The sequence below is a fragment of the Pinus tabuliformis genome, chromosome 9 (assembly GCF_031772625.1).
Source record: "Pinus tabuliformis cultivar Carrire ecotype Pingquan chromosome 9, CPIR1, whole genome shotgun sequence".
NCBI lineage: Eukaryota > Viridiplantae > Streptophyta > Pinopsida > Pinales > Pinaceae > Pinus > Pinus tabuliformis.
Window position 1 is genome coordinate 1,109,236,681 of NC_142307.1, and position 72,089 is coordinate 1,109,308,769.

The 72,089-nt window shown below is 36.7% G+C and overlaps 1 protein-coding gene and 1 long non-coding RNA gene across 4 annotated transcripts; one reads left to right on the forward strand and one right to left on the reverse strand.

The window, feature by feature from the left end:
* Positions 1 to 16,140: 16,140 nt before the first annotated feature.
* LOC149152540 (18 kDa seed maturation protein-like) lies at positions 16,141 to 46,400 on the forward strand. 2 transcript variants are annotated; one of them, XM_089441027.1, is made up of 2 exons: positions 16,141 to 16,358; positions 46,122 to 46,400. In XM_089441027.1, exons 1-2 carry the CDS (start codon positions 16,272 to 16,274, stop codon positions 46,386 to 46,388), a joined length of 354 nt encoding a protein of 117 aa, XP_089297153.1. In that variant the 5' UTR covers positions 16,141 to 16,271; the 3' UTR covers positions 46,389 to 46,400. The 2 variants fall into 2 exon arrangements, with proteins under 2 accessions (XP_089297153.1, XP_089297152.1); XM_089441026.1 differs by lacking the exon at positions 16,141 to 16,358 and adding an exon at positions 45,290 to 45,571.
* An 8,691-nt stretch (positions 46,401 to 55,091) lies between these two features.
* On the reverse strand, positions 55,092 to 55,854 carry LOC149152541 (uncharacterized). 2 transcript variants are annotated; one of them, XR_016263169.1, is made up of 3 exons: positions 55,674 to 55,854; positions 55,497 to 55,597; positions 55,092 to 55,394 (listed from the first exon to the last, which is right to left on the reverse strand). It is a non-coding gene; the product is annotated as an uncharacterized LOC149152541 (long non-coding RNA). The 2 variants fall into 2 exon arrangements; XR_016263168.1 differs by having other exon boundaries at positions 55,497 to 55,854.
* Between the last annotated feature and the right edge of the window lie 16,235 nt (positions 55,855 to 72,089).

Genomic DNA, 72,089 nt, shown 5'->3' on the forward strand with positions numbered 1-72,089 from the left:
TCAATTGCAAAAAAAATTCTATTGTAGGTAGTCGAAGACTGCTTCCAAAATTTAGAATAAGCAGAGGCCTTTAATGCTTCATTCTTCCTTTTTATTTCTCTATATCTAGCAAAAATATTTTGCTACATTGTATCTTGAGAGACAGATGACACAAGAGAATCTATTGTGATCTCTTCAATTTTTGGAAAGGAAGTAGTAGGAAATTCTGATAGCACTATTATAGCTTGCTCTTGTGAATTCTTTGCTTTCGAGGACTCTTCATGAGTGTTTGTTTTCTTTCTCCTTTTGAAAAATATGTAACGGGTAGTGTGAGTTTAAAAGTCTGTAGGAGATATTCCTTCTCTTGTTCTTTTAGTTTATTTTTCTTGGGGAACTGTAGTCTGTTATGCAACCTAACTAACAATTTATTCCTTGGCTTCATGTAATGTATTTTCCTCACATTCTTCTTGATTTTCATATTGTTCTATTTCTATACTAGTTGTATGTGCCTAGGGTATTGTTTTCTGTTCAACTCTCAAACTTGAAATAATTCCCAAGGGGTCATAGGGCTAAGTAAAACTCAACTTGAATTCCATCTGCTTTAGCAAATTATCTGCCTCCATCACTGCTACTCTAGTATTAACAATGAAAGGGCCAATCTGTGCCTTCATCTTGAATTGTGCTTTCTCGTTCCTCGATCCAAAATGCAAATCATCCATATTCATCATTTCCCTAATGTATTCTAAGGAAAATATCCTTATTGGCACAAACACTGGTAAACTTTAGGGAGGGATTTGACATCCACATACTCTAATTTGTGTATAATTTTGGTAAAGGTATGAGTCTCCAACTTTAGCTTGCTCCGTAAGGTGCATAATTTTTTTGATTTCAGGTGAAATCCTTGGTATTACATCACTGCTAAGAAGACATAAAGACATATGAAAACATTTATTTACAAAGTCACTGAAGTAATACTCTTCTGTGTTTTTCCTTACCAAGGAAGTCTAGTGAATAACTGATTGAGGTTTTCCTTGTGCATCTAACTTTTGCAATGGGAATTTAAACTTTTCTGCTTGATGAAATAATAACAAATATATAAGAACTGGTTGTTGTTTGAATGAACCCTCAGTAGAAAACTTCAGAAATTGATCATGAATAATGTCTGATAGAAACTAACTATAATTTAAAATCGACGAGGGCTTATTACCCATAGATAAAACTGAAAAAAATTCCCAATATTACTTCATCTTCCCACTAATCCATAGGATAACCTAACAAAGAGGTGACCATGGAACTAACCTACCTTGACATTTCTGGAAAAATTGAAGGGGAATAGGGAAATTAGTTCTAGGAAATTCATAATTTTCAAGTAGGAATGACTCAAAAATAAGAGCTCGTTGGGTAAATGTAAGTTTTTGATAGATATCCATGAGGGAAAAATAGAAAATTGTTTCAGAGGGGCTTGAAAATTGATTTGGAGTGCTTGGCATATGGATTGAGGCGTAACGGCAAATAAAACTTCATTGTTTTGGTAAATTACAAACTTGTGACTGGGAAGATACATGAGATGGCACCAGGTGATCAATTATGGGAAGGTATGACTTTGGGGAAAGACAAATTGGGGCAAGAAAGGCTCCCAGATACTCAATTCATCACTAACATCTTGGAATTTCTAGTTTTCCTAGTTGTGGAGTTCATACAGATCGAACTCGCACTAGGTCTCTCAAATTTTATATTGGGTATCGATGAGAGGGAGCTCGTCTAGGTTAATGATAGAGGGTAATGTAGGGATTTAAACAACTAGTTTAGACTTTCCTTTGTGAGAAGACATCTTGAACATCAAATTATCAGTTAAGGTGGCAATCACTAGCATATCAACATGGCTACACGATTTTAAAATTCATGGCCGCACTTGTGTTTCCAAAACAAGAAATGGTGGAAAAGAGTATGCAGGGTAACAATATTTTCTAAAAGAGGAGGAGATCATAGCCATTTTGGCATGTCTAATTAATGAAACTAGACGTTGGCGAGAAGGACTTTGGGATTTTTTATTATATATCTATATATATATATATATATATATATATATATATATATATATATATATATATATATATATATATATATATATATATATATATATATATATTATCCCTTTTTCATTCTTTTCTTTTGATTTTTTTGATTTATTTCTTTTTCTCATTTTCCTTTTCATTTTTTTATTTTATTTTCTATTTTTATTTTTATTTTTCCTTTTTCAATATAAATGAAAAATTAAAAAGAAAACTAGGGTAAAAATAAGTTACAACATCGGCTCCATTTGGGGACTGCTCCCCCTTGCGGGATGCAGAGAACTTGCAGATCTATGTGCCTTCTCCCTGGGCTATGGAATATTTTCTGTGAAAATCACACTCTCATGATGAAATTTAAAGAAAAGACAAAATTTATAATGAACATGTTTGCAAGCATTTAATATTGAACATAATGTTTGAGGTATTTCCCATTGACTGGAAATGAAGAATATTGTCCTTCCAGGTTGCGCAGAATGAAAGTATTAAGAAACTTTCCATGCTTGGTTCTTTCCTCTCTTCTAGCATCCCATCTTAGAACTATATCACCTTGTCTAAAATCTCATTCTCTATTCTTCCTAGTAAACAAATTTTCATTTTTTTTTATATTGATGAAGTTTTTGCTAAACTTCATCTCTGTCTTGGTTTATCTCAATAATCTAATTGATTCTACTTGAAAAATCATCAACTTCTTCATATGAATCCTGTAAAAATTTCATGACTGTAAATGCTAGTTGTGTATGGAAAATTACATCACTTCCATATACAAGTTGGAAATGGGATTTGATAGTAGATATTTTGGGTGATCCTCTGTTTTCCCAAACTACATATTTGAGATGACTATCCCAACATATTTTTGATTTGACAATACTTTCTTAATAACCTTAACTAGACTTTTGTTTGATGATTCTGCTAACCTATTACCTTGTGGGTAATATGGTGTAGAATGATGCAATGTAATCCGATATTTCTGAAAAAATCTATCATTTTAATAATGTTGAAAGCCTGTGCATTGTTTTTAACTATTTTTTGTGGACACCCAAATATAGATAGTATATTTTCTTCAATGAATCTCATGACTACTGTATCAGTTACATTCTTAACAGGGATTACATCTACCCACTTGGTGAAGTAATCAGTGGCAGTTAATATCCATCTATGTTGGTTTTTGGAAGCTAGAACTATTCCACCTATGAAATCTAATCCTCATTGTATAAAAGGAACCTCAATTAAAACTAGGACAAGGGGAAGTGCTACTAGCCTCACTTTTCCAACAAATATCTGACACGGGATACAACTTCTTACCTTTTCTCCAAATTGTGCAAACAATTTGGGCAAATAGAAAAGGAAATCAACTACTCATATCCATAATAATTCCTTTGTAATAAAACAACTGTTATGGTAGTGTCAGAGGTAAAGGTAAAGATACTAATTTTTTTTTAGTAATCTGGAGTAGCTAGTGTTGGGGCTTCTGAAATGACCTTCTTGATATGTGAAAAAAAATATCTAACCTGTACTATCCATTTGAATTCATGATCATTTTTAAGCATATCAGTAATATCTTTCAATCTCAACATAATTAGGTATAAATATTCTTAAGAAATTTATTTTTCCTAAAATTTATTGAATTTCCTTTTTGTTTCTAGGTAGACTAATTACCTGAATTTCTAAGACTCTTTTTGGATTAATTACAAATCCTTCCATTGAAATTATATGTCCCATCAACTTTCCTTATTTCATTGCAAATAGTGACTTTTTGGGATTAAGAGAAATCCCATACTTCCTGCATATTTCAAAAACTTTTCTCAAGTGATTCAAGTGTTTATCATCAGAATCAAAAAATACAGCTAAATAATCAAGATAAATGACAATAAATTTATTTATCTTACCAACAAATGTGAGATCCATTACTCTTTGAAATGTTTCTCCAGCATTGATTAAACCAAATGGCATGTTGGCATACATAAATGTACCCCATGGAGTTGTAAATGTTGTCTTTTCTCTATCTTCTGGACTAACCAGGGCCTGGTTATATCCAGAAAAACCATCTAACATTGAAATCTTATTTGAACCTGAAACCCTCTGAAGTAATTGATCCATTTTTGGTAATGGATAATTATCTTTTAAATACATTTTGCTCAGATTCCTAAAGTTAACACACAATATTATATCAAAAATTTTCTTCCTAATAGGTACTAGGTCGGCTATTCATTTTGAATATGTTAATGGAGCAACTAATTTTGCATGCAATAGCTTTTCAATTTTTTTCTCAATTATTGGAAGAAAGAATGGATTTGTTCTTCTTAATTTATGTTGAAATGGTTTAGCTTCTAGTTTGAGAGGAATTTTATGTTCAATAATTGTTAGGTCCCTATACTACTTGTGTAACCCCTTATTGTTATTAGTACAACCCCCTTATTATATTGTTGTGCCCATGTAGTCCCCATATTGTTATTATTGTGCCCTGACATTATTATTGTTATGTCGGCTCTGATTATATTATGACCCCTTAGACTCCTATATATAGAAAGGAGGCCTTGTCATTTGTATCATCCAAGAATTGTTTGTTTGTGTAATGTAAAGGAGGTTTCCCCCTTGAAGAGGCTTATTTCTAAGGTGTTTATCTATATTTTCTATCCTTTTATGACTTGGTTTCATAACATTTGGTATCAGAGCTTTGGATTCTAGGGTTCCACTACTACAAATAGGCCATCGTGGAATTTTCACTATAACTTGTTTTCTGCGACATTTCAGAAGCGACAAAGAAAACCCATTTGAGAAAAAATAGTGCTAAACCTCGTGTCCAATTTTCAGACCTTTTCTCACTATAGGTTCAGAGATATGATCCGAGGAAGTTAGGGTTTTTGCAAGCTCTAGAATTTCAAGTAAACCAGGTCATCGTGGGATTTTCACTATAGCTGTTTTTCTATGAAGTTTCAGAAGCTAAACAAGAAACCCATGTGAGAAGAAATCGATTTGAACCTTGAATCCTAATTTCAGATCCTGTCTTGCTATAGTTTCGGAGATATAGTCTGAGGAAGTTAGGGTTTTTGCAGACCCCTGAATTACATTCCAAGTAGGTCACCTTGGGAAAATCGTCATAACTATCTCGTTGAGCATCAAATTGAAATTTCATAAGAAGTTACAGAAAGAGGATGGACTGTGGTTTCTTATGTATATTTTTTAGATCCAAAGGTAAAAAAGGTGACACATGGCAGTTCATATAAGTTCGCTCTTCCGAAATGGTATATAATCAGGTCATCTTGGGAGATTTTGTATAACTCTATCTTGGAGAATCCAATTTCGATGAGACTAGTGGCATTGGAAAGAGGACATAGAGGGCTACTATAGGTCATAATTTCAGAACTGGGACAGCCGAAATTACAGAGTTATAGTCGTTTCAAGATTGAGCTCCTAAAATCAAGAAAAATCAATATGAAGAAGTTTGATGGCAAGGATCTAGTAAATTGGATACTACAGATGGAGCAATATTTTGATCTACATGAGGTGCAACTATTACAAAAGGTATGTATTGCATCTTCATATTTAAAATTGGATCAAATTTTATGGTGTAAAGGGCTTTGTTCTCGTAAACCACTTGTTACATGGTCAATTTTCACAGAGGAAATGATAGCACATTATGAGGATACAAAGCGAAACACCTTCATTAGCCAATTGATAAATCTCAAACAAATGTGTTCAATGGAAAAGCACATTGAGGACTTTCAAAAATTGAATATAATGGTAAATGATAATCCAGAGAAGAAAATGATTGATGTATTCATAGGTACTTTAAAGGATACCATTCAACATGAGGTTCGTCTTTAGGAACCTGATTCATTAGAGAAGGCATTCAGGTGGGTAAGAAAAATTGAAAGAGAAATTATGGAAACAAGGAATCCCACCGCTCACAACTATAATTATGGAAGTGGTTTTCCTCTTATCCTTCCACAACCTACAAGGTTTACACCACGACAATTTGAAGAAAAAAGAGAAAAAAGGCTTTGTTACAATTGTGATAGCAAATACACTAAAGGTCATAAGTGTGCTGAGAAGAAGTTATTTTACATAGATTATGAAGAGGAGGAAGAAAAGGATCAAGAAACATCAAAAGAAGAGGATACACCAGGAAACCACCCCAGAGAAAGAAGAAAAGAATCCAAACATATCTTGTAAAGCATTGGAAAGAATTACCACTCCTCAAACTCTCAAGATAGAAGGACATATCAAGAAAAAAAAGGTTCAAGAAGTGAAATATCACACCGAGAAAGAAGAAATGAATTCGACCATATCTTGTAATGCATTGTCTGGAATTACCACTCCCCAAACCATCAATATAGAAGAACATATCAAGAAGAAAAATGTTCAAGAAGTGAAAGATCACATCGAGCATCAAGAAATGAATCCAACCATATCTTTTAATACATTGGAAGAAATTACCACTCCTCAAACTATCAAGATAGAAGGACATATCAAGAATAAAAAGGTAATAGTGTTGATTAATTCGGGCACTACCCATAATTTTGTTCATTGTAAGATAGCCAAGGAATTGAATTTCTTCAAATATCCAGCACCAAAGTGTTAAGAGATGGTTGCAAGTGGAGGAACCATAAATTGCTCTGAAAAGTGCCATCATATCAAGCTATCCATGGGAGAGTATGTATTGAATAGCCCAATGCTTTCAATTTCAATGGGTGGTGCTGATGTTTTACTAGGAGTCTAATGGCTACAATCTTTGGGTACGATAGCTTTTAATTTTAAAGAACTTTCCTTGCATTTTTTTTGGGAAGGATAGGAAGTTCAATTGAGGGGTATCGAAGGGAAACCGAGAAATATAATCAACTCTAAAAGCATGACAAAGATTCTAAATAGAGAAAAATGGAGTGTAATTACACAATTATGTTCACTAGAGGATCCCACATCAAAATCATGTATTTCTCCAGATCTCCAAAACGTTTTGTATAGTCATTCCAAGGTATTTGAGACTCCCAAAGGCCTTCCACCTATTCGTGATCATGATCATGCTATTCATTTGATTCCAGAATGTGTTCCTCCAAACATCAGGCCTTCCATATATCCATATGCCCAAAGGAGTGGGAACTCATTCAAAAGTTGGAGAAGATCCCAGTTCAAACAGTATTGTGAGAACTTGACAAGGAAGGAAAAATCATACTGGAACCTAAAGCAGTCATAGAACCAAGAAATCGACTGCTATGAAATAGATCAATTTCAAAGTATCTCATCAAGTGGAAGAACTTACCTGATGAAGATTCGACATGGGATGACAAGAATTTATACAGAAGCATCAAGAACTACTCAAGCATTGAGGACAACACCTTTTGAAGGAGAGGGGCATGTTAGGTCCCTATACTACTAGTGTAGCCCCTTATTGTTATTAGTACAACCCCCTTATTATATTTTTGTGCCCATGCAGTCCCCATATTGTTATTATTGTGCCCTTACATTATTATTGTTATGTCGGCTATGATTATATTATGAACCCTTAGACTCCCATATATAGAAAGGAGGTCCTGTCATTTGTATCATCCAAGAATTTTTCATTTGTATAATGTAAAGGAGGTTTCCCCCTTGAAGAGGCTTATTTCTAAGGTGTTTATCTATCATTTCTATCTTTTTGTGAGCTGGTTTCATAACAATAATGGTTGTGTCCTAGGTTTCTGATTCTTCATATGACCATGCAAATATATCTCTATAATGTTTGAAAATATTAATAGATTTTTCTTTGATTTCTTGAGGAATGATGCTGAAATTTTAACATTTCTAATTTCTTCAGAAATACCAATATTACAGTCATGAACATCTTCTTTTTGTGAATTTAACAATGAATTTTTTGATACATCATTATCATCATTTATTTTTTCAAGGGGAACTAATCCTTTTGGAATGTAATTATTTGATAATTGAATGATATTGTGATCATCAATTTTATGTTCTAAATGTGAATTTTGATCATCCTCATTTGATTTGATTTCATTAATGTATTCTTCTTCAATATGTAAAGCATACAATTCTTCTATTGCTTGTAAAACGTTTTTAAACTGTTCATCATCTTCAAAAACCTTCCAGTGTTTGAGATTGTCAGTAATGGAAGGTTTGTATTTTACTTCAATTTGATAATGCAATTGCAGACGATTGAGTATTTTAAAAGAACTAGCATAAATTTCCAAAGCATTAGCATGGATATTTTCTTCTCTTCGGATTGATGTGATATTGAAAGCTTGAAAATAATTATTTACATAGTCCCAAACTTCATTCCTATAAGCTTTAAACGTAGGATGCTTAGTTTGACAAAGGTTTCTGATTTTTTTTACAATCAACTCTCAATCACCATATACAACAAGGTTTTCAACTTTTAGACTCTTAGGTAACTCCAATCCTAAAATTAGGGCTTCATATTCTACCACATTGTCTGTGAATTCAAATATAATTAAAAAGATTGTGTTATATTTTTCTTATCAGGAGAAATGAGTACGATTCCAACCCCATCCCCATCTCTCGAAAATGCCCCATGAAAAGACATTTTCCAAATGTCAGCATTTTTAATTTGGGGGGTATTGGTAGTTTCTTGAATGCTGATTTGAGGATTTGGAAGATCATTAGAAACTAAAGTAAATCATCCAAAATATTAATCAATTGCATAAGTAGGACGATTAATTTCTTGATTTTATTTACAAACTATATTGATGATGAGCTATTAGCTTCAACTTTGATTGCATTAGTTTTCATGTGTACTAAAGTTTCAGATTTTATCTCGCTAAGCATTACAACAAAGTCATCTTCAAATGCTTTGGAAAATCTAACCCTAGAAGCAGTTACTAGAGGTTTGCAATCTGGAGGCATTTTGTTATAAAGTTTATTGAATCTTTTAATGAAATCAGCTACAGGTTCACTAGGGTTCCTTTTTAAGTCTTCAAATTCTATTTAGTAGTAAACAACATCCATTTATATTCCCCATTGATTTTTTAAAATATTGACTAGTTCAACGCATGAATTAATGGAATTAGCTTGAAGTTGTCTCAACCATATTCTAACATTTCTTTCAAGTGATTGAACAAAAAGTCTTGTGTAGACATCTTCGTGCTCAATATTCATGTTATTGACAAAATGTAGTTAAGTGATCTTCATCAGATGACCCTGTCTCTCCATTAAATCTAGGTAAATGTTTTATATACACATAAGAAAAAGCATGAAGTTGGGCCGCAGGTGGAAGAAATCAAGCTGCATAATGTGCTGCCAAAATAGGTTGAATACCAGCGATTTAATGTTGTGATGGAATTATATTTTTAGGAGAAACAAATTTACTAGAATAAGTAGGAGAAGAAGGTTTTTGTTTCTAAAATAATTGGGGATTAATAAATAACCTTTGAACTTTAGGTAAAACCTTTTCAGGATCCTCAAAAGCTATAGGATTAGAAGAAATACTAAGTTCCTCTTCAGATTTAGTAGAAGTGGATGGATAAGTATGTACAAAAGAAGATTTAAAATCAAGTGGTTTAAACTGAGAAGGAGAGAGTTTAGGATCTTCTTTAATTTCATAAGGTTCCAAATGGGAATGAGGAAGTTAAAAAGCCTCAAGTTGATGGACTAAAAGTGCAGTTTGAAGATCTACTCCTCTAGAAAGGAGTTCAAAAACTTTTGAAGGAAGATATGATAATTCAACAAGTATTAGATTTGACTGTGAAGGGTTAGATTGTGAATGTACTTCAGATAGAACAGAGTCAGAAGTAGCAAGAAAGGCTTCTAAACTATGTCTAATATATGCAATTCTAACTAATCTCTCTAGATCTGATAAAGGAGAGAAAAACTTTGGATATGACTGTGATTTGGTATGCCTGTGTGAATCCATATTTAATATGTAGAGCCACCAGGTGAAGGACTTTAACCTACTAACCTCCTATTCACCGTTAAGAGGAAAATATAATCATTGTCCGAGGGAACCAAGCTTCAATCTTCATTCCCTCACAACAGCGCCAATCTGATGTTGTCCTTTGTATACAGTTCTAGGCTAAGGAACTGTGCCCAAGCATCTAAAATAAGGTTTTGATTTTGAATGGATGACCAATTCTTTAAACAGTTAAACATATGCAAATACTAAATATTTTTGAGAAAATAGAAGGGTTGATTCTTTATTCTTAACAAAATTAAGCTTTAATTGGTATGGAAAGAAAATATTAGGAAGATATATAATTCCTTAAACATTCATATTGAATATCTAATTTGTTATATACAACAGATGTGTATAGAAGTTTTCTATAGCCAAACAATACATGTGCAAGAGATGAAAAAAGGAAAGAATTTAAAATTTTAGAGGAATTAACTAAGAAAAACAGTTTTAGTTAATTAATCATGTTTAATAATTATAACCTTGTAGGAGATTTTAGAGAGATAAACATTCAATTTAATCTTACCCAAACTTCTATCTTACCTTGAACATGTGCTGAGAAAATAAATAAATGAAAACCTAGTTGACTAACCAGAAGAACTCACTGAGATACACAAGCTACTTCGAATTAATCCATAATCCTTTTATTAACTTCATCAATAGCTTAGTAAGTCACGTCCACTAGTTCATCACAATGATTCAACCCTTTCTTATATGAATTACAAAATACTTATAAAGTTCGAGTCAAACATATCTAGACATGAATTAAAATTTATTACAAAAATAACATCATCCAAAATAATTGCGATAGTATAAACATAGTACTAAATAAATAATAAATCTGAATTGGTTTGAAGACTCTGAATAGATTTCAAGGGTTGTCGTTGATGACTGTACCTAGAAATCTACTTTTCTGTTCACTACGCCTATTAATTTGTTGTCTTCTCTTACTTATTTTTTGTCTGCTCCTGAAATTTAGCATTTTATTCTATTCGATGAGCTCACATAATTTATCCCATCTCTTTTCATCAAGGGTAGAAAATTTTAACATTTTTTTGTATGACTCATCAACTTCAGTTTATTTTTCAAAAGTAGGCTTAGTTAGAACAAATGCTTAATTTCATGCTAAATTAATATATCATAACTTAAACCTTCAATGAAAGCTTTTCCAGTTATAATTCCTCTTATTTTGGAAAACTTGGTCTTCTCCACTACTATCTCATGTAATCTATGTTGATAATCTTCAAGTGGAATCAATTTCCCACCAATATCCTGCAAACCTAGGAGTCCTTTCTGATGAGAGCATTAAATTTCTTATGAATCTTTTTTATCTGAACCTCTAAATTTTGGCACTTGTTTTCAAGCTATAACATGAAATTCCTCTTGGTTAAAACCTTTATTACCTCCAATACAACTTCAATTCTATCTTCAGTGTTGAATTCTTCAAGTTCATCCTTTGTCTTGGAGTTTAAGACTTTAATTATCCTTGTGGAATCTCCTGGTTTGTGGTGCAAGTCTTATTTTATTTCTACTACTACTACTTTTGATCTCTCCAATAAATCTTCCTGCTCAAAAATAATTTCAATAGAAGGCCATAACTTAGTCACTAATTTATTAATGTCAATCCATATATTTTCTTTGGCCTGAGAAATAGGTTGTGAAATCAAAGATTCATTCTCATAAACTTTTGATTGCTAAGTTAACTTATCATTCTTTTGAATCTTAGCCAAATATGCATTATCAGACTTGATTTTTTGTTCTAGAATCTTTTGGAGTTGCATCTTGAGTTTTTCAATTTCTTGATCCTTCAAAGATAAGTCTCCCATGTCCTTTGACAATTGTTCTGTTGAATGAGTAGACCGTGTTTCTACTATGATTGTCGTTGATGTAGATGTCCATGTTGTTGAAGTACCTATTGTAGAAGGTGTCACTATGGGAATGAAAGCTAAAATATTAAGTTGATGCTATTTTTCTTTCAAGAGTCTTTCCATGTCAGCTTCCATCTTCTGAATTTGAACATTTTTTTCAACTATCAACTTGAACATATTTTCCTTTTCCTTTTCTAGTTGACCTACTTCCTTAGATTGTGGATGCTCAGTAGTGGGAAGTTTAAGCTTCTTAATGAATGCTTGAATTTTATAATTTTTATTCTTTATCATATCTTTGCTACTTTGCTATCACTAGGATCATATCCTAGTTTGATCACCAAATCTTCAATTGCTTTGATTCTAGTATCTTTAGCTAAAGATGGCATTCTCTTGATTTTTAACTGTGTGTGAATATTATTCAAGGAAGATTGTAGCTTAGAGGCTAACATGGCTGAACTTTTCAATGTGGATTATATCATTTCAACTGCTTGCTTATGAAGTTCAATGTGATAAATTGCATGAATTGTTTAGTGTTAAAAGAAAAAATGGATGATTTATAATCTTCTGCACTTTTAGGGACTGGAACCTTGGGTTCTAAGAAAGATAATTGAAAGTGTCTATTTTTAGTATCAAGTGCAGAAAAAATTCTATGTTGGGTAGTTGAAGACTACTTCCAAAATTCAGAATAAGTAGAGGCTTTTAATGCTTCATTCTTCCTTTTTATTTCTCTATATCTAGAAAAAATATTTTGTTGTGTTGTATCTTGAGAGACAGATGACATAGGAGAATCTATTATGATCTCTTCAATTTGTGGAAAGGAAGTAGTAAGAAATCTCGACAACACTATTGTAGCTTGCTCCTATGAATTATGTCCTTCTGAGGAATGTTCATGATTGTTTGTTGTCTTTCTCCTTTAGAAAACTAGGAAACAAGTAGCTTGAGTTTCTGAGTCTGTAGGAGATAGAATTTCTCTTGATCTTTTACTTTCTTTTTCTTGGGGAACTGGAGTTTGTGATACTGTATGACTAACCATTTTTTCCTCAGCTTCCTGTAATGTATTTTCCTGCCATTCTTCTTGATTTGCATATTGTTCTATCTCTCGACAGGATGTATGTTCATAAGGTGTTGTTTTATGTTCAACTCTAAGACTTTAAATAGTTCTCAAGGGATCATAGGACCAAGTAAAACTCAAATTGAATTTCATCTGCTTTAGGAAATTATTTGCCTCCTTCATTGTTGCTCTAGTATTAACAATGAAACGGTAAATTTGTGCCTTCATCTTGAATTGTGTTTTATGCTTCCTAGATACAAAATGAAAATCATCCACATTCATCATTTGCCTGATGTATACTAAGGAAAACATCCTTATTGGCACAAAAACTGGTAACCTATAGGGAGGAAGTTCACATCTATATACTCTGATCTCTGTTAAATTCTAGTAAAGGTACCAGTCTCCAACTTTAGTTTTCTCAATAAGGTGGATAATTCTTCTGATTTCAAGTAAAATCCCTGCTTTTACATCACTGTTGAGAAGCCATAACGACATATGTAAAAATTGGTTTACAAAGTCACTAAAGGAATACTCTTTTGTGTTCTTCCTTACCAAGGAATTCCAGTGGATGATAGATTGAGGTTTTCCTTGTGCATCTAACTTCCATAATGGGAATTTAAACCTTTCATCTTGATGAAATACTAACAAATATATAAGAACAAATTAATGTTTGATTGAACATTCAATACAAAACATTAGAAATTGACAATAATTGAAAATCAATGAGGGCTTATTACCCACAGAGAAAACTGACAAAAATCTTAATATTAATTCATCCACCCACTGATCGGTAGGATAACCTAACAAACAGGCGACCGTGGAAATAAACTGCCTTGACACTTCTAGAAAAATTGAAGTTGACTAGAGTAGATTAGTTCTAAGCAATTTAGAATTTTCAGGTAGGAATGCCTGAAAAAATGAGCTCGTTGGGGAAATGAGAGTTTTTTATAGATCTCCGAGAGGGAATCAATAGAAAAAGGGTGCAGAGGAGCTTGTAAACTGATTTGGTGTTCTTTGCATAAGGATTCAGGCATAATGACGAATAAAACTTTATTGTTTCGGGAAATTACAACCATCTAACTCGAAAGATACTTGAGATGGCACCAGTCAACAAATTATAGAAAGGTATGAGTTTGGGGAAAGACAAATTGGGGTAGGAATGACTCCCAAATAGACAATTCATCAGTAACATCCTAGAATTTTTGGTTTTCCTAGTTGTGGTGTTCATAGAGATGGAACTCGTACTGGGTCTCTCAAATTTTATATTCGGTATCGACCAGAGCGAGCCTGTTTAGGTTAATGAAAGAGGGTAATGTAGGGATTTCTGCAATTGGTTTAGAATTTCCTTTGTGGGAAGATGTCTTGAAAAAAAAATTATCAATTAAGGTGGTCAATTACCAGGCTATGGCGATCACTCGCATATGAAGATGGCTGTGTGACTGTGAAATTTGGGGCCGCACTTGTGTTGCTGAAACAAGAAATGGTGGAAAAGAGTATGTAGGGTAATGGGATTTTTTAAAAGAGGAGGAGATCATAACCGTTTTGGCATGTCTAATTAATCAAACTAGACATTGGTGGGAATGATTAGTGATTTAACAGTCATATAGTTGTTTAGCAGGAGGAATTTAATTATCTAACAATTATTTAGTTGTTTGGTGGGAGTGAATAGCAGAAGGACAAGTGGCAAGGTATGAGTGAGGTGAGAGCGGATGCGAGAAAGAAAAGTGGTTTTTAGAGGGGGGGGCTAAGTGGTTAACTATTTTGGAGAGGTGGGTACCGAACTTATTGTCGAGCTGCCACATATAAGTGGGAAACATATGTGAATCAACTTTTTGGAGCCCCCCTTCTCCCCTCCCCCTTCGTTAACCTTCAAAGTTGTGGGGGGGGCACCGAATCCATCCTCTGTCATTGATCCAGGTAGGGATGATCATCGCTAGGTGACAAGAGTGTCACTTAAACTATATTTATAAAATAAAATAACCCTTCAGAAAACTTATGAGGATTACAAATAATAATAATACAAAATAAATCAAAGCGACATTTGAACTAGTGTGCCAACTTTGAGATTTTACTTTCTTTTCATTTTTTTGATTTATTTCTTTTTTCATTTCTTTCTTTCTTTCTTTTAATTTTTATTCTCTTTTCTATTTTTATTTTTTTTTCCAATATAAAGGAAATAAATAAAAAACGAACTCGGGTAAAAGTAGGTTACAGCATGCACTTTATTTATAGTGTTCTTTGTAAAATTGGTTGGGTCAACTTTCTTGTACTTTTATTGGGCCATCTTGATGAAATCTTCCATATGTTGTCATTCATTGTTGTGGAACTAGAGGGGGTCCCATATACCATTGGAAAGACATCAAAATATTTCAGGTCACATATCTTATGCTCTCATTTGAGCTAAATAATTGGAGTAAGATTCCTTCAAAGATAGTCTATCCAAATGAATCGTCAAAAGTCTAAAAACAATATTTACCACAATATTATTTTTTCAATATTTATCTTAGACATACTTAATCTACCTTTCTTTTTGACATACATTACAATAATATTTATAAATAATTAAAATTTATAAAATAATAAATAAAAATAATTAATATTTCTATCTTGCTCTTTTTTATGCTAATTATAAGTAAACATGTTGTGTTGAAATCTTAAATTTGACTTATGTAATATACATATTTTTTAGCTATATATATATTTTTTTAATATATATTTATTTATACATTAAAAACATATTTTGTTCGATTAAAAATCAAATTATCAAATCTCACCGATATTTATTAAATATATATATATATATATATATATATATATATATATATATATATATATAAATTAGACTTTATTTTTTAACATTTTAATTTAATTTATTAATATTGTAAATAACACATCCCACCCATGAAATGTTAATTAGCACAATTCTATCCTATAAGATGTCAAGATTCTATCCAATGTGATATATTGTTATTAAGCAAAACATATTTTCCATTTAAAACTAATACTAACCCTGATTTAGACTTCAACCTAAACGTTAAAAAAAAAATCCATATATGGCATGAAGCACAACTTGTCTTTGACGTTTATATATGTGACGTTTAAATATAAAAGAACTGGCACGCGGATGCTTTGGGAAGGTCGTAATGCCACTGCTCGACACGCTATCAATAATTAGGCAACGTGGCTTACGATCTGAAGCCATTCACACTGACACCTCCTTGAGGCAATCCCGTTTCTTGAAACTATTTATGATCACGTTGTCTCGGGAATGGATCAATCAGTTCTTTTGCTGTGAAAGTGGCTACTATTCGAGTTGAGAAATCAGTTTGGATAAACCCAATACAGAAGCGAAAATTCAGTCTGTATTGTATTTCAAGTGAAGGATCAATCTTATTGTAAAGATGCAGACGGCCAAGGAGAAAATGAGCAACATGGGCACCAATGTGAAGGAAGGGATGGATAAAGCTAAGGCTTCTGCCCAGGAGAAGGTATGGTCAAAATGTCATTTTTTTCATTCATTTAAACTGGTCCTTCAAAAAAATGTTGATAAGTGTGCATCGCAGATTGGTTTTAAGATTAACATGCCTATATTGTTATGGTGTATGTTATATATATATAATGTTTCCAGAAAGCTGTAGATATTTTATTTACCGTAGTAAGAATAGACTGAATAATTAGGTATATTATCTGTTTGAATTAAATAATATTTTTATTATTGAAAATGTGGAATGATTTTAGTATCATCAAATCTTGTAAAAACCCTAACTACTTCCCTAACAGTGCAAGGGTTCTAGAAAAGACACAGGGGGAAGGAACAAACTGCGTTGCAAAGACAGGCACGAAAGAGGGGGGTAACACTTGCTACGTCTGGTGAGGACCACATAGCGAGAGACTGATACAACATTGAAGGTCTTGTGAACAAGCTAGGGGGCAGATTTGGTCTCGAAAGACAATCTCACGGATGGGAGGTTGACTAGCCACTGAGGGAGAGGTGTCCTCTACCATTGGAGATTCTTTGCTTTAAAAAAAACTCAAGTACGAGGTACCTTCTGAAATCTTTTATGGTTCACTAAACTAAGTTACCTCACACTACGATGAATGTGGAAAATTAGTAGCACGTCTTAGTTTCCTTATTTTTTTATTTATTGATAACAGGTAAACCTAAAGAGAGTGAATATCTTCCAGAAAATTTAGTAAATTGCTACTGTCTAAGTCAAGTATATTTATTTTCCTAAGAGATAGAGAAAAATCTTAAGTGCATAAACATAATCTTTAAGTATATTCATTTCTCTGTACGCTGGTGAAAAAACATAAGCGCATAATCACAATTTTCAGGTATATCTATTTTCACTGTAAACTGGAGAAAATCTTATTTACATAAACATAATCTTTCCAGTTTCAATAATGTAGAAGAAATTGAACAATAGACTAATTGCAGAAATAATCCTTTAACTTTATTAGTACAAGTAAAGGCTAACGTGGAAATAACATTTAAACATGAACTATTTAGACATATCCTTTAAGCAAATTTTGCAGAGACAGGTAGACTAATGATGGCATACTGCGTTGTTTCCTTCCTACACGGAGAATATACACCAAAAGGGGAAAACAAAAGAACTAAAAATCCGTGTGAAATTTCAACATTGTAGAGGAAGAATTAAGAAAGCAGACATTAAGATACAAGCAAAGGACAGGGTCGTCGAAGCTAGGGTTTGGTAGGGGATTCCTACATGCTGTCCTGGGTAGATTTTTCCAAGCATGGTCAGACTATACCACTCTGGAATCTCGCCTGGACTTCCTGAAACCCTAGTAGGAAAACCTTACCCTTAAACTCTGATATGAGCCAATTAACAATGAATCTTAGCGAGGAAATACTCAACTGAACCATGTGAAAAGAGCAACCAAGCAAATTGACATGGAACAAACAATATGAACATAAAACAACCTCTAAGTAGAGTTACCATCGAAAAGCTTACCTAGAGAGATTAGTATTGAAACCCTTAAGGCAATTGGTGTGAGGGTTCGAAGAACCTCACTGCGAACAGAACCCATAAAACATATTCGAAAATTTCCTTAAACTTCATGAACCTCATAAATAACATACATACAACAAGACACGAGAAAACGATAATCCAAACCCCGACTTAGAATCTGAGGGGTCGATATACATTTTTACATAACAAGAAAAAGAGAACGAAAATGATAACTTAGACATGGGTAGATAGCCTGGAAGTCAATAAGACCTTTTACACTCAGTAACTCAGCCGGTTACGAGACCGGAAAAATGTAAGACCCAATAATATTACACAACAGTTAAAAATGAGTAAATTGTGACCATCTTCCGCAGGGCTCACAAGCAGTATCTAAAACCCTCATTCTTACTGAGGAAAATACGCTCAGGTATTTCATAACCGAGCAGGAATATTGCGACAAAAACTTATGACCAAAACCTGTCACCAAGCAGTGACTGTTTTAAACATTATCAAGAAGGAAAAGCTTAAAAACTTTAAGAGCCGAGACGACGAACAAGTAGCCTAGAGATGGTATCTTCCATCGGGAAAACACCGATCCGAAGGTAAATCTTACCCAGAGACTTTCAGTGTTAAAGGCCTAACCTGCAACCCTCCATTCCAAGCTGAGAAACGAGGTCCCTATAATATAAACCAACTGCAAGCGGATTAAAACATGGCAATAGATATTTGAACAAACCATCGACTGCAAATAAGCAAATTAAATAGAGGAAGTTCTTAGTAAACAAGAACCCAGCTGGTGAAAACTTACCTGGAGGTGAATCTGCATTCTCTGGCAACAGCATAACCCTGGTTTGATAGGCCGACAATCATGAAAATGGAGGGGTGAACCAGAGCAATATCTGGAAGTGGAAACAAAGGAATGAGCCCAACCTCTTCGTAAAAACCGAAGAAGTGGGAAACGAGATGTTGTCCAACCATTGGATCAAGGGACGAGCTCTACACTGTTGATGCAGTGGGAGTCTCGAGCTAAGCATTCGTGGTAGGACGGCCTGCCCGTGCCATGTACCATCGCGAAGCAAGGGAGTTAATGTCCGGCAGTATAACCAAAAGACAAAGCAAAGAAATAACTAGAAAACTCTGGAGTTGTACGTAAGAGCACGTACTGTGGAGGGATAGATGTGAGCCGCGTGGCGCAGAGACAAATAAATCCAACCCACGATATATATAAACCATAAACCAGTAATAAGGATTGTTACCCGATCCATAATTAAAAACAGTTAATTGAGATACGACGAACCTATCGCATAAATGTTGTACAGTCCTATGTCAACTCTATCCAGGAGTACATTAATATTGTTAAGTAAAACAAAATAAAAAAATTGCAATATTTGTATAGTATGTTGGAGAGGTTATAAGTGGTATCAGTGCCACCTATAGAACTATGGCCTCTAGCAAATTTGTGAACTGGGAATACAACAGATCATGTGCTGTTTATTTTTTTTATTTTTTTTAAAACAAAAATAGTTATTGTGTTAACCTTTTGTGTTTCTCTCTCCTATGTTAAGCTTAGGAAACAGATGACAGTCGAGTATGAGGAGAACGGATAGTGTTCCACACAAGCTTGTGGCAGGTCAGGGACCTGCAACAGGCCCAGAAACTAATCCTGAGATATGGGTGCAGCTAGGAGAGGAGGCCCGTAATACTAATCTTATGATATTAGAGACATTTCAAGTATTAAAGAATGAGATGACCCCCCTGTAGGAAGACAACGCGAGATTAACTATGGAGCAGAAAGATATCATGAAAAGCCTATCTGATAGGCAGAATCAATGGCCGTAGAACCCCAACCCTGAGCAGCAAAGAGTATTAAGGGGAAATTCAGATAATGTTTCCGAGCACCAGACATCGAAAGGGCAATGGATTGAATTGCAAGGGGAGTTCCATAAAATAAAACCGCCACACTTTGACGGAGAGTTGGATGAGGCAGTCAAGGCATGGCTTATTAACATGAACAAACACTTTCAATTATACGAATACGATCACAAACTCAAGGCATGGCTGGCCATTTTCCAATTGCAAGGGAAAGCCACCCTATGGTGGTAATAGGTCAAGATTATACGAGGCGTAAGCGAGCAAACTATAACTTGAGAAAAATTTCAAAAATATTTCAAGGAGAGATACTTGACTAAACGGTTTTACGATGAGAAGGCAAGGGAATTCCATGACCTGCGACTTGGACAACAAATAATGGATGAGTTTATCACTCGATTTACCTCATTACTCCATTATGTGCCCTACATACGAGAGGAGAAAGCTAAGGTACAACGGTTCATCAATAGTTTACCCTTGGCGATGAGGGAAAGAATTGAGTTTGACAACCCAAAAATGATGGACGAGGTGATATGAAAGGCAAGAATATGTTATCAGCAAAGTAAACAGAAGGGAGAAATTCTAGGAAAGAGGTGGGCTCATAAGAGAGGTAATAAGATGGCTGGGAACAATAAAAGAAATCGTGGCAGTATTAACAAAGGATTTTCCAAAGGGAAAAATAGCAAAAATCCACAAAAGAACCTACTCAGATTTAAGCCACCCATTGAATCTAGAATCAGCGAGCAATCTGGAAAAGTTGACAATGAAGGGACAACAAGGCCTCTAGTTCAATGTTGGGAATGTGGAGAGCCTCATTATGTTAAAAATTGTACTCATCGAAAGGGTACTAAACAGGTTTCACAGAGTCATGAAGCATCTACAGTTGGTGACATGGGACAGAGTTTACCAAGAATTAATGCCACTCTAGAAGATTGACAGGCAGAATACCAACTGACCATGGTGGAGTTTGAAGGTAAGATTTTTTATTATACTGTAACTGTTTTAATTGATCCTGGAGCTACCTTAAGCTATGTTAGTCCTAAAGTTGTGGAACAATGTAAGTTACAAACTGCTAAGTTTAAAGACCCTTGGCTAGTACAACTAGCAACAGGGGCAAAGAGACGGGTGATAGCGAAGGTCAATAACTGTCCCTTGAAAATAGCAGGTCAGCCAGTGTTGGCATATTTAAACGTACTTCCCCTTGGTTCGTATGATGTGTTGATAGGTATGGACTAGTTGGAGAAACGCTGGTCCATTATAAACTATAAAACAAAAACTATCTGCTACAAGGATGAGCTTGGAGAAAAGCAGGAGTTGCAAAGTATTAAGAGGTCAGTGCAGATTCGGCCAATAACCGCATCCCAGTTGGCAAAATGTATTAGGAAAGGATGTGAGATTTATGCCATCCAAGTGGGTTATGCCAACTCAAAAGACAAGACTGCCACATTAGAAAGTATTCCAGTAATACGAGATTTTGCAAATGTGCTTCCGGAGGAGATACCTGGACTGCCACCCAAGAGACACATTGATTTCACTATCGAATTAATGCTAGGGGTAGCCCCAGTATCCCGGGCTCCTTATCGTATGAGCACACCAGAATTAACAGAATTAAAAATGCAATTGAAGGAGTTGTTGGACAAGAATTACATCCGCCCCAGTTTGTTACCCTGGGGATCTCCGGTGTTGTTCGTTAAAAATAAGGATGGAACCATTCATATGTGTATGGTCTATCGTCAGTGGAATAAATTAACAATTAAGAATAAATGCCCTTTACCTCGTATTGATGAACTATTTGATTAAGTGAAAGGGGCCACTGTATTCTCACAAATTGACTTACGATCACGATACCACCAAATCAGAATTAAAGAGGAGGACATAGCCAAAACTGCTTTTAGAACACAATGTGGACACTATGAGTTTGTGGTGTTACCCTTTGGGTTAACAAATTCCCCCGCAACCTTTATGTATTTAATGAACATCATATTTCATCAATATTTAGACAAGTTTGTGTTAATTTTCATTGACGATATACTGATATATTCCCGAAATATGGGGGAATACAAGTAGTACCTCAGATTGATTTTGCAAACTTTCCGAGAGAACCAATTATACACCAAGTAAAACAAGTGTGACTTCTTTAAGAAACAAATTCAGTACTTGGGACATATAATCACTAAATAGGGAATTGCTATGGATCCTGAAAAGATAAGAACCATAATGGAATGGCTGGTGCCAAAGGACGCGGTGGACATAAGATCTTTCATGGGACTAGCAGGTTACTATAGACGATTTGTGGAAGGATTTTCGAGAGTAGCTTATCCTATCACTTCCTTGCAGAAGAAGGGGAAAATTTTCAAATGGACCGCAGAATGCCAAAAGAGTTTTGAACAACTCAAGCATCTGCTCACCACTGCACCTATTCTAAGCATAACTGATTCTGGTAAGGACTATGTGGTGTGCACAGATGCGAGTAAGGAAGGGATAGGAGGTGCGCTGATGTAAGAAGGAAAAGTAATCGCCTATGAGTATAGAAAATTAAAAGAGAATGAATAGAAATATTCTACCTACGATCTAGAGTTGGCAGCTGTTATTCACACCTTAAAGATGTGGCGTCATTATTTGGTGGGTAAAAAGTTTCTATTACTAAATATCATCACAGTTTGGGTAGTTATTCTAGTCATCCTACCTTAAATGCTAGACAGGCACAGCGGGTAGATTTCTTAAGTGGTTTTGACTTCGAGATTAAGCATTTGAAAGGGAAAGAGAACTGGGTGGCAAACGCTTTAAGTCGAAAAGTACAATGTCTCTACGAAATTTCCTGTAGCGAGGGACGAAGTACCTTTGATGAAATGATTAAAAAAGCAGCAAAGCAAGATGCAAGATATCAACAAATAGGACAGCAAGTTCAGATTTCTACCAGCAAAGAAAATCAGCAAGGATATGCTATGGATGTTGCTGGCTTGCTGAAATATAAAAGGAGGTTGTATGTTCCCAACCAAAATAACATTAAAAGCTTGATTTTAGATGAATTTCATAAGAGTCATTATGTTGGGCATCTGGGGTATCAAAAGATGATTACAACACTCCGGAAGGATTATTATTGGCTGGGAATGAAGAAATATGTAGCAGAATATTTGACACGCTGCCTAGAATGCGAACAAGTTAAAGTCAAATACCAGCGTTCTGCTGGGTTATTACACCAGCTCCCAATATCGAAGTGGAAATGGGAAACCATCTCTATATACTTCATAACAGGGTTACCCAAGTCAAAAAGATACAACGATTCCATCATGGTGGTGGTGGACAAGTTAAGCAAATCAGCTCATTTTATATCGGTACAATCTACTTACAGAGCAGTGAAAATTGCTCACATCTTTATGCAAAATATTTTTAAGCTGCGTGGGTTACCAAAGACTATAATCTCTGACTGTGACGTAAAATTTACGTCAGTCTTTTGGAGAACCTTGTTGGGGACTCAATTAAACTTTAGTACTGCCTATCATCCTTAGACTGATGGGCAAACGGAACGGGTGAATCAGGTTGTAGAAGATATGCTAAGGTCGTATGTAATGCAACAACCATCCAGGTGGGAAGATTACCTGCATTTGGTCGAATTCGCATACAACAATGGTTATCATACGTCCTTGGAGATGAGTCCGTTTGAAGCGATGTACAGACAGAAATGCCGCACACCCTCAAGTTGGGGGGGACCAGAGGACAAGCTGATGCTAGGCCTCGAAATGCTTAAAGAAATGGAGGAAATGGTCAAGAAGGTACGATCCAATTTAAAAGCAGCCCAGGACAGGTAAAATAATTTTGCTGACCAAAAGAGAAGCTTTAAGGAGTACCAAGTAGGTAACCATGTGTATGTGAGGATTCGAGCTAAAAAAAGCACACTACAATGGAGTGGAAGCACCAAGCTGGCACCCCGGTTTTGCGGACCTTTTCAGATCTTAGCTAGAGTTGGTCCGGTGGCATACCAGCTTGCTCTGCCAAGTCATATTCGGGTCCACAACGTCTTCCACGTGTCTGTGTTAAAAAAATATGTCTATGACCCTAAGCATGTAATCAGTTGGCAAGACATTCAGGTAAGAAAGTATCCTGGGTAGACCAATCAGATTTGTTGACTGAGGAAAAACTGACTTAAATTATTGTGTGTTTCAGGTCAAGTCGGAAGGAGAAATCTTGGTCGAGCCGCTGACTATACTAGATCGGAGAGAAGTCACACTGCGGAAACGAGCCATCACCCAGGTTAAGGTGCAATGGCAGCACTTTGGGCTGGAGGAGGCCACCTGGGAGGATGAACAACTCATGAGAGAAGCTTATCCAGGATTGTTTGCAGCCGGAAAACATCGGGACGATGTTTGATTTCAGGAGGGGGAGATGTAATGTCCCCAGAAAGCTATAAATATTTTATTTACCGCAATAAGAACAGACTGAATAATTAGGTGTATTATCTGTTTGAATTAAATAATATTTTTATTATTGAAAATGTGGAATGATTTTAGGATCAACAGATCTTGTAACTTCGAGAGGAAGGAAGTTAAAAGAAAAAGAAACAATTGTTGGAAAACCCTAACTACTTCCCTAACTGTGCAAGGCTTCTAGAAAAGAAGCAGGGGGAAGGAAAAAACTGCGCTGTAGGGACAGGCAGGAAAGAAGGGGGTAACACTTGCTACGTCTGGTGAGGACCAGATAGCAAGAGCGCTATGCGCAAGCAACTGATAGAAGACTGAAGGTCTTGTGAACAAGCTAGGGGGAGATTTGGTCTCGAAAGACAATCTCACGGACGAGAGGTTGACTAGCCACTGAACCAGAGGTGTCCTCTACCATTGGAGATTCCTTACTTAAAAGAAAACTCAGGTACGAGGTACCTTCTGGAATTTTTATGGTTTACTAAGCCAAGTTACCTGAGGCTATGGTGAATGTGGAAAATTAGTAGTAGGTCTTAGTTGCCTTTATTTTTCTATTTATTGATAACAGGTAAACCTAAAGAGAGTGAATATCTTCTAGAAAATTTAGTAAACTACTACTGTCTAAGTCAATTATATTTATTTTCCTCAGAGATAGAGAAAAATCTTAAGTGCATAAACAATCTTTAAGTATATACATTTTTTTGTACGCTGGTGAAAAAACATAAGAACATAATCACAATTTTCAGGTATATCTATTTTCACTGTAAACTGGAGAAAATCTTACTTACATAAACATAATCTTTCCATTTTCAATAACGCGGAAGAAATTGAACAATAGACTAATTGCAAAAATAATCCTCTAACTTTATTAGTACAAGTAAAGGCTAACGTGGAAATAACATTTAAACATGAACTATTTAGACATATCCTTTAAGCAAATTTTGTAGAGATAGGAAGACTAAGTGTTATCGGGAAAAGTGTCTATTTAGAACTGCTCTATCCCACTAAGGTGTGACAGCTACCTTAGAAACAAACAGAGAAAACTACTTTTGTATTCTTCTTTATGAACTATAAACAAAGAGGAATAGGATGAACCAACCTCTGTCTTGCACTAGTCCTTCGATCCAATCTGTCTTCTCTTTGACAGCTTCCAGCTACCTACTCCCTTACTTGCCCAGCTTCACCAAGTACCTGTAAGATCACAAAAGAAGGAAACTATACAAAGACATGGGTTTATATTCATAAATAACTTAGGATCAAATTTAAGTTAACCATACAAATGTAACAAGCATCAATAAAACAAGCATGGAGAAGAAACCCAAATAGTTTTATTGATATTGAAGAAGATCCAGGAGGAGTTACAACCGATGATTCCTGACCCAGCATCAACCTCCCAGCAAAGAAGTCCCTTCTTCACCCCCAACAAAGCATAGATCACCCAATTCTCTGATATTTATCTCAAAACCAACAACAATTCCTTACAATGTGCAAAATTCCAGCCTCTGGATCTCTGGGATGAGGGATCCATATATAGATGTATGCAAGGAGGATGAGTCAGCTCATGATCTGATTAGTGGCTTCTCTCTGTCAGTTCTTTCTTCCACTTGGAGACTGAAAGCCTCTTACTCATCCTTGGTCGAATTCAGTGAGGCAATTATCATTGGGGAAGATTCTGGAAGCTTCCATTGTCTCTCCACCTCGCGGAATGAAACTGCAATTTGTCATTTCCCGCTCAACGCACCCTGGTAGTGCATTTAGGTGCGTTGCAACGCACCTAGCTAGTGGACTTAGGTGCTATGCAACGCACTTGGCTAGTGGAGCAGCTGAAATGATCCTGATTTGACTTATTCTGAGCAGTTTCTGGTGGAGAACTTCTGGGAGAAGCTGTAATTTGTTGACTTTGTTCCTTTAGGAGTTGGAACAACACTTTTAGGGACTTAGGAGCCCTTGGTTTACGGACATTTCATGCTCAGAGCTGTAAGGCACAAAAATGTCTATAACAGTTGCCCCCTAAAGTATGAGGCCGTTTATCAGGTGAAATGCTTCATTAGGAGGATCCGAAGTTCTTTCAATGTTGGGAGGAGACCTGTAATAAGATACAATACAATACATTATCTTCATACTGTTTTCATGATCTAGCTGAGGCGAGCATTCCCATGCTCAGCTTTATAAATTCATTTTCATGTACATAGGACAGACAATCGTCTGATGGTAGACTAATGATTCTGATAGAGCCATCATCCTTTTGGTAGGATGATTATCTGTGCTGTTACTAATGTTGTACATTTCAATGTCTTTATTTTCCTGAATATATATCACAGCCCGGATGGATGAAACTAGATCCGGGGTCTTCAATCTCGTCCGATCTTCACTCGAAGTACAAGCCAATCCATGTGAAAAATGTTTTGAAGTCAAACATGGAAAGATATCGCTTGATTACCAGTCAATGATGTAAATTGTTAACAAGCGCGAGAGGAATCACCGATAATGATAATGGCCCTCAAGGTACATCAGTACAATTCACGTGGTGTGAATAAAGGACTTGGCGTCGAACACCACGCAAAATCTTTCGGTCGAAGGTCATTGATGTAAACCTGTCGCCGTAAGTGAGAAACTTGCCATTGAGGCATGCAAGCTTCAAAGTACTGAATGGGGTGTTCCTAGATCAACTTCTTGGATAATGAGCTGATGTTGACAAGAAGTGATCCGTCATAGGAGGGCCTTAATGAATCCCACATCAATGACACGGAACAAAGCAAATGATTTTGATGGAGGTGAAAACGATCTGATGATATATGGTTCAGGGTGGCGGTCATGAAATAATGGAGTATAATATATGGTAGTGGGCGGAACACAGGTGGCCTTTCTCGATGACTTCTCTTGAACATGTTGGCGACACTTATGTGATGGATTGGTAGCATTAACCCCAAATGTGGATGGTATGGCGAGACCATGGCGATGTGACCGGTGAATGAAACAACCCAACCCGACTCGGGCACGGAGTGGAAGTGTCATGTTCAAGAGCGACTTGCTACCAATAAAGTTTCTTTGAGATTTCTTCCCAATTTTTCCCCAGTCATTGCTGACCAGTACCTCTTTATTTTTGTCATGCTTGAGGAGGATAACATATGCTTGTTCTATAATTTGCCCTTCGGGCAAACCCATCGCTATGTTTTAACGAGCCTAGCGATAGTGAAACTCATTCTCGTCTAAAGACAAGTTTGTCACTATTAATCTTTTTAACGAGTCTAACGACAAGGATAACTCGGTCCTTTTCATTTTTAGAGAGTATGAAAAGGTACGTAAAGGTAACTCCAAAATTCCTTTTTCGTCATCTAATCCCTTAAGTCCGAAAAAGTATAAAACAATACAGAAGGGATGAATTTTCGATTAGCTTTAACGAGCCGAAAAAAATAAGCGCTCGATCTTTTTGTGCAATAATCCCTCAAGTCCAAAAAGATTAAAATCTAGAGGAGGGATAGCACTTCCTGTCGCTTTAACGAGCTAGAAGGCCAAATCTCGGCAATCTTTTCATATTTTACGAGTCAGTTGAAAAGAGCTTAAAGAAGACTCGTCTTTTGAGGAACGAGTGATAAAATGGGTAGTAGCTGATTCCAGGTAAGGTTTGGAATTTTCCAATCACGGCAGTGACACAAGGATGGCTAGTGAAATCACTCTTCGTAGTTGTTCCTCAAAATGGGTAAACAATCAAATGGAGGTGAATGATCGGCCAATGGAAAAGTGGAGGTGACGGTGCAAACACGACCAAGGCTTTAATGGCTGAAATGCTACATTCACGGTGGTTATTTACCGGGGAATAGTTCATTTTTTAACGAGCTTAAACGCCGGTGGAAACATTTGCTCGGTGTGGGTTTATTTTTTAACGAGCTTTAACCTTGCAGTAACACTGCTCAATTAATCTAGTCATATGATAAGAATGTCTCATATAAAAACGACAATTTTTAGAGTTTTGCCCCACATCCTTTCTTTATGCAAGTTAGGAAACGATTAATCCAAAAAACAGATAAATAATCGCTCTTTGCTTGCACTCCAAAAGGTTTGCATGCCCCCAGGTATAAAACAGAGTTTCAAGGTCACCCTCTATTCGAGCTGACAAAACATTCGTTTTATCAAGAAGGGTACTACCTCTTACAGGCTACCCAAAGATTGTTCTATTCGCGACGCAAACAAAACATTTCTTTGGCGATGTCTACCGAGATAAACAAAGGTGAGTGATGATGCCCGCCAACTCACATAACTTTGACAAAAGAATCTTATTCTAGAATAACCCCTCTTCCAATCACGGACGGGGTACAGACTAGTCATATTCTCCCGCGGAAACCTACTCTATAGCCGAGGTTTTCCTGCCGAAGTAGACCAGGATGCATGCCCCCTGGGTTTCATTCATATCCCTCCGAATTAATCGTGCTCATCGGGAGGACGGACTGGAGATTGAGACATTTCTTGCGTGAAAAGACCATTTAGGGACGGTATATGACTATTTTCTATGAGTGATCCGGGAAATGAAAGCTGGTCCACGAGCTTGACCACTCTTCCTTCGTGCGGAAAACACATTACTCTAAAGAGTGAGGAGACAATCGCTCCCATGCAATAAATATAGTCTCGTCCAAGGAGTAGGTTATAATCCAAGGGTCCTTGAACTACCATTACGTTCATGCGAATTGTCTTCCTTCTCAATGTTATGGGCACATCGGGAAGGATCCCTAAAGGTCGACTGGTTCCTTTATCAAAGCCTGTCAGATTTCTCATCTCAAGAAAAAGCGATGGCGAACCAAGCGCTTTCCAAGTAGTTGAGGAAAGGATACTCACAGAAGCCCCCTCATCTATGATGGTACCAGCCATAACCATTCTATATATTTGAACGATAATTCGGAATGGTACACTTGCTGGTAAACAAGGTCTGCCTAGTTGATTCCAGTCGAAGGAGACAACTAGGTTGCTTGGAGGTGGGACCGAATAGACGGCCGGGTATGGCTCTGACGAACTTCCTTCCTGCGGTAAAGGAACGGGTAAATTGCCCCCATGTTCGTCGGAGTCTGTGTTTATGAAGAGAATTTGGACGGTGTCATCCTTGTTCTCTTCAGTGACTGTATCATCTGAAGATGAAACCTCTGAAGGCAAGACCGGGTCAACTGCCACCTCGACCTTTTGACTTTCGTCTGGTATGGATCTAGATGGTTTATCTTCAATGATAGGCACTTCAGCCGACCACCTGAGCGGGCCAGCTGGATTCTCAACTAGTGACGGACTCGGAAAGAGTTTTTTATATCCAGGAGGAAGTCGTAACGGTGAAACCGGATGATCATCCAAAACTCTTTTAGCTTCGTCTAAGAAGGGACAACGGTGGACGGCATGATTGCCTTCGCACAGTTTACAAGGAAATCTAGCTTTCCCTTTTTGTCCTGGGGCTTCACTTTCACTAGTTGACGGTGTTCTTTCAACATGATCATCATAGGTTGACGACACTGGGTTGTGCAAACAAGGAGACCAGTCTCTTAGTATCTGGGGGATGCAAGGACAATCTCTGTGAAGGTGGTCTCCTTTGCAAATGACACATGGCGATTTAGGCCTGGTCGGTGCAGTGTGTGGATTTTCGTTAGACGACACTCGTTTTTCCCCATTCGCCTTTGGCTCCTTCTTCTTCTTCTCTTTCTTCTTCTTTTCCCTCTTCTCCTTAGGAACTTGGCTTTTAGATTTACCAGCTCCATCACGCGAAGAGGAAGGAGGAGAGGAAGAATTAGAGGAAGTAGAAGGTTGGTGGGCAACTCTGGACTCGTCTAATTGCTGATTCAATTGTTCAGGAATGGTGGTGTTCTGAACGACAGAGGTTGAGAAGAGCCATACTGTCAAGCCAATTGTCAGTTCTGGAAGCGACAATGTGGCCATATGGGGCGCACCAACATCTCCCCAAGAGGAGAAGGGACTAGGATTTCCACCAAGGGGAATTCCTTGGTTGGTAGGCTCCATTTTCTCAACCCAAGATCAACGTAGGAAAGGGGTATGAATATTCCGTTTAAAATAAATTTTAACACGCTTTGACACAACTTGTTTTTTCAGTTTTTAAGAGTCGAGAAAAAACAAAAGATGACTCTAGTCTCCTTCGATTTTTAATGAGCCTGAAGTGATGAGTGCTCAGATGGACCTTTTCCGTTAAGGAGTCTGAAAAGGAACGAAAGGGACTGCTCTGGAGGTCTAGGTAGAGGGAGTACCAAACCAATTGCAAAACTGCAAAATACTTTTTACGGTACGGCAATCAATCTTCCCGAATGTTGTGTTCGGTGCATTGCGATCAGTAGGGCGGCCGACACGGCTTCCTACGGATAAAGGTTTTAAGCCTATAGGGGTCTCCCAATATATACTCGACGGTACGTGGGAGCACAAGTCCGTACTGGCACTTATCGTCTCAAAGTGGAGGAATCACCCAACCATCAATGAGGACAACAATTACCAGGCTTTACAATGCCGGAATACGTCTCTAGCCTAGACCTCTAAATGTTGTGCGTTAAGTTCCAAAGTGTTGTTAGGTTCATTGAATTTATTTTAAGTTGAGCTTTCTTATGAAGTTTGCTTTTTGGGTTCACCATGAGATGTAGATGTAATTCCTAAAATGCAATCTAAAGATGATAAACAAACTTTTATCTCTTTTCAGCAATGAAAATCCTAGCTACTAGGGGAAAAGAAAGACACAATCTTTTCGCAAAGAGCAAAGAGCACACTGTAAATGCACTTTCCTAAATCAAGCCAAACAGACTGTCAATATGCAAATGCACATGCATGTATTTGTTTTTCACTTTCTTAATATTGATGCCTAAAAAGAAAGTTGATGTACAAATCCGAATTTGCTTTCAAGTGACAAACATAAACAAGCTTCTTTTGAAAATCAAAAGGTAGAGATGATTACGACACTTTATGATTTTGAAATAAATACTCGTTTTGACACTAGAAAGTCACAAATTCAAACCAAAGGCAAAAGTAAAAGCATAATCGACTATCAACAGCAAGTAAACTTTCTCCTATGATCAAAGTCGACACTTGCGACAGATCTAAATCAAAGGACGACAGTACGACTACTATACTTTTGCAATGGAAAACTGTAAATGACTCAACAAACACATAAAAACATCTACAGTTATTTTGTACAAATGAGGCGGAATATCAGTAAGGAAAAGGGGTTTGAAACAGTCCTATACTGATCACAGGCTGCAAAAATCAAAGACAAAACTGGAAAGAATGAAGCAAAGAACCTCAGTTGCACAAGGCTAGGCTGATCAGCGCACCTGTTACACAGAGAAACTGCATTGCAGCGCAGGTATCCCTCTCGGGAAGTGCGTTGAAATGCAGAACCTCTTCACAGTGCCTGCGCTGGGGCAGAAACGAGAATTCTATCCGAGTTTTGGGTCACAGTTTACAGTTTTATCTTTGGTTTTTGGCTGAGTAAAAGCAATCAGTAATGCACAATCAGAGGTAGATCTAAGGGGGGGTCTAAGAGCTATCACAAGGGCAATCAGTTAGTCTATGAATCAGCTGTTCAAATCATAAACAGATCCAGTGAATGGACTAAAGCAGCAGGTGTCTACTTTGCATTTGTTAATGGCAAATGCAGTTCGATTGCTACTTATAAGTTTATGAAACAAACAACAAGAGAAACACAAACAAACTAATTAGACACAATCCCCAGCGGAGTCACCATTTTGTTGTCGGGAAAAGTGTCTATTTAGAACTGCTCTATCCCACTAAGGTGTGACAGCTACCTTAGAAACAAACAGAGAAAACTACTTTTGTATTATTCTTTATGAACTATAAACAAAGAGGAATAGGATCAACCAACCTGTGTCTTGCGCTAGTCCTTCGATCCAATCTCTCTTCTCTTTGACAGCTTCCAGCTACCTACTCCCTTACTTGCCCAACTTCACCAAGTACCTGTAAGATCACAGAAGAAGGAAAATATACAAAGACATGGGTTTATATTCATAAATAACTTAGGATCAGATTTAAGTTAACCATACAAATGTAACAAGCATCAATGAAACACAAACATGGAGAAGAAACTCAAATAGTTTTATTGATATTCAAGAAGATCCAGGAGGAGTGACAACCGATGATTCTTGACCCAGCATCAACCTCCCAACAAAGAAGTCCCTTCTTCACCCCCAACAAAGCATAGATCACCCAATTCTCTGATATGTATCTCAAAACCAATAGAAATTCCTTACAATGTGAAAAATTCCAGCCTCCGGATCTCGGGGATGAGGGATCCATATATAGATGTATGCAAGGAGGATGAGTCAGCTCATGATTTGATTAGTGGATTCTCTCTGTCAGTTCTTACTTCCACTTGGAGACTGAAAGCCTCTTACTCATCCTTGGTCGAATTCAGTGAGGCAAGTGTCATTGGGGAAGATTCTGGAAGCTTCCATTGTCTCTCCACCTCGCGGAATGACACTGCCATTTGTCATTTCCCGCTCAACGCACCCTGGTAGTGCATTTAGGTGCGTTGCAACGCACATAGCTAGTGGACTTAGGTGCTATGCAACGCACTTGGCTAGTGGAGTAGCTGAAATGATCCTGATTTGACTTATTCTGAGCAGTTTCTGGTGGAGAACTTCTAGGAGAAGCTGTAATTTGTTGACCTTGTTCCTTTAGGGGTTGGAACAACACTTTTAGGGACTTAGGAGCCCTTGGTTTATGGACATTTCATGCTTAGAGCTGTGAGGCACAAAAATGTCTATAACACTAAGGACGACATACTACATTGTTGCCTTCGTGCATGGAGAATATACACCAAAAGGAGAAAACAAAAGAACTAAAAATCTGTGTGAAATTTCAACATTGTAGAGGAAGAATTAAGAAATCAGACATTAAGATACAAGCAAAGGACAGGGTCGTCGAAGCTAAGGTTTGGCAGGGGATTCCTGCATGTTGTCCTTGGTAGATTTTTCCAAGCATGGTCACACTATACCACTCTCGAATCTCGCGTGAACTTCCTAAAACCCTAGTAGGAAACCCTTACCCTTAAACTCTCATATGAGCTGATTAACCATGAATCTTAGCGAGGAAATACTCAACTGAACCATGTGAAAAGAGAAACCAAGAAAATTGACACGAAACAAAGAGTGTGAACAGAAAACAACCTCGGAGTAGAATTACCATCGAAGAGCTTGCCCAGACAAATTAGTATTGAAACCCTTACTGCAATTGGTGTGAGGGTTCGAAGAACCTCACCGCGAAGAGAACCCATAAAACATATTTGAAAATTTCCTTAAATTTCATGAACCTCATAAATATCGTACATACAACAAGACATGAGAAATCGATAATCTAGACCCTGGCTTAGAATCCGAGGGGTCGATATACATTTTTACATAACAAGAAAAAGAGAACAAAAATGGTAACTTAGACATGGGTTGATACCCTGGAAGTCAATAAGACTGAATCTAAGGGGTCCATATACATTTTTACATAACAAGAAAAAGAGAACGAAAATGATAACTTTGACATGGGTAGATAGCCTTGAAGTAAAAAAAAAAACCTTTTACACTGGGTAACTGAGCTGGTTAAGAGACCGGAAAAATGTAAGACTCAATAATATTACACAGCAATTAAAAATGAGTAAAATGTGACCATCTTCCGCAGGGCTCGCAAGCAGAGCCTAAAACCCTCATTCTCACTGAGGAAAATACCTAAATACCTAAGCAAGAATATTGCGACAAAAACTTATGACCAAAACCTGTCACTAAATAGTGACTGTTTTATGTTGGAAATTTCTGGTAATTTCAAACACAAATTAACTGAGCACAGAGCAATGCTCTGTTTTGTCCACATGATCTTATGCACACGAAAGCCAAATAAAATTTCTGAACAAAGCAGAGTTTCTCAGCTGAAATAAACTTGTATTAATTTATAAACTGCCTGATACAATTTTCTTCCTCTCTCTCAGAGGGATTCACCAAAGACTTTCACCAAAAAAAAAACTCTGCCTCTTTTACAACTGATTTTTACACTGTTGCGTAAAATCTTCATTCACATTTACTGCTGTAAAAAGGGTTTTTACATTTACTGTTGTAGAATAAAAATTCTTACATTGATTTACTGCTGTAAAAACAAAAATTCCTTACATGGGTTTACTGCTAAAAAAACTTTCACATTCACTTTTGAGTGAAATTTTTTTCATTACATTCATGGGTTTTCACATTACATATTCAAAATAAAAAATTACATTCCATTCCCATTCGTTTCAACGAACAGCTACAAGCACCTGTAAGAAGAATCCCAAATTTCATTCACTGTCGGGAGTCTTTCTTCATTTCATCCCTGCTCTGGTTTCAATTTTTCATTGCACTGGTTTCGCACTGCTGTGCTCTCCTATTTTTCTCCTTCGCTGCCGCGAGCCCCTTCTCTTTTCATCTCATCCCTGCTCTGGTTTCATTTTTTTTCGCACTTCAGTGCTCTCTCCTTTCCACTTCATTACACACTCAATTCACATACAAATGAGTGCACACACAAAGCATTACAAATACGAATGCATATCTTATGCACTGTTGTGCATCTCCCTTGATTTCTATTCGCTGTTGCGAACCCAGTTTTTTTCATTCCATGTGCAATAAAATCATATGCAAATGAGCACACACAAGAAACATATACCAAAAGCATTAAAGATAGGGCGTTGACTTTCCCATACCATTCTTTAAATTCTCCATGCTTGCGTGCAAAACAAGACTTAAAAAACATTTACCAACTTTTACCTGCAATCTACGAAACATCATGAATCACAGTAATTCCTTCATGTGGGTGATCAGACAAAAGTTTAGGCAGGTTGAAGGAGATCCTGGTCCGTTGACTTGATCAGACGCATATCGCTCGCCTAACTCACACAACTCAAACGATGTTTACCGTCCGGGGAATGGGCAGTTTTGGAGACGTACACTGGACGCGTGTCATTTAGTCGGGGTGTTCGGAGGCCCTTCGAGAAATACCACTTATGGCAAAAGGCGGTGCGGGGAAGTCTTCGTGGTTTTCTTCAATGGTTTTGCAGTCGCCGTTTACAGGCAGCTTCCGGCAATGCTGCACGGCAGTTGGAATTAATATTCCAACACTCCCCTTTAATTTCAACTGCTGGGCATTCAGTCATACCCAAACATTTCCTCAAAAATTCAAAGCTTTTCTGATCCAATGGCTTTGTCAGTATGTCTGCAACCTGTTCCTGAGTCCTGCAATGTTCTAAGACAATTTCTCCATTTCTCACCAATTCCCTGATGTAATGAAATCTTGTGTCAATATGTTTCATTCTCTTATGAAACACTGAATTCTTGATAATGCAATAGCTGAGCTACTGTCACAAAAAAAAAATCATTGTTGCTTTTGCCTGCTCTTGGCTTAAGCTCCTTAACATCCTTCTCATCCAAACTGCTTGACATGCTGCTGCTGTAGCTGCCACATATTCTGCCTCTGCTGTAGACAACGCCACAATAGGTTGTTTCTCAGAAGCCCATGAAATGGCTCCTGAACCCATGTGAAGTACATCACCGGAAGTGCTTTTATGATCATCTCAAAATCTTTTTTACTGCCTGTTACAAGAAAAAGGTCTTCCTCTTAACACAGGGATTACAAAACTGTTGTTACACAAAGATCTTCCTCACATAGAGGGATTCACCAACACTACTTCAGATGCAGTTCCATAAACAACAAAAGGGTCTTCCTCACACAGAGGGATTCTCCAAGAGATTATGCTGAAGAGCATCTTCCTCTTAACCAGAGGGATTCACCCGTCTATGCTGAAAAGCATCTTCCTCTTGACAGAGGGATTCACCAAGAGACTGTGCTGAAGAGCACCTTCCTCTTTAATAGAGGGATTCACCAAAAGATTCCTTCAAGTGCAGTTCCAAAACAAAAATAGACTTCATTGTCTCTTCTGAAAAAATACTCTCTCTCTGTCTTCAAAATTAACACTGTTGAAGCAGTGTTGTGTCTGCACTGCTGTGCATCTTTCAAAAACAAAATACTCTGTCTCTTCTGGAACAATTACTCTGTCCCAACGTACAAATTTACACTGTTGTGTGTAAATAGTTTTTACATTCACTGATGTTGCATATATTGCATTTCAGTTCAATGAAAAACACACTCACTGCACTTGCATTTACTTTTGTAAAGAAAAATTTCTTTTACATGCTGCCCATTACATTTCGTTTCTTCAACAAAAAAAATCTTCATGCTGCAGCATTTTTCATATTCACATTGTTGTGTGTTTTTACTACATATTCTCCAACAACAAAAACAAGACTTACATTACCCTTTTTTGTAGGTTTTAACCCTATACAGAAATTACCTACATACGAATTCTTAAACAAAGAAAATAAACAATGCGAGAGCATAACCCATAAAACACATATGCACAGAGATTTTTCCCTGGATCCCAAAACCAGGACTACCAGCTTGATTTTTTATTATGTTCCTTTCAATGTTACAATACATATTTATACATGCTGAAGCATCCAATACCATGGACCGAAAACCATCGCGTCTAATACCATGGACCGAAAACCATCGCATCCATAAAACATGTGCGAAAATCATGCACAAAACCATAGGTGGGTCCGCCCAACCTAACATATGGTCCAAAACCAAAATTTTCCGGGGCGCTGCCCCAGACCCCATAAAGTGGGGTTACGGGTGCCCTTCAAACCCCCTATTAACTACGTGGAAAGAATATAACACAACCCAACAATCTCCCACTTGTTGTTTTCTTTCCACACGGGGCCACAGGAGAGCTTAGTCATTTTTCAGCCCTGAGATTCCCATTGCTTCTCTACACCAAGAGAACTTCTCAGAGCTCACAGGTTTTGTCAATGCATCTGCAGTATTCTTCAAAGTGTCCACCTTTACCACAACACCTTTCTGTCTTCTATCATATCCCTCACAAAGTGATATTGAACATCAATGTGCTTTGTCTTTGAATGGTAAGCAGGGTTCTTTGCCAAGAAAATTGCACTTTGGCTGTCACAGTCTATTCTTATATCTCCCTCTACTAATCCCATACTTGAACACAATCTCTGCAACCAAACTGCTTCCTTGCTTGCATGAGTGGCTGCCATGTATTCTGCCTCTGTAGTTGATAGTGCCACTACAGATTGTTTCTTACTCATCCAACCGACTGCACCTTCAAATAGGCTAAACACATACCCACTTGTAGATCTTCTCTGATCCAGATCTCCAGCCCAGTCTACATCAACAAAGCCATGAATATCCAACACTATGTCCAATCCTGGTCTTCCTTGGTAGCACAAACCATAATCACTAGTGCCACGCAAATACCTGAAAACCCGCTTCACTGCTGTCTAGTGGTCCTTCCCAGGTTTTGACATAAACCTACTCAATACTCCCACCGCATGTGCAATGTCTGGTCTAGTACAGACCATTGCATACATCAGGCTACCCACTGCACTTGCATATGGAACACGGGACATGTCCTCTTCCTCTTCTTGTGTCTTGGGACACTGTTCAGCAGATAACCTCACACCTATAGGAATAGTAACCTTCACCGGTTTACTATCCTGCATATTAAACCTCTGGAATATTGTCTCAACATACTTCCTCTGGTTTAACCAGAGCTTCCTCTTTGACCGATCTCTTTTAATTTCCATGCCCAAAATATAGTTTGCAGTACCAAGATCTTTCATGTCGAATTTGGAGGACAATTGGGTCTTCAAATCTTGGATAATTTCTTTTTCATTTCCAACCAGCAACATATCATCCACATACAAGACCAAATAAATAATACGGTCACCAATTAATTAAAAATACACACAATGATCTTCTTTGCTTCTGGTGAAGCCAAGTCCCCGTATAAATGTATCAAATTTCCGATACCACATCCTTGGTGACTATTTTAACCCATATAAAGACTTCTTTAACTTGCATACCAGTTATTTCTTACCCTTCACCACAAAGCCTTCAGGTTGCTTCATGTAGATTTCCTCTTCTAAATCCTCGTGAAGAAATGTTGTCTTCGCATCCATCTGTTCTACCTCAAAATCAAAAGCAGCAGCAACAGATAAAAGTAATCTAATAGAAGTTACCTTGGCAACAGGAGAAAAAATATCACCAAAATCAATTCCCGGCACCTGGGAATAACCTTTTGCTACCAACCGAGCTTTGTATTTCTCCACCTTTCCTTCTGCATTTGTCTTCTTCTTTAACACCCATTTGTTGCCAATGGGTTTCCTTCCAGCCGGCAACTCCACCTGATCCCAAGCCTCATTTTTGTGCAAAGATGCCATTTCATCGACCATGGCCTCTTTCCAGAGTCTTCCATCTTCTGAATCCACTGCTTCCTTCACAGTTCTAGGATCATTATCAGTAACAGACAAAGAAAAATTTGAACTGAAAGCAGATGGACTATACCTTTCTAGCTGCCTTCTTTCTCAAACTGATCTTCTCACAGCTGGAGTTTGTGGCTCTTCATCTTCTGATTCCTCCTCTGCTGCAGAGTCTGATACTTCCTCCTTTGGCTCAAACTCTATCTTCTCAGGTTCCTTTGGTTGGACTTCATGTTGAATAACATCTTTTACCTCTCTGAACAACACATCTCGGCTGTACACAACCTTCCGTGTGACTGGGTTCCAAAGCTTATAACCCTTTAAACCATCCTTATACCCAATAAAGATGCACTTTTCAGATTTACTATCCAACTTGGTTCGTTTCTCCTTTGGAACATGTACATATGCATCACATCCAAATGCCCTTAGATGTGAAAGAGAGGGTTTCTTACTAGTCCATACTTCTTGTGGGGTCTTATCCTCCAACGTTGATGAAGGTGATCTGTTGATCAGGTAATATGCAGTATCCACCACCTCTGCCTAGAATTCCTATCCTAACCCAGCACCACTGAGCATGCTTCTTGCCCTTTCCATCAACGTCTTGTTCATTCTTTCTGCGACTCCATTTTGCTGAGGTGTATATGGAGTAGTCTTTTGCCATGCTATACCACACTTCTTACAAAATTCTTCAAATTTCTTGCTGCAAAATTCTCCACCTTTATCTGTCCTCAACACCTTTATCTTCTTCTCTGTCTGATTTTCCACTAGAGCCTTAAATTCTTTAAACCTGTCAAAGACTTCAGATTTCTTCTTAAGAAAATATATCCATGTATTCCTTGAGAAGTCATCTATGAATGATACATAGTACACAGACTTACCCAGTGATGGAACCTTCACAGGTCCAAACACATCATTGTGCGCAAGCTCTAATATCTATTTGGTCCTCTTACCACCAGAGGGGAAACTCACCCGATTCTGCTTCCCATATACCCAATTTTCACAGAAATCAAAATACATAGAGCTATTATTCATACCTTCTACCATACCTTTACCATGAAGTATTCGAAGGCCCTTTTCTCCAATATGTCCAAGCCTTTGATGCCACAACATGGTCTTCTCTCCAAAGACCACTAGATTCTCTACTCCATTTTCAGGAACCATAGAACTATTGCACCCATCAGCGACAGTGCTACCTTGCAGCTTGTACAGAGTTCCAATCCGAACTCCCCGCATTAATATCAGTGCTCCTCGAACCATCTTGCAGGTATCTTTCTCGAACATCGTCTTTACACCTGCATCATCCAACTTGCTTACAGAAATCAGATTTCTGGCCAATGAAGGAATATGTAGAACACCCGAAAGTGTTCTAACCCTTCCACCTTAGAACTTCAACTTTACTTTTCCCCGACCAATGATTCTAGCCTTCCTATCATCTCCTAAGAAGACATCACCACGATCGTATTTCTCATACTCGCAGAACCACTCTCTATGGGGAGTGAAGTGAAAGGATGCACCTGAGTCAATCAACCATGCCTCATGATCTACATGTGTACTTGAAGAAGCCAGGTACACATCCCCACCTTCATCTGAGGTGGTTTTCGCCTCTGCAGAAGGAGCATCATTAGATCCCTTTCCTTTATCAGGAGCTTTAGATTTACAATCCCTTCTAAAGTGTCCTTCCTTTCTGCATTTCCAGCACACCACCTTTGTAGGTTTTCCTGGAGATTTAGATATCCCTCTAGATTTAGATCTCCCACTCGATGACTTATTTTTGTTTCTGTTCTGGGACCGTCCTCGTACAGACAAGGCATCACCATTCTGGTTGTCCATATTTTTCCATCTCATCTCCTCCGTCAGCAAGGCTGAGACTATTTCATCAAACTGCAAAGCAGTTGCATTGCTACCTATTGCAATAACCAGACTATCCCACAAGTCTGGTAGAGAACACAACAGACTGATGCACTTATCTTCATCTGAAATTTTAATATCAACAGATAATAACTGACTTACCACAATATTAAACGCATTCAGATGCTCTGTCACCGAGTCTCCATCTTTCATCCTCAGGTTATACAGCTTTTTCCGCAGGAACAGTTTATTCACCAGAGACTTAGATTGGTACAAAGTCCCTAACTTGACCCACAAAGCCTTTGTCATAGCTTCCCCTGATACATTCAACAATACTGAATCCGAGACACACAATCGTATTGTGCTCTTTGTCTTCCGATCCAACTTCTTCCATTCTTCATCGGTCACTCCCAATGGTTTAGTACCTGGATCTACCGCGATCCACTGATCTTTATCCACCAACAGATCCCCCATCTTGAGTTTCCACAACTCAAAATTCTGACCATTGAACTTCTCAATCTCTATCTTTCCACTTCTCGCCATCTTCTTTCACCACCAGAATCGATCTCGCAGATCTCCCACTGAATAGGGTCTACCACAGGTCCGAGCGAAACCCCTCAGCAACAAAGGCGTCCCCTTGAAGCCAAAACAGCTCTAATACCAAATGTAGGTTTTAACCATGTACATAAATTACCTGCATACGAATTCTTAAACAAAGAAAATAAACAATGCGAGAGCATAACCCATAAAACACATATGCACAGAGATTTTTCCCTGGATCCCAAAACTGGGACTACCAGCTTGATTTTTTATTATGTTCCTTTCAATGTTACAATACGTATTTATACATGCCGAAGCATCCAATACCATGGAGCGAAAACCATCGCGTCCAAAAAACATGTGCGAAAATCATGCACAAAACCATAGGTGGGTCCGCCTAACCTAACATATGGTCCAAAACCAAAATTGCCCGGACCCCATAAAATGGGGTTACGGGTGCCCTTCTAACCCCCTATTAACTACGTGGAAAGAATATAACACAACCCAACATTTTCACTGCTGTGTGAAAAATTTCATTCCATTCTCAAACATTGGGCATTTACGCTCTGCTGCGTTTTGCCCTCTTCTCATTACCACAAAAAAAAATTTCACTTCTGCACACTGCTACGTGTTTTTCTTCCTTTTGTTTTCAAAATGGACAATAACCAAAAACTTCACTGCACTTACATTCGCACTGTTATGCGTAAAAACATTTCTTTTCACCGCGCTGCTGCACTTCACATTTCAACGCTGCCCCTTTTTCTTCTCCGCACTTCTGTGCATATTGCATTGCATATGTGATAAAAAACAAAGCAAAAACATTACATTTTTCAACACCGCTGCGTATTACATTTCAGAGGGATTAACAAAAAGATTTCATTTGCGCTCTGCTGCGCTGCAATACATCCTCCACGCAATCTCCATGCCCTGCAGACTTTTCTTCTCTGCTTTTATGGCAGATTTAATTCCATATCTCTCCCCTATAAGAAGATCTTCATAAAAAAAATGACTGTTAATATATTTCAGCAATAATGATCAAGAATTACAGGCTCCCCCTAACTGTATGCATTGTCTTCTTTCAGCAAAGTTTTCTCAAAAGAAACTTAGATCGACTGGAGAGCTCAAGGGACTTTCAGACTGTATTTCCTTCTTTCTCCATACTTGTGTAACTTTCTTCTTTTGCATGGGTCTAGCTTGTGTAAGAGCCCATGTTAAGTTACAATCATGTGCCATATGCCCAATGTTATGACACTTGAAACATTCTACGTTGTTCATGAATAAAATTTCATGATTTCTTCCTGTAAAATTGTTTCTTGGAGGTTGTGGGAGACCATACCATCTATCTCTATGAAATTCTCTACAGTCTTTTGCCATATGACCAAAGTTTGAACAAGAATAACAATAACCAAAAAATGAACTTTGGTACCTGGGAGATGGAGGTTTCTTTGATGTACTTCTGAAGCTTTTCTACCTTGATACCCTTTGATGATAACCATTGCCTCTTGTCTCTTTGACATCATCAACATTTCTTCTTGAAGTTGGTTTTCTACTTGGAGTAGGATTTTTTCTATTGTAGCCTTCATCTTTCTCCTTGCCTTTGCTGGAACTAGGAGCATCACAATCTCTTTCTGCCTTCTTCACATCTCCTTTGCTTAAAGCATTTTCATTCTTGCTTGAGGGTTCACCTACATACCCGAATCCTGATTTATCACATGGATATCTGTGATCGTTGAGCATGTCATCCAAGGCTTGAGAGCTCTTCATGATTTTGTTCATCCCTTCAACCTTTTTCCTAAGGAGGACAATCTCTTCTTCCAATATTTCACACTCATTATTCTTCTTTGTAAGTTGTTCCTTAGTTTCTTCCTTGCTACGAGTAGCTTCAGCTGCTACTATTTTAAGGGAGATGATATCTGACTTCAGTTCTTCATTCTTTGCTTGACTGCTCTCCATTTTATTCTCAGTTTCTTGTGTCTGTTTCCTGGCTTCTTATAATTGAGACTTAAGGGAGGATACCTGTACCTTGTACTGTCCAATCTCTTCTACAAGTTTGTTTTCTCTCTTGTGCCTTTGTTCAAGTTGACTTGAAAAGGCATCTTCTTGCTTCTATGCTTTATTCAATTGATTTGTCATGGATATGACTTCTTCATGATGCTTCATTTTGCTTTGATTAAGTTCCTTCTTAAGCTTGGCGAGCTCTTCATCCCTTTCTTGTACTTGAAGATTGATGAGGTCAACCTTCTCATTTTCAGCTTCTATGATGGGTTCAGAATTTCCTTCTTGACTGATGGTCATGGTCAGTGCTCCCTTTGCATGAAGGTCATGAAGTCTTTCCCATATATCCTTTACTGATGAATATTTTCCTTGATTTTTCTTTATAGAATCAGGCAACCCATCCAAGATTATCTTTGCTACTTTTGCATTGTACTCCTTGGATTCTCTATCATTCCTGCTATCATCAATCACTGATTCCCAAATTTCAATCCCTTCATACTTTAAGAAAGTCCTCATTTTTATTTCCCGTATATCAAAGTTCCCATTGAACCTTGGAGCCTCAAATAGAATGCTTTCAAATAGATTGTCTTCTATTTTAGCAGTAAAGGGAGACACATCCTTAGGAGGATTGGAGACTTTCTTTTTTGACCTTGCGATTCTTAACTATGCTTCAAATACTTGACTGTGTTTTAAAACAACTCACTGTCTCCAACAGTAACACAAAAACTGATCTGAGAAATACCTGGATCCTTTTCACTGAGACTTCACTCTGCTCGAGAAGTTGTTGCAGCAAAGAAGAAAAAACTCCTTCCTTCAGCTTCTTTAACACCTTTAAAGAGCCTGGATCTGCTCTCATACCATGTTGGAAATTTCTGGTAATTTCAAACACAAATTAACTGAGCACAGAGCAATGCTCTGTTTTGTCCACAGGATCTTATGCACAGGGAAGCCAAATAAAATTTATGAACAAAGTAGAGTTTCTCAACTGAAATAAACTTGTATTAATTTATAAACTACCTCATACAATTTTCTTCCTCTCTCCCAAAGGGATTCACCAAAGACTTTCACCAAAAAAGCCTCTGCCTCTTTTACAACTGATTTTTGCTGTGTAAAATCTTCATTCACATTTACTGCTGTAAAAAGGGTTTTTACATTTACTGCTGTAGAATAAAAACTCTTATATTGATTTACTGCTCTAAAAACAAAAATTCCTTACATGGGTTTACTGCTAAAAAAACTTTTAGACTCACTTCTGAGTGAAATTTTTTTTCATTACATTCATGGGTTTTCACGTTACATATTCAATAAAAAGATTTACATTCCATTCCCATTCGTTTCAACGAACAGCTACAAGCACCTGTAATAAGAATCCCAAATTTCATTCACTGCCGGGAGTCTTTCTTCATTTCATCCCTGCTCTGGTTTAAATTTTTCATTACACTGGCTTCGTACTATTGTGCTCTCCTATTTTTCTCCTTCGCTGCGGTGAGCCCCTTCTCTTTTCATCTCATCCCTGTTCTCATTTCATTTTTTTTCTCACTTCAGTGCTCCCTCCTTTCCACTTGATTACACACTCAATTCACATACAAATGAGTGCTCACACACAGCATTACAAATACAAATGCATATCTTATGCAATGCTGTGCATCATTTCTATTCGTTGCTGCGAACCCAGTTTTTTTCATTCCATGTGCAATAAACTCATATGCAAATGAGCACACACAAGAAAATTATACCAAAAGCATTAAAGATAGGGCGTTGACTTGCCCATACCATTTTTTAAATTCTCCATGCTTCCGTGCAAAACAAGACTTAAAAAACATTTACCAACTTTTACCTACAATTTACGAAACATCATGAATCACATTAATTCCTTCACGTGGGCGATCAGACAAAAGTTCAGGGAGGTTGAAGGAGATCCTGGTCCGTTGACTTGATCGGATGCATATCGCTCGCCTAATTCACACAACTCAAACGATGTTTACCGTCCCGGGAATGGGCAGTTTTGGAGACATACACTTGACGCGTGTCATTTAGTCGGGGTGTTCGGAGGCCCTTCGAGAAATACCACTTATGGCAAAAGGCGATGCGGGGAAGTCTTCGTGGTTTTCTTCAATGGTTTTGCAGTCACGTTTACAGGCAACTTCCCCCAACGTTGCACAGCAGTTGGAATTAATATTCCAACATTTTAAACATTATCCGGAAGGAAAAGCTTAAAAACTTTAAACGCGGAGACTATGAACAAGCACCGCAGTTGGAACTAATATTCCAACATTTTAAACATTATCTGGAAGGAAAAGCTTAAAAACTTTAAACGGGGAGACTATGAACAAGCAGCCTAGAGATGGTATCTTCGATCCCGTAAACACAGATCCGAAGGTAAATCTTATCGGGAGACTTTGGGGGTTAAAGGCTTGAGCTGCAACCCTCCATTCTGAGCTGAGAAATGAGGCCCCTGCAATATAAACCAACTGCAAGTGGATTAAAACATGGCAATAGAGATTTGAACAAACCATCGACTGCAAATAAGCAAATTAAACATAGGAAGCGCTTAGTAAACGAGAACTCACCCGATGAAAACTTGTTTGGAGGTGAATTTGCTTTCTTTGGCAGCAACATAACCCTGGTTCGACAGGCTAACAATGATGCAGAAGGAGAGGTGAACCAGAGCAGTCTCTGGAAGTGGAAACAGAGGAATGAGACCAACCTCTTCGCAAAAACCGGAGAAGTGGGAAACCAGATGTTGTCCAACCGTCGGATCAAGGGACGAGCTCTACACCGTTGATGCAGCGGGAGTCTCGAGCTGAGCAGACGCGGCAGGACGGCCTGCCAGTGCCACGTACCATGGCGGAGCAGGGGAGTTAATGTCCGGCAGTATAACCAAAAGCCAAATCAAAGGAATAACCAGAAAACCATGGAGCTGTACGTAAGAGTGCCTACTGTGGAGGGACAGATGTGAGCCGCGTGGCGCGGAGACAAATAAATCCAACCCACGATCTATATAAACCATAAACCAGCGAGAAGGATTGGTACCCTATCCATAATTAAAAACAGATAATTGAGATACAGCGAACCTATGGCATAAATGTTGTACAGTCCTATGTCAACTCTATTTACGAGTACATTAATACTGTTAAGTAAAACAAAATAAAAAATTTCGTTGCAATATTCGTATAGTATGTTGGAGAGGTTACAATATATGTGTTAGTGGATTGAGTGTCAGGGATTTGGGATTTGGATGTTTTGTAATTCACTATTTCTGTCATATATGCATGTAGGTCGAGAAGGTTACTGCACATAACCCTGCAGACAAAGAAATAGCACGTGAGAAGAAGGATGCCAAACAAACTGAAGCTGAGATGAGAGCAAACGCTGGCAGGGCTGAACACAGAGCTGAAAAAGAAGAGGCCAAGCAAAGTGGGCACACTCATACAGGCCACCATAGTGCGGGCAATATTGGTGGTGGTACTGCTTATACGAACGTTGGTACTCCTGGAACTTACGATTCTGCTCCAACGGGCCGCACTGGTAGAGATTACCTGTGACAATCTAAAAGGCAGCAGAGATAGAGCATGATGCTTGAAGCCCAACTTGTCTGTTAATGGTGGTAGATTGTACTTTGTGTAGATTGTTAAAGGCTGTGGAGACAGTGTGATTAATATTACAATAGTAAAATGTGAACGAAGTAGGTATTGTCCTTACGTCTGGTTTCGGTCATCATAGTATAATTCGATTCTGCTCGGTTTGTTTTCTGCACAATAGCCGTTGTTACTGCTTTTTTTGGCAGTTTAGCGATGCCCTGTAATGTCTTCCATATATTGTAGTCATAATTTGTGGGATGGAATATAGACTGATCCCTGAGAAATAAATTGTGTGAGAAGTATTGATTTTGTTCGAATATCATTGAAAATCAGGGAAGTGTATATATAAAGTGAAAGCTTCTAATCTTCTTCTGAATTATACAATGGAATGTGTAAGAAAATAAATATTTTCTCGGGTCTCTTCACTTATAAAACAACTTGTAAAAAAAATAAATTTGTTTTTTATTGTATTTTTTTTAAATTTTAAATGGATAAAATTGATGATTTTTTTTAAGGTTAATTATTTTTTTATTATTTTTTAAATTTAAAATAATTAAAGTGCTATCTATGTCACCATCATTGCAAGAAAAAGAGGTCATTGCAAGAAGACATTGCAAGGGAAAGAGGTTCACGGTTGAAGTGCATTCAACCAAGTAAATTATTTTTTACTAAAATTTTAAATGAATAAAATTAACGAATTTCATTTTAATTTTAATTAATTTTTTAATTATTTTTAAAAATTTTAAATAATTAAAATTGTTTTTTTAATTAATTATTTTATTATTTTTAAAAATTTTAAATAATTAAAATTTTCATACATTGCAAGAAAAAGAGGTTTGCTTTGAAGTGAATTCAACAAAGTAAATTATTTTTTTACTAAAATTTTTAAATGAATAAAATTAACTCTTTTTTTAATTTTAATTAATTTTTCAATTATTTTTAAAATAATTTACTAAAAATTTAAATAAATAAAATTAAACCTTTTTAATTTTAATTAATTTTTTTATTTTTTTTAAATATTTAAAAAATTAAAATTGTTTTTTAGTTTTAATAATAAAATTGCTCTTCACGATTGTAATTCCTATTTTAAAAAGCTTTATGACTCTCCAAATGTCATGGATAATTTAGAAACCCTTCTCACAATGAAAGAAGTTTTCTCTTTAGAAGACATTAAGTTTGGGGTTAATTGCCTCGCTAATGGGAAAGCTAAGGACATTGAAGGTTACCAAGCGGAAATCTTAAAAATTGGAGGTCCTGTCCTCATCCCCGACATCCACAAGCTTTTCAATCAAGCAGTCAAGCAAGGGTTCCCTAAACCTTGGACTGAGAGCCTCATTATCCCTATTTTTAAAAGTGGGGATACAAATAACCCCTCTAATTATCGAACAATTATGATCAGCCCTCTCTTAGCCAAGTTATATGGTAGTATTTTGGAAAAGAAGTTAAGCATATGGCTTGAAAGTGAAGGTAAGCGGGCTAAAGGCCAAGCAGGTTTCAGAAGGCATCACTCAACAATAGACCACCTTGTTACGCTTAGGATCATTGCGGAGGAATGTTGTAATGATAAATCCAATTTATTTTGTTGCTTTGTGGACTTTAGAAAGGCTTTCGATACAGTTCCTAGATACAACCTTTGGAATAGATTAGAAGAGCTAAAGGTTCCTCTCGAGTTGAGAGCTGCCGCTATAAGGTTATACGAGAATGTAATTGCCAAGCTAAAGAGCAATGAAGGGTGGTCGAAAGATATTAAGTGTAACATCGGAGTTAAACAAGGTTGCCCCCTCTCCCTTACCCTATTTGGCATTTACATCGATAAGCTCGAAGACTATTTAGAGGAAGCACGATGTGATGGCACGATCTTAGCTGGGATAGTCGTCATCCTTCTTCTTTATGCTGACGCTATTGTTCTTTTGGCAAGGTGCCTATCTCATCTTCATAAGCAACTCGTGCTTCTTAAGGATTTCTGCTCTACCATGGGTATGACTCTTAACACTGACAAAACAAAAGTTATGATTATCAAATCCAAGAAGGACACTTACGCTAATTTTATGTATGACAATAATAACTTGGAGGAAGTGTATTCTTACAAGTACCTAGGAATTGATATTCATCACAAGCTCAACTAGAACCATAGCATTGAGAAAAGGATTAATGGGGGGTGGAAAGCTTACTTTGGTCTTGAAAATAATTGTAAAATAGCAAACCTTGTAATGTGGGATAAAAAGAAGTTCCTCTTTGAAACTTTAGTCACTCCTGTTATCTTATATGGCCATGAGGTTTGGGGTTGCAGCATCTCTAGAGAATCATGGAGAAAGATTGAGCAAATCCAGAAGCGTTTTATAACTTATAACCTGAAAATTAAAAGTAATACACCCTATCCTATTCTCCTTATAGAAGCAGGTCTTTCCCCTATTGAGAGCCTATGTATGCTTAGGTTTTTGTTGTACAAGCACAAAATCAGTAACATAGACGATCATAGACTTCCTAAGCTAGCTTTAAATTCTAGCCAAAACCACCTAAGGCTCAATCGAGGGTGGCATAAAGACACAAGGGCCTGGTTAAACTATTGGGAGATCAACGAAAATGATGCATTGCAAAACATAAATAACATTAAAGATATTGTTACTTCTAACTTCAAAGAAAAAATGTGGTGTGAGAAAGACTTAGCGGCTAAAAGAAAATTAAGTTATTATAAGAAGGTCATCAACCTCACCCTAGAAGATCAAAAGTATGTCTCTATTTTAACTAGCTCAAAGAAGAAAATTAATATAGCAAAGATTAGAACGAATTCTCATGAGCTCCATAGTGAAACAGGTCGTTGGGCAGTTCCTAAAATGCCATGGACGGAAAGGATCTGCCATATATGTGAGAATAGGAACATCGAGGATGAAAACCACTTCCTCTTAGAGTGCCCCGTGTATAACCACATTAGATTAGATCTCAGTTTCACAATCTCTGTTACAATACTGACCTTCCTAGCCTTTTACAATGTCAAAATTATAGTGGGCTCCGGAGGCTTCTCTCCAAGCTTTTTGAGCATAGGAATAAAATCTTAAATCAAAATAGATAATTTGTTTATTTAGGTCCGATAGACCATTATTTGGTCTCACCGGACTTTAACCATCATCATCATCATCATCATCATCAATTTTTTATTATTTTAAAATTTTTTAAATAATTAAAATTGTCATCTATGGCACCATCATTGCAAGAAAAGAGGTTTTCTTTAAAAGTGCATTCAAAAAATATCTTTACTTTTTCGGTTTTTTTGGTTAAATTTAAAATATCAACTAGATTTTTTTGAATTTAAAATATTAATAACAACATCATATACTTTTTCAATTTTTTTTTAAATTTAAAATACCAATTAGTTTTTTTTATTTTATTTTGAATTTAAGATATCAATGTCAACATCATTGCAAGAAAAGAGATTTTTACTTTATCTCTACCTTTTTGTTTATGAAGGATTATCCAAACGAGCACATTCCTAAGAAGGCTCATCACACTGAAATGACTCGAGCACATTCCTAAGAAGGCTCATCACACTGAAATGACTCGGGGCTAAACCCTAACTAGGATTGTAAGAAGCATTTATTGATCCGTATGTACAGCGGGGTTCATATCCAAGCATTCACTTACAGCAATTCCTATTTCTCCCTCTAGGAATTTTAATGCTGCGTGACATGGGGTCGGTATAAGGCGGGTATAAGGCGAGTAATGAGAGAGAAAAAAATAGCGGCGTGTTGTATCTCCTTATACCGGCCATGTCAGGCCGCATTAAAATTCCTATAGAGTGCAAAATAGGAATTGCCTTCACTTGCATAAAAAGCACTTTTCTCCACAGCGCCCTTGACCTACTTATTCTAGGTCAATAGTTGGTGATACAGGATCAAATATACGTTATGGAAACACGAGTTGTGCAGTGCATGCCCTTACCGCCCCCGTCGAAGCATAGGGATTTTACGATCTCACGCAGACGAACCAGGGTTTTGACCTGTCTTTTTGGTTGAAGTCTCACTCCTTTCAATCGATCCATTGCAATGCGAAGTGAAGTCGAAAGCAGCTTCTAAGAGTCATGGTGGAAGCCATCTGGGTCGATTGAAGATGCGATTTGGGTCGATTGAAGATGCGATTTTTGGGGTGGTAGGACGAGTATATGATTCAAGACATAGCCTAGTCTAATAGACGGCTGAATTCCGTCTTTGCCTTTGCCTCTACCTCCTCTGTGGGTTCTGTGTCTGTATCTGTACCTAGCGCTTTTTTGAGACTTTTACTTTGAATTGTTTGTATATCCACCTTTTTCATTTTAAAAGATTAAAATATGAATGTCAACATCATTCCAAGAAAAGAGACTTTTACTTTGAATTGCATTCAACCATATTTATGGTTTCAACGATTTTTATGTTTAACTTTTAATTTGAATTTGAATTGCATTCAAATATATTTATGATGTCAACGATTGACTTTTAGTTTAAATTGCATTCAACCATATTTATGATTTCAACGATTTTTATGTTTACCTTTTTCAGAATTAAAATGTCAGTGTCAACATCTTCGCAAGAAAAGACACTTTTACTTTACTTTGAATTATCTTTACCTTGATTTATTTATTGCCCTCAACAAAACTTCCCTTTCAACAATATTTATGTTTACGAATATTTATAAAAATTTCGATACAAATATTTACGAATATTTATCTTTACGTTAATTTAAGTTTTTATCTACCATAATTTATTGATCCTTACTGATCTTTACCTTAATTTAGGTTTGTTAGGTGGCGTTCATACTCCCTTAATTTAGTTGGTGTCTATATTAAATTTCCAGTATTTATCTTGCATTCAACATTATAACTTTAGCATTACCTTAATTTGATTTGAAGTGTAATTTATTTTGGGATGTTTTGAAGGGTAATTTATTTATAATTTTATCTTTACTTTTATTTTAACTTATTTTATTTGAAGTGTAATTAATTTTGGGTGGCTGTGGGTTCATTTTGTTATTTTGTTTCACTTCCTTTTTAATAAGTGAGCATCACAAGTTGGTTTCTTTTTTAATATATGAGTATCACAAGTTGTTTCGGTTGGTTTTTTTTTTAATTATTTTGGTTTTAATCATGGATTTAGAAATCATTTTAATTTTAGAGAGAAAACAAATTCCTTTTTATTTAAAATATCTTATTTTTTTAAAGCGGAAAATTAAAAACCTAGTCGGATCGTATGGTGTCTGGGTAAGGATCATAGGATCATATTCATTTTTTTTTCAAATATTTCTTCTTTTGAAGTGAAAAACCTAGTTTTGAGAGGGATCATGTTCAAACATTTTATAGGTGGAAAATTTGAAAGTATTCAAACATGTGTAGTGTCTTGATAAGGATGATAGGATCACATTTTTTTTTTCAAATATTCTTTCTTTTGAAGTGAAAAACCAAGTTTGGATAGGGATCATATTCAAACATTTTATAGAGTGGAAAACTTGAAAATATTCAAACATTTTATAGAGTGGAAAACTTGAAAATATTCAAACATGTTTCCTGTCTTGCTAAGGATGATAGGATTATATTCAATTTTTTTCCAAATCTTGATAACATAGTCTTGATAGGGATCATATTCAAAAATTTTATAAAGTAGAAAACATGAAAATAATTGATATAAACTCTTTTTGGAAAAGTAGAAATCTGAAATCTGATATATATTTTTTTTAATTGGGATGTCAAGGCAATTTAACCTAATCTCTATGGATGCCTTTTTTTAGCTACTTTCTTAGACTTCCAAAAACTTTTTTAGTAAAGAAATTTTGGAAATGGAGAAACTTCTCAACTAACTCCCCTAAGGGTTTTTTGAGAAGTTGAATTTTTTTTTTTTTAAATAATTAGGATGTCAAGGCATTTAATCTAACCCCTATTGTTGATTTTTTTTAAACTACTTTCTTAGACATCCAAAAACTTCTTTAGTAAAGGAATTTTGGAAATGGAGAAACTTCTAGTCTAACTTCCTCAATAGGTCACTCACTTCTTTAGCAAAGGAATTTTGGAAATGGAGAAACTTTTAGACTAACTTCCTCAAAAGGTCACTCAAAGATAAGCTTTAGAGTCTTTGAAATATTTTCTAAAATTTTAATATTATTGGAAAGATTTTTTAAAATTTTAATATTAATTTATAATTTTTTAAAAGGGAAAATTTGAAAAAACTTGATATACAAATTTTATGTGGAAATATGGAAGGACAAAAATGACTCTTTTCAAAATTGTTGCAATATCAACAGATTTTAACCTCTATTAATGCTTTATTTTTTTAAATTGTGTGAATAATTGAGTTGCCAAACAAGAAAGATAATGGAAAAACCTATCATAACTGCCTGCATAACTTAATTGTCAAATAAGAAAAATAATGGAAAAACCTATAATTTCTAAAGAAATTACTTGTTGATGCACCTATACACTTAATTTCTAATAAATGTTTCTAGAAAAATCTAGACTTTCTAATTTTCTTTTTGTAAATTTGGTGGGACTACATCTTCATCATGTCTAAGGCATAACTTAATTGTCAAATAAGAAAAATAATGGAAAAACCTATAATTTCTAATGAAATTATTTGTTGATGCACCTATACACTTAATTTCTAATAAATGTTTTAGAAAAATCTAGACTTTCTGATTTTATTTTTGTAAATTTGGTGGGACTACATCTTCATCATGTCTAATATATAACTTCACGTCAAAGAAGGCCTAAAAATGCCAACCATGATAAAATCTAAACTTCCTAAATTTCTAGAATAAATCTTGAATTTATGTAAAAAAATTAAAAATAGAAATTAAAATCTAACTTTAAAAAATCTTAAATTTATGTACAAAACAAAAAGAAAAACATATTTTCTCAAATTGCTCAAGAGTTCAATGAGTCTTCTCCCCTCAATTATAAGAACATATCTAATGTGATGCCTCCCCTCAATTATAAGAACATATCTAATGTGATGCCCCTAGTAAAGTGATAATGTTTTAAATTAACAAAAGTAAATTTAACTGTTTGACTATTGTTACGTTTGGTGTAACTGAGTAATTATTATTGTTACTACTCTTTAATTTAACTATGTTGATAATTACTGTTTCGTTGCTCCTAATTTCTATTGAAAGAAAACAGTTTGGCAATGGCTATAGTGTCTCCTCATGAAAGGAGGATTAAAATTAAATAGGAGAGTTGTCAAAAGTGGAATAAAAAGAACCTAACTACCTTTTGGAAACGGTTGAGGCTCTCGTAGAGAGGAAAAAAGGAAAAAAAAAAAAAAAACAAACAAACTACGTCTGGTGAGGACCAGATAGTGGGGGGTTGTGAGCGAGAAGGTAGAGAGAAAAACGTTAAGTCTGGTAATGACAACGAGGCTCAGTGAGCTGTCAAAAGATTCTAAGTATCGTAATGACCAGATAGCGCAGATTTGGGAAGCAAAAATCATCATGGAACCGCTACGTCTAGTAATGACCAAATAGCGCAGGTCTGGTAGGGACCAGATAGCGTAGGCCTCACAGCGTGAGAAGTCTTGCATAAAACAAAGGTCTTGCAGGAGTTCTTGGGGGTGGAAGGTGGAGAAGGACCCTCCCTAAGGTCGAGAGGTTGACAAGCACATTAGGGAGGTTGACAAGCGCATTAGGGAGGTTTGCCCTCTGTTCAGTTATGAAATAACTGAAGAATTAACAAATTTGGTTCACAGTGATACATTTGCTAAATTTTAATGTCTATGGAAAAACAGAGAATTGTAATTTGTATTTAGAAAAGAACTCTGAATTAATATAGGCAGCAAACAACTTGATAAGTGTAAATTCATAAAATCATACAAGATTGAATTCCTTGTGTAGTCACTATAAAACAGAGATAAGAATCAAAACCAGGCTCATAGTTTCGAGAATAAATCTTCACAAATATAGGCAAGAGTTGAATAAACATGGTCCTATATATATTGAACAGTATCTGGACCAAGACCGAAATCGATATATATACATTCACATAGTTTTTACAGATCAGAAAACAACATAAACAAAAAGAGTAAAGTAAATGCATGCCTTTGCAGGGCTAAACTCCTGAAAGGTTGCCGTAGAGCCTTTTTCTTTACTGGTGTAGCCACAGAAAAAGACAACATGAAAATAGGACAACCTCAGGTTTAACATGGCTAGTAAGGACTAGTGTCCACGCAAAACAAATATATCTCAGACTATAAGAAATGTAACAGGCGTTCGGAAAAGTCATGGAAGTAAGACTGTAATTGAAAGGTCGTAACTTGTACGAGTAGGGTAGGGTTTACCATAGAGGGTTTCCAATTTATAACTGGCAGCCTTCATTCAACAAAACAGATAAGAGAGAACAAACCCTGGAAATAGTACCAAGTATTGAAAACCTGCAAGGTAGCTTTCGAAATTGATAATACACTTATCATTTCCGCAGCTAACTATAGGAGTTCTAGTAAATAGAGGATAACTATACAATCCCAAACTATCTTCACATCAATTTAACGTTAAACATTACTGTGGAAAAAAAAATACAATTTATTAACCCGGCAATGGAGGAATAATTAACAGTCATGAAACTATAATATTAAATAAGTATCCACCCTGGGAACAACCCACGGAAGGGTCCAACCCTCGGTTCTGTAACAAAATACATATTTAGAAGTTATGATAACCACCGCAACCCAGCTAGGGCTCTCTCGCCAGAACTGTTCTGAGCCAACTAATTACATTATAGGGAAACAAGAGTAGGCCTGCGACTTTATACAGAGATAAATACAACTAGTAAGACTCCATAAATTAGAACAAAACTCAGGCAAGCTTGCCAAGAAGGAAACCCAGCTCGATCATTCTTCCGGATTCATCCTTCTACCCTTACATCTATTGTGGAAGGTGCCTCTTACCCGGAAGGCGACTTGAGCGATGGAGTCTAGGCAGGTTGCCCACCTGGTTGCTGGTCACGATACCATGGCATAGCACCTGTGACAGAAGAGTCACCCAAAAAATCTAGTAAGAGCAAGAATATCAATGATATTTGTAACCGATACAGCAATTACCCAAAGAAAAGGTGCGTAGGCTTACCATGACCGTTGTCGGTAGGCAGAACCATCGAACCCGCCAGGAACTGACCTGTTTGGGGAAACTGAGCTGTGGGGAAGCAAATCGCCAGAGACCTGTAGGAGCTGGAAACCATTCTCAGAATAAGCTCGAGAGGGTTCGAATGCCGCATAGAAACCCTCAAACAGTATTCTCCCATACCTGGAACAATGTAGATCATTGATTTGGGAGCCCCAATCTCCACCGTTGAAAATGGCATAGAAATCCAGGAGGGGAGCTGCAATAATGGGTTGCTCGTGCTGCGTATGACAGAATAGAGGAAAGTACCAAGCGAATTTTTTATTTCTTACACATCACCATAGCCAGCTGGAGGTTGAAACCAGCGCCAATATAATGTAAGCATAGGAAAAATCTAGAGTGATGGACACGGGAAACGCCGGCAGGGCGCATGCTCCAGGCGCCAAGTGGATGGGGCAATAACGACAAAGCCATGGTGAATGAACAAATACTCCCGGAATTTGATAACCGGGAAAAGCCGCCAGCATAAACGCAGCTCCAAAGCCGACTTAAAATAAATGCCACAAACTTGAATTAAAAGCTCATACAGTGAAACAATTAATAGCATCGCGGTTCCATAGGAACGCCCTCGAAATTAAGGACTGTACTATATATATATATATATATATATATATATATATATATATATATATAATATTTATTGTTTCACTGTGATTATATGGCTTTGGCCTTATAGATTACCAATCATAACATATATCATAGGTTTAAGAGTGTTATGAATCCATAAGATTTTGTGCAATGATGTTTTACATAATGAGAGTTTCTGATGGGTTTTGTAATTGTGTACATTGTGTTATTAGTCATTATAATACTTTATTGATTTAGTTTGGGTAAATGTTACAGTTTAAATGAATAAGAAATTGTTATTCAACTTGAATCTATCCTATGAAACTTCATTAAATCATATATATGTTAATAGATATTTTCATTTTTCATATTAGATACAATTTAAAACATATGTATTAAAATTTCAAACAATCTCTTTTTCTTATCACATAGATTGTATTGAGTGACTATACTTGCAAGGCGAAAGAAATAGCTACCCATATTTTTATGGGAAGGAATAAAGATAGTGCACACATTTGCATTTTATGGTTTGTATCGAAGTAATTAAAATCTTGCTCATTTTCTAAATTGTGAAGGTGGATATGGACATATAAATGAACTGAAAAGCTCCTAATAGTATCTTCTCTTTGTGTGTGATTAATTTTTACATGATTGTCCATTCTTTTAATTAGACAATGTTTATCCACTTGTGAGATTAATGATTAAATGTCTATTCTCAACACTTTAATTTGGTTAAATATAAAATTTAATGAAAGTTAAATTTTAGATCACTTAAATTCATTAGGTTTATTTTTATTCTTCTAAGAGAATCTAGTTAATATATATTTTGAATCAAATTTTATTTTTACAATACTTTTTTCCTCCTTTACCTTTAATTAAATTAAATATAATTTAAAATAATTTCAATAAAATAAAGTTTAATCATCTTCCCGTAAAAAATTTTTTATGGTCTTCCAAACGGTTCCTATTGAAGTTTGTTGTGAGAATTTAGCCAATGTATACTACAAATTTTCTTGCAAATTTGTAATGCAATAGAATTGTAATACAATATAATTTTGTAACACCTCTCACACTTGGAATGTAAGGGAAGCCTAAGTGGAAAACTTTAATATTTAATGTTTATTTCAATTTTTATATAAAATAGGTTGTGGCAAGTCATGGAATTCATGGGAAAAGACTCTAGATGAAAATTTTCATTTACGAGACAGTTATGGGACAATTATTTCCTCTCTTCCTAGAGATAAAAACATTTAAGTGAGAAAAACCCACTAAATTCATGAGGGTAGGTTGGAGCCACCTTTGAGGAAAGAAAATAGTTCAACACCTTAACAAGATGTTGTTACTGGGGTATTCTTGAGATGGACTAAGAGGGAGTAGAAACTCCAAGAGAGGGTTGGGGGTTTGTGAGTTCTAGGCTAGACTCGGTAGTGGTGGTGCCTGAGAATAAACCTTGCTAGGTCACTCTTGAATCTGTTGTTCTCCAAAAGAAAGGGGAGGCTTGGGGGTGTGTGAGTTCTAGGCTAGACTCAGTAGTCGTGATGCCTCAGAATAAATCTTGCTAGGTCACTCTTGAATCTATTTTTCTAGAAAAGAAAAGGCTCGAGGGGAGAATTCAACATGATTTGATTCTCATTGGTTTAGAGGAGTAGTCTTTCTCCTCTAGCTATCTAAACCCATTCAGATAAGTATATTTGAAATTTTATAGAACTCCTAGAATTAAATGTACTTATAAAGATTTGTATGTTCTACATATTTATTGATTAGTTAGATGGACAATGAGTGAAAATGATAAGTTTGAAGTTATACTAGTTTCTACAATTTTCATTTGATGATGATAATAAGGTAGTGGTTGTTGGAATCCAGAGGCACAGCAAACAAAATAAATACACAGCAAAATATCAAGCGCATAAACACAGTTTTTAACGTGGTTCACCCAACCAATCTGGGCTACGTCCACCAAACATAGGCATCAGGAATTTATTAATCAAATTGGAAATTACATCAAGAAATCCTCACAAAACTCTCACACTCTTAGCAAACCATCCGAATGGTTTCCTGTTATATAGCATAGAGAATCTAACAGCCTCATTAACTCCCTCACATCAAATATAGGAGGCATTAACTCCCTCCCAACAAACTGGAGTTAATCTAGGACCTGAATTCTATTGTTGTCATCAGCTGAGATTTTTCCTATTTTGCTCTAAACAGAAAATCTCAACAATCTCCACCTTGACAACAATTCCCCTAATGCCCTATTATTATTATTTTATCTTTTCTGCAAGCCAAGAGAAGCCAAACACCAGCGTAGCTTCTCCAACAAAACTGGTTTCGTGAACATGTCTGCACAGTTCTCCTTTGTATGCACCTTTTCAAGAGAAACTCCCCTTTCAGTGATAACCTGTCTTACAAAATGATACTTGATTGGAATATGCTTTGATTTACTATGATAGGCCGGATTCTTAGCCAAATGTATTGCACTTTGACTATCACAAAGTAACCTGATGTTGTCCTGTAACCTACCAAACTCACCAAGCAAACCTTTCAACCAAACTGCCTCTTTGCAAGCATGCGAAGCAGCAATGTATTCTGCTTCAGTAGTGGATAAAGCAACAATGTTTTGTAGCTTTGACATCCAGCTAATAGCTCCACCTGCAAGAGTAAAGACATACCATGAAGTTGACCTTCTCTTATCCAAATCACCTGCAAAATCGGAATCAACATATCCGCAAACAAATTCACTACTCTTATTGTAAGAAATACAATAACTACTTGTGCCTCTCAAGTACCGAAGCACCCATTTCACTGCTGACCAATGTTCTTTACCCGGATTTTCCATGTACCTGCTGACAACCCCAACTGCATGAGAAATATCTGGTCGCGTACACACCATCACATACATCAAACATCCTACTACATTGGCATATGGAATTCAAGACATATAATCCTTTTCTTCATCTGTATTAGGACATAAACTCGAAGAAAGCTTAAAATGGGAAGCTAAAGGGACTGAAACAGGCTTCACATTATTCATACCAAACCTCAAAAGTATTTTCTCAACATACTTCTGTTGTGATAGCCACAGCTTACCATTGCCCCTGTCTCTGAAAATCTCCATGCCCAAAATCTGTCTTGCCGCTCCTAGATCTTTCATATCAAACGTCCTTGCCATATGAGTCTTCAACCTGTTGATTTCTTCAATGCTTTTTCTTGCTAAAAGCATATCATCAACATATAACACTAAGATAATGAACATGCCATTATTTAACTGCTTAAAATAAACAAAATGATCATATTCACTTCTTACATATTTCTGACTCAACATGAAAGAATCAAACTTCTTATACCACTGCCGAGGCAACTGCTTCAGGCCATATAATGACTTCTTGAGCCTGCAGACAAATTTCTCATTGCGATGCTGAACAAACCCTTCCGGTTGTTCCATATATATTTCCTCATCTAAATCACCATGTAGAAATGCAGTCTTAACATCTAACTACTGCAACTCTAAATCAAACAAAGCCACTAATGCTAACACAATTCTAATTGAAACAATTTTAACCACTGGTGAAAATATCTCATGAAAGTCTATGCCAGCTTTCTGAGAAAACCCTTTTGCAACCAGCCTCGCTTTGTACCTGTCTTCCGTATCATTCACACCCCGTTTCAGCTTGTACACCCACTTGCATCCCACAGTTTTCCTGCCTTTGGGAAGTTCAACCAGATCCCACGTACCATTCTTACCTAAGGCCATCATTTCTTCCTTCATGGCTGCTTTCCATTTGTCACTATTTGAACCTTCTACAGCTTCCTGATAACACAAAGGTTCATCATCATTAGCGATTAAAGCAACTGAAGTAACATGATCATCATACCTTCTCGGAGGGCGTTTGATCCTTGTAGAGCTCCTTAAGAATGTTTCTGGTGCTTCCACAGTTGGCTGTCTATCAACTGTAGGAATTTCATCATGATCGCCATCTGAGACCTGTTCATGTCCTCCATCTGAACCCTGTTCATAATCTGATTCTGAAACCTGTTCATGACTAGAATCTGAACTATGGTCGTTATGACTATCATTAGAAATGCTGTCAAACTGAATATGCTGGAAATCAGATACATCATCCTGTTTCAATCTTCTATCTACATCTAACTGTACAAGAGAGGATTCATTAAACTTTACATCTCTGTTGATGATGATTTTGCGGGTAGTAGGATCCCACAATCTATATCCCTTTGTTCCATTACCATACCCAACAAAGATATACCTTTTAGACTTTGGATCTAATTTAGTTCACTGATGTTTAGGCGCTAGAGCATATGCATCACAGCCAAACACTCTGAGTTTAGAATAGTCACAAGGGTGTCCTTTCCATACCTCTTGCGGAACCTTGCAGCCTATCGCCGTTGATGGAGATCGGTTTATCACATAACAAGCTGTTGCCACCGCTTCCGTCCACAACTCCTTTGGCAACCCGACGTTGGTCACTTCAAGATTTTCGGGTCATCAATATATTTCCATGTGACCAAAACTGCACAGAAGAATCTTGAGCTGATAACAAAGTTGGGTATGTTTGTGGGGTACACTAATACACCTCAAAAGTATCAGGTGTACTTTCCGACTAGAAGGATGACATCGGTTTGGAGAGATATCAAATTTGATGAGGAGAAATCAATGCAATTTTCCCTTGAGATGGAGCTTGAGCTACATGCCGATGAAAAGCTTTTTGTGCCTAGAATTGAGGAGCCTCAAATTGATGTGGGGAAGACAAATGCAGAGGAACTGAGAGTGGAGACATACACTCAGGAAGAATCTTCCAGAGAGGGAAGAAAGTGTAAAAGAGAGGCTAACAGATTGTTGAATGATGCATGGGATAATGTGGGAGCACCGACTTCTCAGCATAGGCAGAGGAGGTCACCTGAGAGGTACACTGGATACATGGCTCTTATGTGGAATGTGTTGTGAAAGAGCCATCCTCCTTTAAGGAAGCAGTGCAACAACCGATTTGGGTTGATGCCATGATGGAGGGGTATGACACCATAGTTCATAACAGTGTTTGGGATGTCTTTGTGAGACCGGAGGAAAAGTTTGTGGTGAGCTCTTGTAAGCTTTACAAGGTAAAGAAAGCTACATATGGTAGTGTGGAGAAGAATAAGGCTGGATTTGTGGTCTGTGGATTTTCACAAGTAGAGGGGATTGACTATGATGAGACCTTTTCTCCTCTTGCAAGGTACTCTTCAATCGGATCTATATTAGCACTATCAACATAGATGGATTGGAGGATACATCATATGGATGTGAAGACAACCTTCATTAATGGAATGATTTAGGAAGAGGTGTACATAAGGAAACCTAAATTTTTTGAGGCCTTTGACCGTGAGTCACATGTGTGCCAACTTAAGAGAGTGGTGTATAGTCTGAAGCAAACACCTCGTGCTTGGTACAATAGGATAGATAGATACTTCACTGGGTTGGGCTTGATGAGGAGTGAAGCAGATGCAAAACTGTACCACATAGTGGTGGAAGGTAAACTATTTATCTTTGTACTTTGTGTTGATGATATCATACTAACAAGTGATGATTAGATGATCAAGTCTTGCAAGGGGGACCTTGGAAGAGAGTTTGAGATGAAGGAAATGGGGTTTATGCATAACTTTCTTGGCATGGAGGTATGGCATGCAAATGGGGATTTTTTTATGTCTCAGGGAAGGTATGCCAATGAGATACTCATGAGATTCTATATGGAGAGCAACAAACCCATGGAGACTCCTCTAGAAGGTAGCTAGAGGAAGCAGGATTCTACTTCAAGGGAAGTAGTGGAAGCTAAATTTTACAGGAAGCTTGTGGGTTCACTCATGTACTTAGTGAACACACGATTGGATATGTGCTATGTAGTTAACCAACTTAGTCAAGTGATGGTTAGGCCTACCAAGATGTATTGGAAGGTAGCAAATCATGTGTTGAGATACCTCAGGGGAACTTCTGAGTATGGATTATGGTACAGACAGATAGAGGGAGTGAAGCTTCAAGGCTTCACTGATGCAGACTAGGGAGGGAGTCCATTCGACAAGAAGATCACATCAGGAGGGATCTTCATGATTGGGTCAGCGATAGTGTCTTGGTACAACAGGAAACAATTATTGGTTGCACTCAGTTCAGTAGAGGAAGAGTACATGACTGCGAGTCAGGCCACATGTGAGGCCATCTAGATGAGGAAGATCTTGATTGGTCTGTTTGGTCAATGGAAGTGATTTACTACGCTAATAAGAGTTGTATCAAACTCTCTGATAATATAGCTTTTCATGATAGGTCTAAGCATATTGATATCTGATATCATCATCTCAAAGATTGTATATTGAGGTGGATTATGTTATTAAAGAACATTCCCATGGAGGAGAAAGATGCTGATATTTTGACAAACGCATTGTCAAGATGTAAATTTGAGTTTCACAGAGAAAAGATCAGGGTAGGTAATGATCCCTTTCTTGTTGAGAGGGAGTGTTGAGAAATTGCAATAAGAAATTCCTGTTTAATTTGTCCTTGAATTAAACTGAGAATTAAAATCAAATTCTATTCTCATAACAACTTGTAAATAGTTAATTAAGTTTAATTAACTTAATTAGCTTAGGAGTTTTGAGTTCTAAGTCTTTTTGTGGTCATGTATATGTTCTCCCTAAATTTTAGGGGTCCAGTATGAGTTTAAATTGAGTTGTAAATTAATCGCTCAGTTTACTAAGTTATGTTCAGTTAAATTAGTTCCAAAGTGTTTGTGGAACTAATAGAGGACTAACAATCAATTAATGCACTGGTGCATCAACAAGTGTTACTCCAATTAACTGAAGATTCTCTCATCAAAAAAATCATGCATTTCAGTTTAGAGAAATACCCAGTTGAGACTAGAGTGCAGGGACATTGTACTATCAATTGTATTATTTACTGGAGTGTAAATATAATGCATGCATCAGATATTGTTCCTCTGTTTGGATTGCACAGTCTTGGAAGCACGAATTCCATTTAAATACAAGCTATTCATTCTCGGAATTACGCAAGAGATTAGGGGCTTGGAGATCTATTGAATAGGCTAAGGATTTGGATTTAACTAGCTTGTGAGCTAAGAGAGTTGAGCATGCTTGTGTAGAATTTTTCTAGTTAGAACAAGCTTTGTATCTTCACTCATATTTCTGATATATGCAATACTGATAGTAGGATTTTGAGTAGTCGATTTCGCCATATACATATTGTGTTATGTGCCATTGATTTATCTTCTTCTTGTTCATATTGTTTTTATTGGTCTATTGGCTCTCACTACCTGAAAGTAGACATAGATTCTTTCATATTCTTTAGTACATTACATGACCTTGTGAATCTACTGCTCAATTTTGGAAGCATGAATTGCCTTTAAATATAGGCTATTCATCACAGGAATTACGCAGATTAAGGGCTTGGAGAACTGCTAAATAGGCTAAGAATTTGACTTGAGCTAGCTTGTGAGATGAGAGAGTTGAGCATGCTTGTGCAAAATTATTCTAGTGAGAACACACTTTGTATATTCACTCACATTTCAGATATATGCAATATAGATAAAGGGGTTTTGAGCAGTGGCCTTCCCCAAATACATCTTTTGTTATGTTCCATTGATTTATCTTCTTCTTGTTCATATTGTTTTCATTGATCTATTGGCTTCCACTGGCTGAAAGTAGAAGTAGATTATTGTCTTGTGTTGTAGTACATTGCATGAACTTGTGAATCTACAATATTTTCAAAAAAACATTAGATTTAGAGGTACATTATAACCCTACCGAGATCTAATTCGATGAAAATAATATGGAAAATAAAAAGTGCCTATTAGAACAAGGTTAACCATAAGGAAAGCACTTTAAGTATTGCATCTCCATCAAAATCAAACAAGCAAAATCCACACAAAATTATTTTTACGTAAGGGAGGTGGTCCCTTAGGAATTTCCAATCCTGTGCATGTAAGTGTGGAATACTCGTGAAGGAAGGACCACCATAATAGCGTACAAAAATTTATCTATGATAAAAGGGTGGACTGCTAGCATAAATAAACAAAAAAAATTTAGCAAATGTCCAAGTGGACTATGTAGATAAGTAATTAATGAATCTAGTAAACATTAGGTAATGCTCATAATAATTCATGCATGTGGCACTTAAGAAGGTTTAACAACCGTGAGAAAAATGGTAGAATTTGGATTAAAAAAAACAACAAAAATGAAGAAATGATGTCATCTGTAGTTTAAAATGACAAATTTATGCCAAGTTATGTGCGGTAGGAACTGGATAATTAGATATATAAATCAAATGCACATAACAAGGGACTTCATTTTTATGATATCAGGAAAATCAAAGAGCTACTATAATACTGGCCAAAGAAGCAATAGGGGCCCTAAGGTAGGAAATGGTGGATGTGGAATAGGTATGTTAACTACACACCATAAGAATCCTTGTTTGTAAGTTTAGAGGTCCAATGAAAGGTACTAGTGAATCAATATGACTAAGAAGGTTTGGGAACCTTTGCTCTAGATACTCTAGTTTAGAGTATAAGTAAATAATAAAGATGTAAATACTTGTAAAAAATTGCTGAGAAGAGGGTGGACACTAATTAAAAAAAAAAACTTTGTATTATGCAGAAAGAAGTATGGCATGAAGAAAAAGGTACCTAAGATTAGCTTGTGTTAGAACTGGACTTGATATACATACAAAATATCTACATTAACGGATGAACACATAATAGAAACATGAAACTAGTATAAGTTTACTAAAATATTGTAACTTAGGACAAAGACTAAACTCCCATGGTTACTAGGAGTGGGTTTAATTGTCATAACTAATGAAAGTGGAATAGATAATGATACAACTCTCTAGGAAGAGATATTTATTATAAAAAAACCCTCTATAGAAACCAAAGAATGTTAATAAGTCGGGAAAAAGTGATCACAAAGATTTCTTGAAATAACAAAAAGGATGAAATGCTTGGAGCTTACCAAATTAGAAGTGATAGTGATAATACTCAAAATGTTGTCAAAAATAGAAAACAAAAAAATCGAAGACCCATAGAAAGGTACTAAAAATTATTATAAATGATAATTTCTACAGGGGAAATGTGATATTGATTAAAAGCTAAGAATGAGAGCATAAGTAGTAATGTGACAACGAGGTAGGTTGGTTGGGTTCATGAAAAGATGGTAAAAAGAGGGGACCTCTCTTAACCCTGGCTTAAAATAAACTTATGTATTGTAGACATTATGGGTTGAATATATATATATATATATATATATATATATATATATCTATATATATATATATATATATATATATATATATATATATATATATATATATATATATATATATATATATATATATCTATATATATGCGCAATTATGTTTTATACTGTTTCCAGAGAATATTGGGATAGAAAGATGATTATATGTGATTATGTTGATGGGCTAAAATTTACCGCCAATAGCTAGCAGATCTCCCCAGTGCAGAATCTCAATTAGAATCTACACTGTTTGGTTTAAGGATCCCTTCTGGTATGTAGGCCCGACTGTTGTATAATTTTTCAAAGATGGCTTCAAACGAGAAAGGGAATATGGCTCAATAGAACATATAAAACTCAACAAACACAAGTGAGTCACTGATGCATACTTCATAAAACAGATGCCATAAATAACAATATTAGAACATCAAAGCATGAATCTTAAGCAAATCATCATTACAAAAATTTAAAATAATACCACACATATCTAAAGGATAAAATTAACAACGAGGAATTATTTCAAGATGGTTAAGAATTTACAAACACAAGTGAGTGCACAATCTACAATAGTATCATGCAAATATGAATAAAGAGGTTTAGCAACATAAGCATACAGTCAACATATCATATACCATACATGTGTTACAAAGGAAACTCATATGACATGAAGATACATGAGGAGACAGTGCACCAAAGCTCATAGGAACCTCCAATTCGTTAAGCTAAAAATATTCATGGTATCACAATACAAATTCTTCATCCAATCCCACAATGGAAATCGACTATTACTCGCATTTATTATGAGAGCACAAGTTCTCAAAACAATATGCACCAAAATAATTCCAAACCTAAAAGTTCCTTACAATATTCCATGAGGGTGTATTTATACAAAAGAGGTTTAATTTTGGTCTACCCTTGACTCATATACTTACTCATGATCTTTTGACTTCCTGCTGTCACTTCAAATTCCTACTTTTTTCTACTCTATCCTACCTGGATATTCTAAACAAAATAAGATAATTCTATCCTATCAACATGAAAATAGATAATTCTGGAACATCCAAGTGTAGCTTCTCCACAAGGTAAGTGTTTCATAGCTTGTATTCAAAAGTTATTGGAGCTATCATTGGTTTCTATTCATCATGCCTATGCAAACATTTACGGGCATCTAGAATGAGGGTGCTTCTTTTGACGTTGATATTATTGGATAGAGTCATTAGCATCGTGTACATCCTCATCGATTCCACCACATACGTGCGATGTTTTCATTTGTAACCTGCAGGTCATTTGACTTGGAAGATTTCCTGGAAGTGTGGATAAATGCCTGAACCACCTGTAGGATGTCCTCCTGCTTTGTCACTTCTCCAACTACCCAAATAGAAGGAACCGTGTGGTTCTCGATCACTGACTCGAATCAATTCAGAAGATGCATGTATGAGAAAGAACCTTGTCCACATATCTATCAATATTGTCTCATGATTGGATCTTAATACGTAGTTGGACTTTATCATTCTAGGTGGTGATCCAATATTTCCTTGGGAGAACTATCAATTCCTTTGGATACTTGTTTCTCCATTCATGCATACTATCTAGAGATGTAACAACATATTTTAACATGGATGAATTTTATTTTGTGTTGGCCTATATGGCTAGGATGGGGACCACAATATGATGTAGTTTTGACATCTCTCCATAAACCATTGCCATAGCTCCTCTTAGGGTTTCAGCATCTTCCTTGATGGTGGCTTGTAATTCCTTCATGTTGGAGTGAGCTAAGCGAAGTGATGCATTTCGTTCTTCCATATTTGTTTTATATTCTTCTGCTTTGGTGTCTCTGTCCTCAAATGCATAGAATTTATTTTGGAGTTATGTAATTTGTTTTCTCATTCTACCAACATTTAGCCGAGTTGTGATCACAAAATCAGTCTTGACCATCATCTTAGGGTTCAATGTAGTATCTCGAATAATCTCCTTCTCCGTGGTCATGAATAGAGGCTCTTTAGGGTTCCTAGCATAATAATTCCTCCTCTCCTGCATGATATTGTAATTTACATGGTCAAAGGTAAGCTTGGTTAGTTCTAGAACTTCATCCTCAATCTCATGAGGAATGCCTAGCTTGTTGAGAGGAAGATGCCCTTTGGTGATGGGAGTGGAATAGGGGACATCTAGCAGAGGTAGTTCAACCTGCTCACTTGGCAGTTTGGCAGCTTCCTCCTGTCATTTTCTTAATTCCTCTTCTTCCTCTCCTTTCTTCCTCTTCCTTCCTCTTTTGTTCCTCCTCCAGTCTCTTCTTTTCTCATTCTTATTGTTTTTGTTTATTCTTGAGCTCTTCTGCTTGTCTCCATTTCTCCTATTGCACTTTCTCTTCCTAGCTCTTCTTCTCTTCTTCCTCTTAGGCCCTCTGCTCCTCTCACTTCTTCAACTCTTCCTCCTCTAGTTGTTTCTTCCTACTTTCTTCCTCTTGTCATTTTTTCATAAGTTGGTATCCAAGTTGCAGGTCTCCTTATATTTGCATTCGTATGAGTTCTTCTTATCTTTTCCTTTTGAGCTCTTTCTTTTTATTTTCCAAGGTCTCATTTCTATGGTCTAATTTTTTGTCATCTTCACCCTCATCTTGGTCGCTTAGGGGATCTTTTGTCTCTTTGCCTTTGTGTTTCTTTACTTTCCCCATTACCTTTTGTTGTTTTTTCTTCCTCTTAAGTGAAGTTGAACTTTCTTGCAAGGTCACATTTTCTTGGGAATGCTCAGTTTTCCTCTCATCCCTTTCTTGTTGTTCACTGGGGCTGAAATCCTTGGCTGCATTGTACCAATTCATGACCTTGTCTTCATGAGTGTGCCTAGTGTGCAGGTATGACTAGTTGAAATTGGATTTCTTGTAGTGAGCTGCTACTACCCATTCAGGGTCATAGGTGCAATGGTTCAAAGTCACAAAATGGAACCCCTTTATCTCCTCGGTTTTTGCCTCCACTTATTTGAGGTTTTCAATGATGTAAGCCTCGATATTAAGGGGCAAGGTGAGCCAAGGTTTCTTCTTCGCTTTGCTAAGTGTCTTTCGGAAGCCTTGGGTCATTTGATAACATAGTTCCTACATGAGTACTTCTGCATTTGGTATCCAAGTTGTGGGTCTCCTTATATATGCATTCGTCTGAGTTCTTCTTCTCTTTTCCTCTTGAGCTCTTGCTTTTTATTTTCCAAGGTCTCATATCTCTAGTCTAATGTTTTGTAATCTTCATCCTCATATTGGTCACTCGAGGGGTCTTTTGTCTCTTTTCCTTTGTGTTTCTTTACTTTCCCCATTGCCTTTCATTGTTCTTTCTTCCTCTTAAGTGAATTTGAACTTTCTTGCAAGGTAACATTTTCTTGGGAATGCTAATTTTTCCTCTCATCCCTTTCTTATTTCTCATTGGGGCTGAAATCCCTGGCTACATTGTACCAACTCATGACCTTTTCTTCATGAGTGTGCCTAGAGTGTGCCTATTGTGCAAGTATGACTAGTTGAAATTGGATTTCTTGTAGTGAGCTGCTACTACCCATTCAGGGTCATAGGTGTGATGGTTGAAAGTCACAAAATGGAATGTCTTTATCTCCTCAATGATGTAAGCCCCGATACTAAGGGGAAAGATAGGCCAGGGCTTGTTCTTAAATTTTCTAAGTGTCTTTGAGAAGCCTTGGTTCATTTGATAACATAGTTCCTGTATGAGTACTTTATCTGTGACAAATCAAGGAAGCGCGTGAGGGGTCTTGTATGGGCCAAATACTTTCATAAAGGTTCCTTCTTGGATGGGGAACCAATCTGCCACTTTAGCGAGAATCTCCATCACCCTCTTTGACGTGCAAGGAGAGTCTTCCCTGAAAAACGATTGGTATAATGGAGCGATGAATGTTTCAGAGGCAGAGTCAAGTATATTATTGTAGCTTGGGTTTCAGAAGATCCTGTAGTGCTCGTGTATAGGCTCCGCCACAGCTATGGTCTACTTGTAGCTCCAACGATCAAAATGGCATCTCACACAAACCACATCCAAGAGATATGAGGCCATATAAAACTCTAAGGGCTAGTCTACCATAGGATGCTTTGTTTCCACTATATTAGTACATAAAAAAGAAGCTAAGACACTAACCTAGTTGAAAAATGCAACTCTAGTGGAAATGACGTACATGATAGGGACCCATGTCCCATGGAAGGTTTCAATCTCAGCCATGTTGTACAACTAATTCACTATGGTGGTAATAAGTGGGAAATGTTGTGTGTGGAGCTCGATTATCTTCTCTATTCAGAGGTATCATCGTTTTGGACCCCAGTTAGTAAAGGGGTGGAAACGTTTCCCATTTGCTCGCTGCTAGGGGGGTGACGATGATTTTTATGACCCCCCCCCCCTGAAGGGGGTTCGACCCGAAGCTAAAAAAATATGTAAACTTGCCTTGTAAAATATTGTAATTTTGTAGTCAATCTCGAGCGTTCATTAGGCAGATGATATGACAGTAGAAGTTATTTTTAATTTAGGTTTTTTTTTTCCCTAGGAGGAAACCCCTTTCTATATATGAGGGAATTGTATTGCAGTGGTATAGATGTGTATTTTGAGCAAGAAAGAGAGAGGAGATTGTGTGAGAGTAGAGAGGAAATTACAATAGATCTGTTGTAGGTTGTATCTCTTAATTTTGCTGGACAATATAAACGAAGGACTCATTGTTTCTCCATGAACGTAGCCTAAAATGGGTGAACCACATATATCTGTGTCTTTCTTGTTTTATGCGTTTTCTATGTTTATATTTCTGCAATATTTTATGTGTTCCATTTCTCTGTAATGTATCATTTTATAAGAAATGGTATTAGAGCCGAAGGTCTATTTGGATGATAAAATCATAGGAGAGAAGGGTTCCTCATTCGGGTGGGAGAAATGGCAGAAGATAGTAGGTTTAGGGTAAAAATACTTAACGACCAACACTACTAGTCGTGGAAGATATAGATGGATGATTATCTATATCATAAAGATTTGTACCTACCATTGAGCAGAAAGACAAAGAAGCTGACGAGTATGAGAGACACGGGATGGGATATTCTCAATAGAAAGACACTTGGAACAATACAGCTTTTCCTAGCAGCATTGGTAGCCTTTATATTTTCAATGGAAATGACAACAGAGGGTTTAATGTTGGCATTGGCTAAACTATATGAAAATCCATCATCCTCAAATAAGGTATTTCTCATGAAGTGTTTATTTTATATGAAGATGTCAGAAGGTGGATCTGTTGCTAATCATTTAAACGAATTTAATATGGTTACATGTTAGTTAAATTCTATAGGGGTAAATTTTCATGATCTAGTTAGGGCTCCGTTATTTCTGTGCTCATTGCCAGAAAGTTGGAATTGTTTAGTTATGGCCATTAGTAACTTTGTCTCTGGATCTAGTACTTTAAAGTTTGATGATGTTGTCGGTGCAATCCTTAGAGAGGAAATGCGACGAAAACACTCTGGTGAGACATACAGTGATGCTTTGACTACAGAGACTAGGGGAGGAAAAATGGAAAGAGGAGAGAGACTAGGATATCACAGTAAGTCAAGGAATGATAAATCCATGTCCAGATTAGGGATAGTGTGCTGGAAATGATAGAAGAAAGGACATTTGAAGAAATATTGTAAGTCACAGAAGGGAAAAGATGGAGACTCGCAACAAGAAAACAATCATGAAGAAAATGTTGCAGGTGATGTGTTGCAAAATGCTTTGATTCTTTCATTAGAAAATATTATTGATGTCGGGTGGTAGATTTAGGGGCCTTATTCTCTGCCGCACTTGATAGGAAACACTTTGATGATTATGTTCAAGGAGATTTTGGACAAGTTCATTTGGGTGATGATAAACCTTGTACAATCATTGTAATGGGTAAAGTTTTCATAAAACACCAAAATGGAAACCAATGGATATTAAAGGAGGTAAGGAATTTTCCATATCTAAAGAAAAATATAATGCAATAGGATAGTTGGGAGGTGAAGGCTGTGTAACTACTCTTACAGATAAAACCTGGAAGGTCACTAAGGCATCCCTAGTAATAGCAAAAGGGGAAAAGGTTGGCACATTGTATTTATGAAATGGTATTTCTAATTATGTTAATTCTTTAACCTCTACAGGAGCAGATACAACATTGTGGCATCATAGGCTCAAGAACATGAGCGAGAAGGGGATGTAGATTCTTCACTCAAGAAATTTGTTGCTAGGTTCGAAGCATGTTGATTTGGAATTATGTGAGAATTGTGCTTATGGAAAACAAAAGAGAGTCAGATTTCTAAGAATTGGGAAAGAAAAGAAGAATGAAAAATTAGAGCTTTTGCATACAGATGTATGGGGACCTACTCTGGTATCATCTCTTGGTGGATCTCATTATTATGTTACTTTTATTGATGATGTAACCCGAAAAACCTGGATTTATTGTATTCGAAATAAATATGATGTATTTAATACTTTCAAGAAATGGAAATATTTGGTTGAGAATTAAACAAGAAAAAGGTTAAATTGTCTCAAATTAGACAATTGAGGTGAATATTGCAGCATGGAATTCGCAAAAAAACACAACTCCAAGAACATCACAAAAAATTTGTCTTTCAGAAAGGATGAATAGGAAAATCACGGAGCTTGCAAGGTGCATGATATTACATGTAGGATTGCCTTTACAATTATGGGAAGATGTTATAGATATTTTTTT

Excerpts from the sequence above, each read along its gene's own strand:
- LOC149152540 (XM_089441026.1), top strand. The coding sequence starts at position 45,290 with ATGAGGCCCCTGCAATATAAACCAACTGCAAGTGGATTAAAACATGGC. Across the intron at positions 45,572-46,121 it reads TCTTCGCAAAAACCGGAGAA|GTCGAGAAGGTTACTGCACA; the intron begins GTGGGAAACCAG and ends ATATGCATGTAG.